The 70821-nt window shown below is 45.2% G+C and overlaps 1 protein-coding gene, 1 long non-coding RNA gene and 1 other non-coding gene across 5 annotated transcripts; 2 read left to right on the top strand and 1 right to left on the bottom strand.

Annotated features, from left to right (window-relative positions):
• The first annotated feature begins 9473 nt into the window (after positions 1-9473).
• Positions 9474-10827, top strand: LOC141409050 (uncharacterized). The gene is made up of 2 exons (XR_012427258.1): positions 9474-9555; positions 10566-10827. It is a non-coding gene; the product is annotated as an uncharacterized lncRNA (long non-coding RNA).
• Positions 10828-14262: 3435 nt separating this feature from the next.
• Positions 14263-47214, top strand: GATA6 (GATA binding protein 6). Of its 3 annotated transcripts, none has more exons than XM_045378283.2 (7): positions 14263-14356; positions 15806-16977; positions 21658-21824; positions 26163-26288; positions 27482-27569; positions 27665-27768; positions 45871-47214. In XM_045378283.2, exons 2-7 carry the CDS (start codon positions 15843-15845, stop codon positions 46036-46038), a joined length of 1788 nt encoding a protein of 595 aa, XP_045234218.1. In that variant the 5' UTR covers positions 14263-14356; positions 15806-15842; the 3' UTR covers positions 46039-47214. The 3 variants fall into 3 exon arrangements, with proteins under 3 accessions (XP_045234218.1, XP_045234219.1, XP_065390105.1); XM_045378284.2 differs by having other exon boundaries at positions 14263-15034; XM_065534033.1 differs by lacking the exon at positions 14263-14356 and adding an exon at positions 14970-15218.
• Positions 24803-24904, bottom strand: LOC123570162 (U6 spliceosomal RNA). The gene has a single exon (XR_006694154.1). It is a non-coding gene; the product is annotated as a U6 spliceosomal RNA (small nuclear RNA).
• Positions 47215-70821: the final 23607 nt, after the last annotated feature.

The following is a 70821-nucleotide window of genomic DNA, read 5'->3' as shown; positions in this document are numbered from 1 at the left end:
TGTGGGTGAAGGGAACTCTGGCCAGCAGAGATCCAGGAGGAGGGACCCCGCAATGGAATGCAGGGCACCAGGGATTCTGGGCAGGAGCAGCAAGAGTATCTCCTGGGGAGCCTGGGGGTTCTGAGCCCTGGCCTGAAGGGCAGCCTGAAACCTCAAGAGACCACAGTAATATTACCGTTTCCATCAGCACTATTGCTAAATGCTGACGTGCACAGGGCCCGGTACCAGGTGCTGCCTGTCAGAAAACTATCTGCAGAAACGTTCATGGTATTGATTGCTGCTGGCTGTGGAGATAGTAAGGGGGAAATGACCAAAGAGGTTCACACAAGGGCTTCGGAGATATTGATAATGTCTTTTTAAAATTATTATTATTTTTTTTAAAGTTTCTGAAATAGAGAAGGGGTCTTGCTATGTTGCCCAGGCTGGTCTTGAACTCCTGAGCTCAAGCTATTTGTTTTTTTTTTTTTTTTTTGAGACAGAGTCTCGCTTAGTCGCCCAGGCTGGAGTGCAGTGGCGCGATCTCGGCTCACTGCAAGCTCCGCCTCCCGGGTTCACGCCATTCTCCTGCCTCAGCCTCCCGAGTAGCTGGGACTACAGGCGCCCGCCGCCTCGCCCGGCTAATTTTTTGCATTTTTAGTAGAGACGGGGTTTCACAGTGTTAGCCAGGATGGTCTCGATCTCCTGACCTTGTGATCCGCCCGCCTCGGCCTCCCAAAGTGCTGGGATTACAGGCGTGAGCCACCGCGCCCGGCCTGCTCAAGCTATTTGTCTGCCTTGGCCTCCCAAAGTGCTAGGATTATAGGCGTGAGCCACCATGCCTAGCCGATATTGATAATGTTTTATTTCTTAAGCTGGATAATACCTGCACTGGGTTTTGTTTCAGTATTCTTATAGACCACACACATATATATTACATATATTCTTATAAGTGTACATATTTATGTTTTTGCTGCAAAGATAAATACCAAAATTACAGTGACTTAAACAAGTTAAAAGTTATTTCTCTTTCATGGAACAGTCTGAGAATAAGTGATCCTTTTCTAAAGCTCTATAATGTCACAGACTGACACCCTTTACTGCAACTTTGTGCAATATGTGGCTTCTGTCTCATTGTGGCTGATCCAGTGCCTGCCATCATGTCTAAATTCCAGACAAAGGTTTGAGCAAAGGTTAGGGGAAAAGCACGTTTCTTTGTTTTTAAGGGAATGACCCAGAAGTTACGATTTTTTTGGGGGGGGGGCGGAGGGCATGAGTCTCACTCCATCACACAGGCTAGAGTGCAGTGGTATGATTTCAGCTCACTGCAATCTCTGCCTTCCAGTTTCAAGTGATTCTCGTGCCTCAGCCTCTGGAGTAGCTGGGATTACAGGTGCATGCCACCACGCCCAGCTAATTTTTGTATTTTTAGTAGAGATGCGTTTCTTCATGTTGGCCAGACAGATATTGAACTCCTGGCCTCAAGTGATCCACTGGTCTCAGCTTCCCAAAGTGCTGGGATTGCAGTCGTGAGCCACCGCACCCGGTCCAGAAGTTACAATTCTATCTCACATCCCACTATCTAGAACCTGGTCTCTTAGATCCCCTTAATTGCAAAAACAATCTGGGAAATGTAGTCTTTAGCTGGGCAACAATTAACAGAGCTAAAACATCTTTTCTTGTGTAAGAAAGGAGGGGCTGGGCGCGGTGGCTCATGCCTGTAATCCCAGCACTTTGGGAGGCTGAGGCGGGCGGATCACAAGGTCAGGAGTTCGGGAGCAGCCTGGCCAATGTGGTAAAACCCTGTCTCTACTAAAAATACAAAAATTAGCTGGGCATGGTGGCGGGCACCTTTAATCTCAGCTACTCGGGAGGCTGAGGCAGGAGAATCGCTTGAACCCAGGAGGCAGAGGTTGCAGTGAGCTGACATCGTGCCACTTTACTCCAGTCTGCGACAGAGCGAGACGCCATTCCCAAAAAATAAAATACAAAGGAGAGCAAATATTAGAGGCAAAGAGCAGCCTCTGCTACAAATATATAAAAATATATAGGTGATTAATTTAAAGAGCTGAAAGTAAAAACCGTACTTCCCAGTGCATTAACTATGAACTTATTTATTTAAAAATCATTACAGTCTTGCCTGGGCACGGTGGCTCATACCTGTAATCCCAGCACTTTGGGACGCCAAGGCCAATGGATCACCTGAGGTCAGGAATTCAAGACCAACTTGGGCAACATGGTGAAACCCTGTTTCTACTAAAAAAAAAAAAAAATTAGCTGGGCAGGGAGGCGCATGCTTGTAATCCCAGCTACTCTGGAGGCTGAGGCATGAGAATTGTTTGAACCCAGGAGACAGACGTTCCATTGAGTCGAGATCCCACCATTGCACTCCATCCTGGGTGACAGAGCAAGACCATCTCAAAAAAAAAAATCATTATAGTCTTAAAGGAGAGTCAATAGGGAACAGAGAAACATAAACTATAAACATTGGAGGTTACTGCTAATTGATAACTACTTTGAAATGAAGAATTAAAAGCTATAGTGTAAATCAACCAGAAAGTGATTTGATTTTTTTTCTTCACTCAGGGTGGGCTTGAATAATTTGAATTTTAAAAATGCTACATGCCCACAACTCTTCAGAAACATAACTAGCACTTAAAGCATGGGAGGCCTCTTGTATGCCAAGGTTAAATTGGTTCTGGACTATTCATGAGTATTGTTGCCATGGACATGAGGTGATTATGTAGGAACAAAACCCACTGTTCCTCTTCCAATTTGTCAGGTGAGATCTCATGGAGGAGGTAGAATCTCAGGGACTGGTGGAATAGGAAAGGAGGAAGTTTGAATTTCTCTTTCTTTCTTTTTTCTTTTTTATTTCTTTGAGATGGAGTTTTGTTCTTTTGCCCAGGCTGGAATGAAGTGGCGCGATCTTGGCTCACTGCAAACTCTGCCCCCTGGGTTCAAGCGATTCTCCTGCCTCAGCCTCCTGAGAAGCTGGGATTACAGGCGTGTGCCACCACACCCGGCTAATTTTTACATTTTTAGCAAGAGAGTGTTTCGCCATGTTGGCCAGGCTGGTCCTGCTATGGGCCAGGCCCTGCTCTGGGCTCTGGGGAAACCATGGTGAGCAGAATAGACAAGTCTCGCTCTGTCGTCCAGGTTAGAGTGCAGTGGCGCGATCTCACTGCAACCTCCGCCTCCTGGGTTCATGCCATTCTCCTGCCTCAGCCTCCCAAGCAGCTGGGACTACAGGCATCTGCCATCACACCTGGCTAATTTTTTGTATTTTTAGTAGAGATGGGGTTTCACCGTGCTAGCAAGGATGGTCTCGATCTCCTGACCTCGTGATCCGCCCGCCTTGGCCTCCCAAAGTGCTGGGATTACAGGTGTGAGCCACCGTGTCCAGCTGTGTTGAGCTTACATTCTAGTGTTCCAGCCTAATTTTATTATTTTGAGTTCCACTTTCATGCCCCAAATCTAATTATAATTTACTTTAGGAGACTCAGTCATGACTTGGCCCTCATAGCATGCAACAGTGATCTCTCTGTCTGAAGAGGTTTTCATCCTTGAGGTCAATTTTCCAGTGAATACACTTAGAGATCTGATCATTTCTTCCTCATTGACACTCTTTATCTTTTGCTGTAAAAGGTGTATTTTTGCATCTACAGTTTTGGTATAATTTTGTAGTTAAAAAATCTTTGCATGTATCTGAATCCTGCCAACCTCTCCGCTTTCTTGCTGGCACTTCACACTAAGGCTCCAGTTAATTATCTTTGCTTCTTCTCACTTCCTAAACCTTGTCTGATTAAGTCATTTCTCAAAACTCAGTTTTAAGAGTTTTAAAACTCAGTGAGTTTTAAGACTCCTCCAGGAAGCCTTCCCTGGTTGCACTCCAACAGTCCCTTGATTTCTCTCTACGGTGGCACTTACCACCTGGTGTGACAATTTTCTGTAACCTTGTCTGCCTCTCCTGATTGTCTGGGAGCAGCTTGAGGGCAGCGCATTGTCACGCATCTTTGCACCCCTAGTACCCGCCATAGTGTTTGTCTCAGCAGGATCATGGAGTTTGAATGACCAAATAAAACAAACAAAAACTTACTTGCACTATCAGCTAGGGACAGACAGGGTGAGTTGTTGATTGCAAATAATTCCCTGTAGGAATGTCCGATGCTCACAAAAGCTTTTTCTTGTCTTTTCTTTTTAGTTTTGATCACCTTCCTACCTCACTTCTTTGAGGCCTTGGTACCTCCTCTCTTCCTCTTAAAAAGTGGCCTGAAATAGAAGTTTGTGTTTTTGCTTATTTATCAAACATCTCAAACAGCCTGTATGGTGAGCCAAACACCCTTCTAAGCATTTTATAAATATTAATTCATTTAATCTTCATGAAAATCATATATATATATATGGTTTTTTTTTTGAGAAGGGTCTTGCTGTGTTGCCCAGGCTGGAGTGCAGTGGCGTGATCTCAGCTCATTGCAACCTCCACCTCCTGGGTTCAAGTGATTCTTATGCCTCGGCCTCCTGGGTAGCTGGGATTACAGGTGCCTGCCACCATGTCCAGCTAATTTTTGTATTTTTAGTAGAGACAGGGTTTCACCATGTTGGCCAGGGAGGTCTTGAACTCCTGACCTCAGGTGATCCACCTGCCTCGGCTTCCGAAAGTGCTGGGATTACAGGCGTGAGCCACCGTGCCTGGCCAGGAGTAGAGATATTAAGGAACATGCCCAAGATCACACAACTAAAGAGAAACAGCAAGATGCATATCTGGGATTTGAACCCATGCCTCCATAACTGGTGCTTAATCTAGCTCCAGGTGCAGAGGGGCAGGGAGCTGCTGCAGCAGTTGCACTGGGTAGACCCTTTCCTATGCACCTAGCCTTTTGCACTTCTGCCCAAAGCGTGCTGAGCTCTGGACAGAAAGATGACTTTGAAATGTAGAGGTTGACAGCTTTGTGGATCCACATTGTGGTTTTTGGCTAGAGTTTGCTGGGCACTGGTAGTCAATCTTTTAAAATGGTATAATATTCACACTTTTTTTGGTTGGATAATTGCATGCCTTTAATTTGTGGTATTATAAACAGCAGTAATCTAGCTTAAGAGTAGCCAGAAAAAGTTATTTGATATCTGTTAAGTCAGGTTTCTATCTTTATCTACCTCTGTAGAGGTGAATATTATTATGGCCAGGAAAAAGCAACATTGTAATATACTCTAAAGGGTGTCTCTTGAGTGGATAGATTAAAAATAAAAACCCCTTCTGAAGAAGGTAGGCAACTACTCTGCTGCCTTCCCTAACAGGCTAACACAATTTTCCCCTTCGGTATCATGACAATTTGGCTCTCTGTAGGACATGAACATTAAAGGTGGGGGGCGGGGAATCATACCTTTCTTAGTCCAGTGACTTAGAACAGTGATTAAAAAAAAAAAACAAAACCTACTTAAACTGCTGCCACCTAAAATGTTTACCTTAGTCAGAAAACTCTGATAGTTCAAGATAAATGAAAACATTAGCTCATGCAAAAGAATTGCTTATTTGGTAAGTATGAAGTCCCCTTAGAGTAATCATTGAGAATAAGGGAGTCCATCCTCAGTGATTGCTTTTGGTCAGCGTTCTGTGGTTCAGTGGGCTTATATTCACAGGCAAAGAATAAATAATTTAGATAGCAACTTCTATCGGAAGACATTTCAGTGGTTTGAAAATCTTGACTCTAAGTTAACTGTTCAGCCTTTGGAAATGGATCATCCCTTTTGTTTAGCCCACTGGTGTAGTATTTAGATTAACGTGTAAGTTTGTATTTAACCCGACAGAAACCAAAGAGCCAGATCAGTCACATGCTAGCGGTCTTCCTGGGGCCCTGACAGATGTACATGCAGGAAAGGGGACTGAAGTCATTAGTTTGTGATTAATGTTTGCAGAAAACAATGTTTTTACCATTTTATGTATGGAGCAACTGAGTCACGAAGAGGTTAAGTGTCTTGCCCTTGATTACAAGGCTGTTTAGTAGTCCAGGAAAATCTAGCACTCATGCATGCACATTGACCATAATTTTGCATCCAATTCTCTCTCTCTCTCTCTCTTTTAAATTGAGACAAGGTCTTACACCCAGGCTGGAGTGCAGTGATCTAGACTCACTGCAACCTCCAACTACTGGGTTCAAGTGATTCTCCCACCTCAGCCTCCTGACTAGCTGGGACTAAAGGCACACGCCACTATGCCTGGCTAATTTTTGCGGTTTTTGTAGAGAGAGGCTTTCACCATGTTGGCCAGGCTGGTCTCGAACTCCTGACCTCAGGTGATCTGCCCGCCTCAACATACCAAAGTGTTGGGATTACAGCCATGAGCCACCGCACCTTGCCTTTTAAAAATTATTGTTTTTATTTTGACAGAGGGTTTTGCTCTGTTGCCCAGGCTGGACTGCAGTGGTGTGATCATAGCTCACTGCTGCCTTGAACTCCTGAGCTCAAGCGATACTCCCATCTCAGCCTCTTGAATTCTCACCAATTCTGTTTTGTGAATTACAGTTTCTGTACTTGCCCACAGGCAGGTTACAGGCTGGAAGTGAGAACTAAAACAAGAGGATGCTGACAATCGCTTTCAAGGGGAAGGGACCTACCCAGGCTTGCTATGGGTAACAGAACTGACACAGGGGCTGACGTTCCCCCTGGGCCTGGCTCTCTTGGACCTTCTGGCTCTCCGCTGATTCCCAAAGGCTTCTGTCCATGAGGATTCAATCAGCCTCAGGACGGCTGGCTGGGCTGGGGGGCAGGAGGGTTGTAAATCTGGGAGAGCTGCAAAGTATTCAGGGTCTTGAACTTTATCAGGTTTGAATGTGTGATTGTGAAAGTAAAGAGCAGAGAAATGACAGCACTCAGTAAATCAAACGTAGAGAAGATCAGAACTGTCAAAGACAAGAGAAAAACAGGCGCTGGGCACAAACCGGGCAGAAAAGCTGCAGGGACGGGAAGACTTTTATGTTCCCTCCAGACTTTGCCTTCTGAAAAACAAATCTCTTTCCCTGTCATTTTATCTAGAGAAGAGTATTATTTGTTATATCCCATAAATTCCTTTTTAAAGTTTTCATTATGAAGGTTTAGATCTTCTTTTAGAAGATAGGGTGCTATAAGAAAAAAAACAAAACAAAACAGAAAATCAGTTGAAAAATGACTGGAATGGCCTAGATTTTTTCCCTATCAATAACGTGTTCCCTAGCTTCTCAGAGATCTTTTTTTCTTCCTTCAAAAAAACAATGTGATTAAAGTATAATAAATCTGCATATATAGCAAAACCACATTGAAGAGTAAAAAGGCATAAGAGAAGTCTAAAGTTAGATGATCAGGTCACTTTAATTAGTTCTCTCCCCCCCTCCCCACTCCTGCTAATATCTAATGCCAGTCCTCAAGGTTACCCTTCTTAGTGATCTGTTAATTCACTCCTGTCTACTGCCAGAAAGAGGTTCCCAGGAAGGGGTGCTGCTGGGACAGGGATTCTTTTGTTGGAGCAGAGGAGGAGCCTCAAGATTACTGTCTTTGTCCTGTAGAAGACATTGCAGAAGATCTGTTGCTGGCATTTGCAAGGGGAACAACAAGGGATGTCTCCTCTTCAAAGGAACCAAAGACAAGTAGAGAACCTAATGTTTGTCTCACCCTTCACCTCCTTTCCTACCATAATGCAATAAATAAAGTCTTCACTGCTAGTACATAGAAAAGGCTTGAGACCTCTGGGCAATCACAGGTCCCAACTGAATGAGTGCTCAAAGAAGTTATTTACTGGGAATTAAGTTTGCTCCTGTTGGGCCAAACAAGAAATCGAAATTTGATGTAGTATATGAAAGTCTATTACAATAAATATTAGTAATAATATTCATATAGCGCTTACTATGTGCCAGGTACTATTAGCAGTTTACATGTAAGAAACCTTTTCATCCTCTTAGCAATCCTATAAGGGGAGTACTTTTATTATGCCCATTTTGCAGATGAAGAAACTGTGGCACAGAGAGGTTGGGCTATTTGCCATGATCACATAGCTAGTAAACGGTGGCATCAGGATTGAAACCCAGGCAGGCTGGCTCAGGGTCCTGCGCAGGCCCAATGGCTCCTAGAAATTCCCTCAGTGTATGAGCCACTCCTTTCTTTTCAAACCCACTGGGTTGCCTAGAGGGCAATCTGGACTTGAGTACTTTTTTAGAGAAGGGAAAAAGACTCAGTCATCTCCTTCCATCTTGGAAAGTGGGATTTTGCCCAACCGGCTTTACAGAGGTGCCAACCTTCTAGACTGCAAACACTTCAAAACTAGGAGCTAACTCTTCTCTTTCTTCCTTGTGCAGTGCATACTCAGTATGCACTGGGCAAGTGGCAGGGAACTGGAGGACGGCAACCTGGTAGACAAGCCTTTGGTCCTAATTCTCTGCATATTTGCAACATAGCTGTATGGAGAGGTCATATTTCTGGGTAATTTTTTTGTTTGTTTCTTGGGCACATTTTGCCCCTTTAATTGACTCAAAGTGGGGCATTTGTAATTTAGCAAGTCTCCAAAAGCTGATTTCCTTCTTTTCCTTGCTTCCTTTTAGCATTCCCTGTCCCACACTTTTTGGTTTTGAAAAAACAAAACCAAAAAACTACTGAACAGTCAGGAAGGTCTTTGAGCTGAGACAGCCCAGGGACAGTGGCATATGGACCCTGGCCCTAGAACTGGCGTGGCCTGCACACCTTGTGATACCAGCAAAATCCAGGAAGAGCCTAGGTCCTGCCTGTCTAGTGGGTTGGACATTTCTCCATCTCTTTCACCTTCTTGGGAGCAGAAATGTTCCCTTTTCCTCTGATGCGCTAATTTTCCCCTCCCCAGAGGCCGGTGGGGTAAGGATTATGTAGGACAGATGATTTTTGGCATTCACCTTATTTGGAAAGATAACAAAAAAAGAGAAGCATCTTCCACTTCCCAGCCAGTGTGAGGGGGCAGACAGCAGACCCTGGGGTGCCTTTTGGAATTGAGAGTCCTGCCCCCACCATCTGCCAGAGAACACACTGGGGGAGGCAGAAGACTTGGGAAAGCCCCCTGCCGGGAAGCCAAGGGGTCTCGTCTGAAACTTACCCCCACCCCATCACCTCCTTGTCCTATTTCAAAGAGGTAGAAAAGGTTTATGCTGGTCTGGAATATGGACTCCTTTTACTTAAGGGAAGGAGAAAACTTCAAAAACATCACAACTGACTCCCCAATCTCACTTTTTAGTATTCAGGATCAGGAAACTGGATCTTCCCTGCCGTCACCCTTTGGTGAAAGGGAAGGGATCACTCCAGGGGCAGGGCCTCGGCCCAGCTGGCAGCCCTAGGCTTTATGTAGTGATGCCAGTAGCAATTAATAATGATAATAAATACCACACTTCAAACCAAACCCAAGCCGAGGATGACTGAATGATTGGACCTCTGCCTCCCACCTGCGTGCGGTTACTCTGCGAGTCCACACCCTCCCGGGCAGCCTCAGTTCCACCCACCACCTTCAGCCTGGGATTCAAAGGGAGCGCTGCCCCAGGACCAGCGACGTGGACCAGCACACTGCCCCTTAGCAGACCCACAGGGAGTGGGATGGTAGGTGGGGGCGGTTGGGTTTTATCTTTATTATTTAGTGGCAGAAAATAATCAAAACGGGGTGGTAATTTCGGCCCCCTGAGCTCAGTTTAGTTTTTCCGCGAAGTGCAGGGGGGCCGTTTTAAGATCCCCACCTGGAGCTCCAGAGCTCCCGGGGACCCCCGTGTCCACCCCGTCTCCCAGGGCCTGGCACTCCCTGGTCCCGCAGCCCGGGAACCTCCACCTTCCCCAGGCGGCAGCCACAGGTCCCGCTGGGCCCATCTGAGGTCTGCGGCCGCCGAAGTCGGGGTCTTAGGGCGTCAGGGAGCAACCAGGCCTCGGGGAGGGAGGCCGGCGCCGGCGCGGAATTTCTTTATCGGGATTTGAGATCCGCAAGCTTCTCCTTCGCTTCTTTAAGCGATCACGGAAAGACACCTTTCGATCTTTTGTCAGACATTTTGGCCCTTAATAGCTAAATTTATTTGGTTTAAAGCGGCTACGGGAGAAGCAGGGAGGGAAAATCTTTCGTCGGTCATTGGGTGGCCTAGATAACAGACTTGGAGAGAGAGGGGAGAAGAAAGTAAAAAGGTTAATGGATGAGGGGAGGGCTGGAGGCGCCCGGCGTGGGGCTTTTACGGCGACCCTCCCCCGACCGCCCCCTTATCGCGGCCTGAACTTACCCGCGGCGCAGCGAGTACATTAAGTCACGTAAACAGCGCGGAGAGGAATGCCACCGCGGTGACCTTTCGTGCGCCGCCGCCGCGAACCCACCTCCGCGCCGTGCTGGCGGCCGCCGGCGGCGCGCGGGGGTCGGCCGGGGGCTGCGCCGGGCGAGGGGCCTCCGGGCCGGGCCTGGCCTGCGTAACGCGCCGGGCCTCGATTCCGACCGCCCGGGGACCCCGGCGCTGGCTCTGCGCGGTCCTTCCCCCGAAGTGACCGGCGGCGGGGAGCCGGCGCTGGGGGTGGGGGCGACCTTTGAGTTTCCGCCGCCACCACCTGACGTTTCTAAAGAGTGTTTTTGGTTTTCCGAGATTTAAACTTAAAAGAAAGAAAGAAAATCACCGCCAGGACTCTGGTCGACGGCCTACGGTGCAGTGCGACCACTGAGTGGGGGACACGCCGCCTGGAACTCGCCACTGGCCCCAGACGCTGGCAGGGGTGGGGGGCTCTGAGGTGACCCTGGGTCCTTGGGTAAAAGCGTCCCGAGACGGGAAGAAATATGGTATAAGCGAGAAGGCCTCATAAATCTGGGCTGTTAAAAATCTAAGTTAAAAATATGTTTTAAGTCAGAAATGCATTCTTTTTCTTTATGAAACATCGCCGAAGCAGCCAGTTTTGTGACAGGATAGTAAAATGAGCGTGAGTTCGCGGGGGTGGAGGTGCACCGGGACGCGGGTCCTTGCCGGGTCTCGCCGCTCCTCCGGAAGCGGCGCAAGACTGGGTCCCCAAACACCCTTCCCGTTTGTCAGCCAAGCCCCCGCCCCCTGCCCAATTGGCTGCAGTGTTCTGGGTGGATTTGAATCGCGAATAGTGGTGTGGCGCGGCCCAAATAAATCAATCCTGGGGACAGGCCGCGCCCGGGAGCCAGCCCTCTGTGAGGGTAAGGGGAACGACTCGCCCAGGAGGGGCCGCTCATTGGGTCTAAACAGTCCGGAGAGAAACGGTTTCGTTCAAGATTAGCAAATCCCGAAAGAGGAGACAGGCGGGGGTGGAAAAAAAAAAAAAGGAAAAGAAGGAAAAGAAAAAAAATATATATACCCACGAAGAAAACAGGAACTTTTAAGAGCTGTCCGTGTACTTTGGACACTAGTGGGTGCCTTCTCCCCAGCTCTTGGGTTTCTCCCTAGTTTGGGGTGCACCTCTTCCCTCAGAACTTCCTAATCTGCCGGCCTTCTAGACCAGCTGGGGCGCGCCCAGGAAGCTCCACGAGCGGGCCTGGGGCTCATGGGAGTGGCTTTGAAAACATGCTTGTCTTCCCCAGAGTTGTCCCTAGCGCCAAAGATGCACTGGGGAAAAGGCACATTGGAGAGGTCAGGCAGCTTGGTTTTCTGTCTGAATCAACTGTACGAGTTAAACAGTTTTATTTTGAAATTAACCAACACACACAAAAACAACAACAACATTCACTACCCATTCCCTCGTTTGGTTGGAAAACCAGTCTGAAAAAATAAATACAATCTGTGACCATGAAAAGGAGCAATCACTTATTTTTCCCATTTGTTTTGAACATTATTTTTAAAAATAGATTGGGAATCTGGAGGGTAAAATGCCGGGTCCCTTCCCGAGCCCTTAGAGCCCGAAGGTTGTCGAATCGGTCAATGTCCACCCCGCCGCTCACCTCTGTCCCAGCAGCGCCGGGGCCAGCGCGCCCTTCTGCCGCGTCTGCGGAGCTGCGGGAAAAGCAGGTCCCCCGGGGGTATCGAGTGTCCAGGGATTTCCACGCAGACATCCTTGTACTTGCAAATACAAAGAAACACACAGGACAGAGATCAGGCTCGCGCCAGGGCTCGATCTCCTCGGGGCTCAGGGTTGGAGGCCATTCACAGCCTGGACACAAACTGAGCCAGAAAGTTTATTTTTAGCAAACAAGATAGAGTTTTTAGAAAATTGCTTTTAATAGCAAACCTGAGAAACATTATTTCAAAACGTTGGAATCAAAAGAAATCAAATGTCCACAACACATTTCCGTCACTGCTTACAATTGAGCTTCTGCAGAACGCAGTCCACTTAAACATTTGGTGAAACTCACGAAAAGAACCAAAAGCAAGGCATTCCGGGTCCTGGCGGGGGCTGAGCGGCCGGGCGGACGCCTGGCTATCTCTTCTGGGAGTCGCGCATTCAATCGCACTCAGGTTAAAATTTAAAGCCCCTGGATCCTGCTCCAGTAGCCAACCTCTCCATTCCAGAGTTTTCTACCTTCAGCCTTTTCAAAATGTGGCCACGCTGAAACTGGGAGCCGCCGCAGTGATTGGGGGAGGCAAAGTGGATTGTAATAAAAGTGACTAAATTGGACGAGAACGGTTTCTGGACCTTCTCGGTAGCAATTTAAAATTCAGAAGTGTTTAGAAGCAATTCACAACGAAGAATGAAAAAAGAAGAATTGTCTCCAACTTCCTGAATTCCTCGCCCCTTCCTCCGCACTGCCAGGCCCTGTCCCCGCTCCCCCAGGAGCCACAAGTTCACAACTCACAGTTACATGCAGAGGAAACAACGTTTAGCGACGAGGTCTCACCGTCTCTGGAAACCATACTTTACAACGCACCTCCCCACCCCAGTTCAACTCTGCACAGGCTCCTCTCCCTTCCCTAACTGGGAAAACACGAAAATAAAAACAAAACAAAAAACCAGAGCCCAAACGCTTTCTGGGAGACCGACCTTCAGAAAATCATTTACTTCGATTTACCTGGCGGGGGGGAGAGGGGGCGGGCGGGGGAAAGCATAAAAATGCATTCTCACAAAAACAACTCCTCTTGTCCTAAACTCTCCCTCGGCAGCCTTCTGGGGTCACGTCTGTCGGAAGAAATCCTTTCTGTGAGCGAAAGGGAGCGAGACATATATCACGGCTCCTGCAGCGGACGAGCCTGCGGCCGCGCGAGTCGCCGCTGACAGATCAGCGCTGATAACCCCGCGACGTTCATTTCCAGTCCCTTTGCCCGCTAGGGACCGTATCAGTTTGTACAGAGTTGTGATAACTGTTTGGAGGGAGCGAAGAGGGGGTGTGTATATGAACGTGGGGGTGGGGAAGCAGCATTCAGCTCTGGGTCCAGGGAAGGTGACACCCCCTCTTCGCAGTGACTTATCTGCGACTTACCTGAAACTCTCCAGGGAAATCTCCGTGCAAACGGGACATCAAAAGTTGGAGAGCGTCCTCGAACACCACTGATGTGGAAGCCCTTTTCCATTCTGCGCACCCCATAGACTACCTTTCCGTACAGGACCACCCGAGTTAAAGTTCCCAAAAGTCAACTGGGGAATTTTGTCGTGAGGTTCCCGAAACCACCACGACCTGAGCCCTAGCATCCCGAGATAGGGTCGGAGAAAGTTTAAGGTCGGTCTCACACAATCGCAGGGCAAAAAGCACATTTGCTGTGAAGGGGCTAGGCGGGGTTGGGGGACTGGGGGGCGCAGAGCACATTCTCCCCTCCTTCTGGGGGCGTGCTGACCCAGGGGCTGGAGCGCCCCTCCCGCCGCGGCGGCGGCGCGGGGCTGTGCACTGCCAACTCCTCCCGTGCCAAGGCTCCCTCCTCCTCCCTCGTGTGGGTGTGTGTGTGCGAGTGCGGGAGCGGGAGGGTGCACAGCCGCTGTGTGGGTGCGGGTCGCCAGCCAGGTCAGGCGTTCTGTGGCCTCCGCCCCTCCCCCGGCGTCCCTGGGCTCGGCGCCCCCCGGGTGGACTCGCCCCCACTCCGGGCACAGGGCTCGCAGCTCAGCCCACGCCCGCAGGCAGCGCGGCGCTCATTGTCTGCCTGGGCGGCGCGCTCCCCTCCCCCTCGCCGTCCCCTCCCCACCCTCTTTTCTCTCCTCCCCTAGATCCCTCCTCCTCCTCTTCACCTCCAGCGCCCAGCTGCTCGCTGAGCGCAGTTCCGACCCACAGCCTGGCACCCTTCGGCGAGCGCTGTTTGTTTAGGGCTCGGTGAGTCCAATCAGGAGCGCTGGCTGCAGTTTTCCGGCAGAGCAGTAAGAGGCGCCTCCTCTCTCCTTTTTATTCACCAGCAGCGCGGCGCAGACCCCGGACTCGCGCTCGCCCGCTGGCGCCCTCGGCCTCTCTCCACGCCTGGGAGCACCCTCCGCCGCGGCCGTTCTCCATGCGCAGCGCCCGCCCGAGGTTCGGCTGCTTCCTCCTCGCGCGATCTCCCCGCTTCCCTCCCCTCCACCCCTACTCGTCGCGGGCCCCTGGGCCTCCGGCGCTCCGGCCCTCTCCAGGCCGCGGTCGGCTCCAAGGGTGTCTCCCTCCTCCCCTCCGGGCGGGCTGAGGCGGCTCCCAGGCTCCCGGGACACCGCGGACCAACTTCTAGTCTCTTTTCCTCTCCTCGAAGCGCTTATCTGCGCGCAGCCTTATCTCCGAGTTATCTCGGCGCAAAGGGGCGGGAGCCGGTAGTTAGGCAGGCAGAGAAACTTCTTTCTTGCTATCTAGCCAGGTCTGTGTGTGGGCATTAATTTTAGTGTGGTAATCTCCGATGAGCCGAGGCGATTTGGAAGAGCAGCCTAGAGGAGGCCAGCCCGGCTGCATTTCGCCTCCCTCCCCCACTCCTCCGATTCTCCCTGTCATTCTTCCTGCTCTCCCCTTTGGGGTCGCCTTGGCTCTGGGGCAGTCTCACGCCCCCCCCCCGCCCCCAGCCCCTTGCGTTCCCCCTCCTTTTCTCTGCTCTCCGCTCCACCCCGCTACGTCCGATTCCGGGAGGGTCCGGCCTTTCTGCTGCTGGGGATGACCGCGGGGTGGGCCGGGCTGCCCGGCCGGCGTGAGCGCGCACGCTGGTGGCTGCAGGCGCGGGCCGTGTCTAAGGTGTGCGGCGCCGCGGGGACGCCGGTGGGGCTGGCGATTCCCGCCCCGCGAGCTCCCTGCTCTGCCTCTGCTGGGAAGGACGCGGACTGCTGCCCCCTCCCTGGCGTCCCACTTTCCCTGGGCCGAATGGCATTTCTCTCTGGGGCTCGCGTTCGGGCTGGTCAGCGCAGTCCGGGAAACTCTGGTAGAGCCAGTATAGGAGAACGCGGCGGTTTCGTTTTCGGGGACAGGTTGCCTTCCTTACGCGAACGGTTTTCCCGTGGGGAACCCTCACCCCGAGGCATTTCGGGAGAGGGGCATCCGCAGAGAGGCGGGATGCTGCGGTGCCAACACGCACAGCTACTTAAATTCTTTTGTGTGTCATCAGCCCGGGGGAGACACTTTAGGGCGGAAGGAAAGCCTCATCCAGCTTCTGCGGATCACCCCTGGGATCTGGCGCGCGCACGGATAAAGGATGCGGCCGAGGGGGTGGGCGGGGAGGACGCGGCGACCGGAGCGGTGCCTTTGAGGGAGGGCTGGTATCCCAGTCCTTCCAGGGCCCTGTGGCGACTCCGCAGGCTCCTTTCCCCTCTCCCTTATTAATCCCCACGCCCCAGGCAGAAATGGGATCTTTGAGAAGTCTCAAATGGGATCTTTGAGTTCTCAAAGATCCCATTGGAGGTGGATCCCATTTGAACTAGAATAAAGGAGTGGAGGCGAGGTAGTGTGCAGCCTACGCTCTTGGTAACTCGTCTATCTCCTACCATCCCCGTCTCCCCCACCTCGCCTCAGGAGCTAGACGTCAGCTTGCAGCGGCGCCGGACCGTGGATGGCCTTGACTGACGGCGGCTGGTGCTTGCCGAAGCGCTTCGGGGCCGCAGGTGCGGACGCCAGCGACTCCGGAGCCTTTCCAGCGCGGGACCCCTCCACGCCGCCTTCCCCCATCTCTTCCTCGTCCTCCTCCTGCTCCCGGGGCGGAGAGCGGGGCCCCGGCGGCGCCAGCAACTGCGGGACGCCTCAGCTCGACGCGGAGGCAGCGGCTGGACCCCCGGCCCGCTCGCTGCTGCTCAGCTCATACGCTTCGCATCCCTTCGGGGTTCCCCACGGACCTTCGGCGCCTGGGGTCGCGGGCCCCGGGGGCAACCTGTCGAGTTGGGAGGACCTGCTGCTGTTCACTGACCTCGACCAAGCCGCGACCGCCAGCAAGCTGCTGTGGTCCAGCCGCGGCGCCAAGCTGAGCCCCTTCGCACCCGAGCAGCCGGAGGAGATGTACCAGACCCTCGCCGCTCTCTCCAGCCAGGGTCCGGCCGCCTACGATGGTGCGCCCGGCGGCTTCGTGCACTCTGCGGCCGCGGCGGCAGCAGCCGCGGCGGCGGCCAGCTCCCCGGTCTACGTGCCCACCACTCGCGTGGGTTCCATGCTGCCCGGCCTACCGTACCACCTGCAGGGGTCGGGCAGTGGGCCAGCCAACCACGCGGGCGGCGCGGGCGCGCACCCCGGCTGGCCCCAGGCCTCCGCCGACAGCCCCCCGTACGGCGGCGGAGGCGGAGCGGCTGGCGGTGGGGCCGCGGGGCCTGGCGGCGCTGGCTCGGCCGCGGCGCACGTCTCGGCGCGCTTCCCTTACTCGCCCAGCCCGCCCATGGCCAACGGCGCCGCGCGGGAGCCGGGAGGCTACGCGGCCGCGGGTAGTGGGGGCGCGGGAGGCGTGAGCGGCGGGGGCAGCAGCCTGGCGGCCATGGGCGGCCGCGAGCCCCAGTACAGCTCGCTGTCGGCGGCGCGGCCGCTGAACGGGACGTACCATCACCACCACCACCACCACCACCATCATCCGAGCCCCTACTCGCCCTACGTGGGGGCGCCACTGACGCCCGCCTGGCCTGCCGGACCCTTCGAGACCCCGGTGCTGCACAGCCTGCAGAGCCGCGCCGGAGCCCCGCTCCCGGTGCCCCGGGGCCCCAGTGCAGGTAAGGGTCGCGCCTCAGGGTCAGGTTGTGGGTCCAAAGCGCTGGGGCGCACGGGGGACGTGGAGCAGCTACTCCACTCTGTTTTCAGGACTTTGAGGCCCTGTTTTCAGGACTTTCTCGTCCGGGTGCACGGAGGTCGGCCTGGTCCCAGGAAGGATTTGCAGGCCTGTGGCTGGGTGAGGAGAGTCTGGTAGCGCTGAGGCGATTCTCTTGTGCCAAGTTCCTTTCCACGGAAGAGACTAAATGCACATCTGTACCTTTGTGCCTTGGAGAAGCTCAGGGCCTTGATGAGTAGTGAATGGCCTCTGCTACTGGGGAAAAACGAGGCTGGGAGGTAACTAAGAGCGCTTGAGCCTCATCGCAGACCCTACTTTGGGTGAGTGGAAGAGATTCCACGATGGGAGTAAGTCTGGGAGAGTGGCGGACACTTGATCCACCCCCAAACACACATACAAGCACTTGCAGACTCACCCAGTTTAACTCTCCAAAGGGTGTGTGTGTGTTTTCCTAGAGAAGGGTATTTAGAAAAGCACAACAGAAGAGCTTAGATGTTCCTAGGGAAGCTGGTTGGCGTCTTCTCTCCCACAAGGGAGAGAGGGAAAGAAAAGATGAGAGGGCACCTGGAGTGGTCAGACTTGTGACTTTATGCTGAAGGAGAGCTGGTGGATAGGCCCTTTTGCTTGGCATCAGCTGGGCCCTGGTCTGGGACTGCTGCTCACATGGCCAGGCTGCAACTCAGGCATCCTGGAGCTGGGGCACCTATTCTCCCTTCGAAGTTTAGCCCACCAGTTTTTCAGTTTCCAATTTGACTCATACTCTTAATTCCTGTGTCTGGGAGCCATTAGGGGGTGAAAATGCTATTGTCAAAAATACCTGGAAATGCCTCGTTTTGAAAAGTGTTTTGTTTACTCCAGCACAGGAGTGTGTGAGCCCTGTTAGGCTGCTTTTCTCAGATGCAACATTCTGCGTCTTTGGTGCTTTCAGCTGGCTTCTCTTACTATATATTTCACCTGTTTGATAATCTTTCTAAGGAAACAACACCTTTTTTTATTGTTGTTTGTTAGAGGGGAGGTGTGGGGGAGGCCCCTTGAGTCACAGAGGTGGCAGAGTGGAGGAAGGCACATTAATCCAAACAGTCCTACCCCGGTGTCTTGTGTATCCCAGGTCTGTGCTTCTCGTGGGAGCCTCGATGCTGCCTTTAGGGACAGCAAGTCAGTCCTTCTAGGGGCCAGGATTCCTTAGGATAAAATGGGACATTCCCAACCTTGTCTGCAAAAGACACCCTGGAAATGCAAGTGGTCTGAAAGTGAAGGAACAAATTTGAACAGCTCCCTGATAACCTAAGTTCTTTCTGTCTTCTTCCAAGTGCTGCAAGACTTGGTCTCAAAATTCCCTCTTTTTAATTTTGCTCTATCACCCAGTCTGGAGTGCAGTGGTCACTGTAACCTCCACCTCCTAGGTTCAAGTGATTCTCCTGCCTCAGCCTCCCGAGTAGCTGGGATTACAGGAACGTGCCGCCACACCTACTTTTTGTATTTTTAGTAGTTTTTGCCATATTGGTCAGGCTGGTTTTGAACTCTTGACTTCAGGTGATCCACCCGCCTCCCAAAGTGCTGGGCTTATAGGCGTGAGCCACCGCGCCCAGCGAAATTCCCTCTTTTTGCTTCTGCTGCAAAGCTGGCCCTGGAGACCATATTTCCGGTGTGTGGAATGGGATCGGGGACCCTGTTGAGATTTGCACTGTTGGCTTGGAACTTGAGAGTCAAGGGCTCTCTCTTCCTTACCGCTGCATAGGGACCCATGTTTGGCTCCCAGGAGCAGAGATGGAGAGACTGGGAATCTCTAAGGAGGCAATGGTTGGGTGTGAAGCTTCTTTTGTCAGTCGGGGAGTTCTGTAGGGAATGTGCAAGGGTGTGTGAGTTGGGTGAGGGCTAGCTGCAGCTTGAGCCAGCGCCTGCAACTCTGCCTATTTCTTGACACACCTTAGCTTGATCTCCAGGTTCCTTTCCTCCAATCTTCCAGCATTTCATATGGCTGAGAGAGTCTTTAGATGTTTACAGTAACTGGTTCTGTATGCGAAATCCCTTTAGAGGCAGTATGGGGCAGTTGTGGGCAAGTTAATATGTTGCTTTTTGTTTTAAATTTAGCCTATACTTTCCCTAATTTTTTCATCTTCTGGGCACACCACAGTTAGAGAAATTTTCTGTAGACCTAGAAGATTTGTTATTTTTTAAGCATTTTTTTTAAAAAAATATGTTTAAAAAAATGGGAAGGGATTTGGAAACACCCAGCTTTTGCATAGAGTCTGTAGGAAATCAGGAAGCGACTGGGACCAAGCCAGTATTGGGGTGAAGGGTGGGGAGTGAGTGACCCTAACTTTGCTTGTCCTCACAGGTTCTCTGGGGCCAGCTTCCTAGCTAGGTTTCCTGTTTCTTAGATTTTTTTTTTTTTTTAAACAAACCGTTTTTGGAGGCAGACACTTTAAACACCAGAGCTAAAACCCGAGTGCTGAACTTGATCAACCCACACAATCTGGAGGCTTCTGGAAACCCACGCTATACACCTCTTGCTGACTGGGTAGATGGGATGAGCTTACTCTGGGGTGATCTCAGAGTTCTCACACCCCTTTATTTCCTGGGTCCTACACCCTCCTAAGCTCCTGCGGAACTGTGTTTGAGTCCCTGTGTCTTGGTGCCACACACAGAAAGACAGGTGGTGGTGCCCTTCTGCTCAGAATCTATCACTCCCCAAGGGCACCCCAAACAGCCATGTTAGGAGAGAAATGGTGAGTTGAAAAGGGGGAACTTGGTGAGCAAGCCTCCAGCACAATCAGATATACAGACAGCATTTTTTTTTTTTTTCCTTTTTAGTCATTTAGAGGATTATAGCTGCTTGGTGGGTTTGGGAAAGAGGTTGGGAGGGAATGAGAGAGATTTTATTTAACTAAAAATAAGCAAACTTCCTAGATTGTATTTATTATTTATTCAAAGTGGACTTTTAATTAAATTTTGTCTTTGGGTTTTCAGATGACTAAATAGTTCTACCTGGGGAGTTCACGCTGTCTTCTATTGGGATTCTTATTGTTCCCAGGCAGAGGACTGGGTTTTCCAGGGAATGCCCCACTCCTCTGTCCAGAGGGGCTCTGATAGGTAACATTTTAAAGTCAACAACAAAGACAAATACCTTGTTTAACTTCAGTGTCCTTGAAGTCCTGAGTATTTTACTGATTACCATAGTCAATAGTGGCTTTTAGAGCGGAGAAGAATAAATCTTTGTGATCTGTTGTGAGTTGCGGTATCCCCATGACAACTTTGAACTCGGGCTGTGTAGGATGCTAGTTTCTTTAAAACTTAATAAGAAATGAGAAAGGAGACTTGTTTTGTAAATAGTATTAATGGAATTAAAGAGTTTTTATGCTAAAGTCATATTTAAATATCGTTACCCCACAGTTGATGGTAGACACAAGCAATAAACTGCAAGGGGATGAGAAAGCACAAAAAGGTTCACTAGCACACAATCTTCAGCTAAAACTCTAAAGTGTAATGTTTATTTACTTTAAAAAGTGATTCAGAAATGCTTCTTCAATAATGCAAAACTAGAATATTTAAACCTTCTATAATCTAAAGAACCTAAATGGTGGTCTATACTTTTTTTTTTTTTTGGTCTATACTTATAAGTACCTATCTTATTTTTAGAGACATTTGTTCTTCCATATTTAACCTTCTTGAGAAGTAATAAATGTTACATTTACTCTTAATTAAGATTTGTTTTATTAGCAGGTTTAGGTTATTGTGAATTCTGAAAACTAACCAAAGAATAATAATAGTAAAATTAGGTAAAATAAAAACATTTTAAATAGATTGTATAACTCAAAATGATCACTGGGAAGGTCTTGGTAATTTTCTCAATCAGTAAGGTATCAACCTTTTATAAAAAATTTGCGGATAGAAACAGTTGGACCCACTTCTAAATCAGGGGATTTTAGCATTTGATCTTCGTGGCATGAAAATAAACTGTGCTTAACGTTAGTGCATTTTCCCCCTGAAAAGATGAGAGTTAATTTTCTCGTTTCTAGTTTCTAACTAACATAGGTGCCTAAGAATAGTACTTTTAATTTCACTTGTGTATCTTTAATTGGAGAAGAGGCACATATGGACCGGTGGCAGATGTAGAAAATACTTTTTAAAATTACTTGAGATAAAAGTTAATGCGGCAGCCTCGCTCTGTCCCCGGATATTTGTCGGTTGCAGCGGGGCTCAGTGGTCAGTATTGCTGTGTGGCTTGCTCGGGTTTGGCAACGACGTACTGTAATGATGATGGATTTTAGTCTTTAAAAGCTCCGGGACAGCCTGAGAGTAGGGGTCAGGGGACTCAAGCCGACCTCCTCCCCACCGCTCATCTCGGACTCTGACGTCCTCTGCTTCCAGCACTGTCTCTTTCCCGGGGTCTCTACTGGGGCGCCCCAGGTGTGCAGAAGTATTGGACAAATGGTCAGCGGATCGATAGTGACGAAATAAAAACCCTGCTCCTGGCTTTGCGGCCAAGGAGAAAAGCACAGCCGGGAAGGGTGCGGGCAGGGAAGCCGGGCACCGGGGCTGGGGGCCGGGGTCCCCCGGGTGTCGCGGGAAGGGACGGGTCCGGCGCGGCCTCACCCGCCCTCTCGCCCCGCTGTCGCCGCAGACCTGCTGGAGGACCTGTCCGAGAGCCGCGAGTGCGTGAACTGCGGCTCCATCCAGACGCCGCTGTGGCGGCGGGACGGCACCGGCCACTACCTGTGCAACGCCTGCGGGCTCTACAGCAAGATGAACGGCCTCAGCCGGCCCCTCATCAAGCCGCAGAAGCGCGTGGTGAGTGTGACCTGCCCTGCCCCTGGCTTGCAGCCGGGCCCCCGGCTCTCCTGGCCCTGCCTGCCCCGCCCTGGCTCTGCCTGCCTCCGGCGTCCCCCTCCCCGGGGACAGGTGCGGCCGCCCCGATCCCACCCGAGCGGGGACCCAGCGGTACCATCCTGTCCCGGCTGTTCCAACGCCCACCCGCTGGCGCCCAAGCAGAGGTTACCCCGAAACCGGCGTCTGGGAAGCCAAGATAGCCTTTCCCCATATTTATGCGCAGGGAATGACGTTCCTAAATGACAAAAACAAAAACAAACAAAAAAGGAAGGTGAAAAATGTTACCATGTTTCAAGCAAAGAAAGAAAAAATCTATATATCTCTAGGTGTACTTGCCAAAGCACTGTAATAATTCTGGTAAGATAGGCAAAAAATTGGTGATGGTAACCTGAGGGGAAAAACAGACCTACCGAGGCTGGACGAAGGAAGACTTTTTTCACTGGGTATGGTTTAGATTTAATCCTTGAAAAACCATGCTCACTTATACCATCCACCCCCCGAATAGAATATGCCAGAAATCCACCCACCCTCTCGCCTCCTCACAGCCATATTCTTTTGGGTGCCTTTTACTTTGTCCTTTCCACCTTCTTGGTCACTTCTACCTCTTATCCTCAGGTGTATCCCCAAATTCCATATCTTGGATTGCCCTTGAACCTGGTGAAAATTTATTTGCTCTAACTTTTGTTATTTCGAAATCAGAGAACCTTGTAGAACTTGAGAAAACGTGTGGTTTGTATGTTCTTAAGTTGAGCGTTTTCACCAATTTGCACACGTTGTACTTTTTATCTATTTATTTTTGAGACGGAGTTTCACTCTTGTTGTCCAGGCTGGAGTGCAATGGCGTGATCTTGGCTCACCGCAGCCTCCGCCTCCACGGTTCAAGCGATTCTCCTGCCTCAGCCTCCCGAGTAGCTGGGATTACAGGCATGCGCCACCACGCCCAGCTATTTTTTTTGTATTTTTAGTAGAGACAGGGTTTCTCCATGTAGGTCAGGCTGGTCTCGAACTCCCGACTTCAGGTGATCCGCCCGCCTCCCGAAGTGCCGGGATTACGGGCGTGAGCCACCGCGCCCGGCCACCATGTTTTAAAGAAAGGGAATCCTGATTTCAGGGATTAGTCTTGTATTGTCATTGTTATGTGTGCTTCTTAGCCGGAGAGAGTATTTACCGCTGTAATGGTTAGAGAAAACAAAGGAAAGCTTTCACCAGCCCCATTGTAAGGCTAACATTTGTTTAGCGAAGTACTCATAATCTAATAACCCTTTAAAGCTAAATATGTTACAGTTAGATGCCAGACGTCTTAAGTATCCCAGTAATTTATTTGTTATACTCTAATTAGCAGGAACAAATGCTACACATGTTGTTTGTGTTAAATAGATTAGAGTGAAATTGCATCACAATGTAAGTCTGACGCCTTAAAGAGAAGCAATTAGTTTTATGGTTGGTTTTGTTTTAATGCATTTAAAATAAAGTGGCCGAGGTTAATTTAATGAATGTATATGCCTTACACTCGTTACAACCTCCCACAGCTTAAAATTTTCTTTAAAGAAATTTTAACTGTAGTGTGTGACTCTCTGTGGGTTTCATTTTTTCTTAAATGCATCATACTAAAGAAGAAAAAGTAGTAAGTGGAAAATATCCCACAGAAGTTCCTTGTTTTCATATAATAGACAACACATGAACAATGAAACTGATTTATTTTTCTGGAAAGGCACATTGAGTTGAGTACTAACTGAACTCTCAAAGGTAACATTTTCTAGAGATTGAGCAAAAATTTGGTGGAAGAGTAGCCATTTAGGTTCCAGTTGCATTATAAATTTGATCTAGTAACATATTTAGATAGTGCCATTTGTTTTGTGCATGTACCAGTAAAAATAACTTAGAAGGAAAAAAAAAAAGAACAGTTTTTAGCATTTCTGAATCAATTAATTTTCTTTGTGCTTAGCAGGTGTCTTGGCCATAACCAAGGTCAGCAAATATGCTTTGTAAATGGGTTATAAATGATACCAATTGAAGGGTGTGCCACTATCAATGAGGTCTCCTTGTGGGCTTCTTATTTATGGTTTTGATGGATCTGGCTTAGTTCTCAGAAACAGAATGTTGAACTCAAGTTTGTTTAGCCAGCAGTATAGAACCAATCACTGTGAATCTGAACTCGCAATACATTGCAAAGTAAGAGATTTATGGTGTAACTTGAATTCCTTGTCAGTGAGGAATATGACTGAGATCGCTTGTTACAAGGAACTTTTATAACCCATTCACCTGCATTTCACATGTTTATGAGGACTGGCTTCACTTATGATCTGCAGTTGACAGTCATAAAGTCCTTTGTTATAATGGCAAATTCTGATAACAAGTTTGCTTCACATTGGCTCCAAATTCCACTGGAAACTGTCATAAATGACTGGTTTATAAAGTGAACCTTCCTGTCCCTCGTTTACTGATTTCACATTTATGAAGAAAAAGGAACCCTTTCCTAAAAAATTATTTTCTTTTAACCACAAAGAAAAAAGAAAAGCCTGGATGTGTAAAGTTTTGTTAATATGTTGTTGTGATTTTAGCAAAGCAGTTTCCCAGGTAGCTCTCCTGTGAGCCAAGCATACTCATTTCAACTAAAGGCAAATTGATTCTTAGCGCTGACTTCTTAGAAATGTTATAGTGCTAAAACGTTTGCCGGTGTCTCTTTGTGTTTATAACTTATCTGTAAAGAGTGATGCTAAGTAATGCAGCAGGATGTGAATCCTAAATGCAAATTTTAATTTCATCTTTTAAATTTGCCAGCAAAAATTTTGGAAGTCTCTGTCCTGTAATCTGTGAATATTCGATACATATTCAATTTACATTTCTCTTCTTCATTCTTTACAATTGATTTTTCTTAACTTCGCAAATTTTGTAATTTTCAACTTGGTTTGGTCCCAAATCTTTCTCTAATTTTTTTTTTTAATATGGAAAGCTTCACGAATTTGGGTGTCATTCTTGTGCTGGGGCCATGCTAATCTTCTCTGTATCCTTCCAATTTTACTATGGAAGCAAGCATGCATTTTTTTTTTTTTAACTGAAGCTGTGTCACAATTTTTATAGTAATTTACAGCATTTAAAAGGAAATTTAAGCTTGGCAACTTAAAAACAAGTTTTATATTTTGCCATTCTGGGTAGGAAATTATATTAGCTTAAACTCCCATCCTTTATAATTAACATGTAGTAATCTAGAGATAATAAATTCCCTTTAAGGATGTTGTGGGCATAAAGAAAACATGGAAATAGGAGTGACAGTGGCAGACAGGTGGCCTTTTACCTTTTCTGGTAATACCAATTAACCCTTTGTATGAACAAAAGTTGAGAATAATACTGATAGGGCAAATATATTAGTATCACTGCATCTAAGACAATGGCAGCATTAAGATGATGCCATAAAATTTGCTTGTGTCTTTTGTAAAATAGATAAAACAAAAATACAGGCAGCAGGCAATCATGATGGTAATTATGGAATGTGCTTAAAGATATTTCTTTTTTTTTTTACAAAACATTTACCCCTCTTCTGAAATCCATTTCCATTAATGTACTTTCAAAGTTTCCATTAATCTACTTTCAAAGGCCCTTTCAAAGTTTCTGGTTTACTCCTTTACATATATCTGAGAAACAGACCTGATGATCTCCAGTTTTCAGGGGAAGTGGAGACTGCCCAGAGCCATTTACCACATTGGCAAGTGGCTTGTGATTGCATTTCATGACTTAAATCTCAGACCTGTGATAGTGCACCGCCAACTGCTGTCCACGGTAGGGGGCGGGCCTGGGGGGAGGTGGGGCACTCTCATGTTGATGTCTACCTGTGTTGTTACTTCCGGTGTGTTTTGAATATAACTCTATTTGGCCAACTTTTAGAAAATCTTTTAATTCCCCTAAAAAAGATACCAGGAGTATCTGGGAAACTCTAAATTGGAGAAGAAACCGTGGGTGAAACTCTCCTTGTTAGGACGCTGGTAAAAGCTTTGCATGAAGTTGTTGGCCAACTATATGACTGCTCCCTGGTATTCTTGAATCCATGGAGACAGGGTAGCTGGAGGAATAAATCAAATCTATAGGGTCTAGCACACTATGCAGACCTCAGATTTCTTGGTCCAGAAAAGTCAGTCTAAGTACACTGCAATTTTTTTTCTTAAGGACCATTTCATTTATAATAAAATAGATACATGCTTGTTGATGACAGGGACAAAATACCTTAATGTATGTATGTAGCATATATATATATATATATATGTCACTTATGTTTTTCCACTTCTGTTCTTGTACTGTTTCTAGCCTTCATCACGGCGGCTTGGATTGTCCTGTGCCAACTGTCACACCACAACTACCACCTTATGGCGCAGAAACGCCGAGGGCGAACCCGTGTGCAATGCTTGTGGACTCTACATGAAACTCCATGGGGTATGCCATGTATTCTGCTCACTTATATATACATTTAGTGTCTGGTTTGTATGTGATTTCAGTTATAAAAAATCAGCAAATGAAAGATACTCAAGTGAAAAATTTGAATGCATATGATTTATTACTGAATATGTTTAATATATTCAGTGTACATACTGAATATATTTACTTTATTGAATCGAAGGTGCTTTTAATTATAATATGAAATATTATCTTATGCACAAGTAGGAGACAAAAAATGCCACCAATTGAACTATTGCAAACGTTCATTTAAGACACATTCCAGTTTTCAAAATGCGAAAGTGTGAAAAATGTGTATTTTAGAATGGGTAATATGGTAGTAACCATTTTTAAAACTGCACAATTAAGGAAATCAATCAAAAATGCACAATCACTGGTCTATATATCTTAATAATTTTGAATGTAATCAGACATTTATGCAAAGGAATAATGCATTTAATAGTTACAGTTTGAAATATTTCATAGTTCATTTTAAAGGACTGCACAAAGCATTATAAACACCTCAATCTTAAAAAATAGAAAAATAACCTTGCATCTGTAGGAGGAAGGAGATACATGATCTCTTTGAAATAATTCTTATTCAATGAATAGCTACTCATTTCAAACAATAAACATTAAGTTGAAGGAATTAAATTCTCCTTGACAAATCATCTCATTCTTTCTGAAGGAATCTCTGCATTTGATGAGGAAAGTGTAGTCTTTGTGCACTTGGCATCTCTTGAGTGTGTATAAAAATTGGATTGACATTTATGCCAAGTTCTTTTTTTTTCTTGTTTCTTTTTCTTGTTTTGAGATGGAGTCTAACTCTTGTTGCCCAGGCTGGAATGTAGTAGTGCTCTCTCGGCTCACTGCAACCTCCACCTCCTGGGTTCAAGTGATTCTCCTGCCTCAGCCTCCCAAGTAGCTGGGATTACAGGTGCCTGCCACCGTGCCTGGCTAATTTTTGTATATTTAGTAGAGACAGGGTTTCGCCATGTTGGCCAGGCTAGTTTTGAACCCCTGACCTCAGGTGATCCGCCTGCTTCGGCCTCCGAAAGTGCTGGGATTACAGGCATGAGCCACTGCGCCCAGCTGCCAAATTCTTTTAAATGAGGGCTTTTAGTGCCAATGTTGGGTCTTTGATTTTTCTTCAATATAATATTAAATTTATGGCCTATGTGAAAATTTTTTAGGTGCCCAGACCACTTGCTATGAAGAAAGAGGGAATTCAAACCAGGAAACGAAAACCTAAGAACATAAATAAATCAAAGACTTGCTCTGGTAAATATACTAAAATGACATTTGGCTGTAAAGTATTTGCCAACCTTAACAGTAGAGCATATGTGTATTTATAAGGTTAATTTTGACTGTTGCAGGTAATAGCAATAATTCCATTCCCATGACTCCAACTTCCACCTCTTCTAACTCAGATGATTGCAGCAAAAATACTTCCCCCACAACACAACCTACAGCCTCAGGGGTAAGTGTTAAAACAGCATAGACTCCTAAATGACTGGGTTGCTCTCTAGTAAATTATCTCAAATTTTATCTTATCTGGTAGTACAATAATCTAAACCAACAGTTCAGTTTAGTTAGTTGATACCTAAGAATAGTTTTCAGAGGAAATTACATTTAAATGTCAACAAAATGACAAACTTAAGTACTTTACAAACCTCTTAATTAAGATCTGTATCATTTTCTTTATGGCTAAATTAACTCAAGTAAAAGCAAGAAGTTTTGGTTTAAAGAGTTTTAAATTGTTTTATTTCCAGGTTTTTATCAGAGTTGCTATATATATTATGTGTATATATTTATGTATTTCTAATGTAGATCAGAAGAACTATGAGGTCAGTGGTGCCATCGATCACAGTGCCTGTAACATTTAAGGAGCTTTTGTTTATCGTATTGATTCCAGCCTTTTTTTAATCATCCACCCAAAGCGAAGCTCATCATAAAGCATTATGTGCTGCTGTACTCACTGATTTCCTTTGCCCAATTGTGTTCTTGCTGGGAGAGCTTGCCTTCTTCTAATGCACCTTAATTGTACCGGGGTTTATTTCAGCTACGACAAAACCTAGGAGTGATTTGTGCCACTGTGGACAGGAGATGCCTGGGTCTTTGTGAGGATCACAGACTTAGCTTCTTGTAAAGCTGTGACCAAAACTCAGTTTGCCTCAAGTAAAGAGCATCTTCCCATCCTAATGTTTCCCAAATTTACCTGGAATGCCCTTCGAAAAAATACTGGGCCTTCCCTCAGACCTCAGTGAGCTCCAAGGCAGGGCCTCCGGTAAGCAGGACTCTAAAATGTGCCCTTGTGACCCTTGGGACTATACCGAGACTAGATTAGGACTAAACACCAGCATTTAAATGCCTATTTACTTAGTAATTGTTTTCTACATTTAGTTTTATCCTGAAATTATTTGGGGTACTTTAAAATACTAGAGATTCCTGGGCCCCACCCTGGATTTTCCAAGTCAGAGTCTCTGGGTGTGGGGCTTGGATATCTGTTTTTGAACAAGTGCCCCAGGTGAAATTGGAACTACTGCCCCGGAGGTGTTTGGGAACCACAGACCTGGTTTCTTTCCACCGTATTTTTACTGGCTTTAACAAACAAAAATTAACTATTTAAAACAGAATGTTTAAACTGTGCTTAAAATTATATTTGATGTTTTTCTTTGTCCTCCGACCCAAATTCTTTTGAGCTTTTTCTGTAATGAAACAAAACATCTTTTCAGAGTTTCACAAGGGAAGAAACCTTTTAGTTGTTTTTTGTTGCAGACTCATGGTAAAGGATGTTTTTAGGCTTTATAAAGGTGGACTCCATGCCAGGGCGTTGTGTTTTACAGGCAGGTTAGATGTAACTGAGGATTGAAAGTGGTAAATAGAACATGTTTCTTGGGAAATGAAAAGATTATTTAAAAACTTTTTTTTTCTTTTTTTTGAGGCTGAGTCTTGCTGTCACCCAGGCTGGAGTGTGCAATGGTGCAGTCTCAGCTCACTGCAACCTCCACCTCCTGGATTCAAGCAATCCTCCCACCTCAGCCTCCCGAGAAGTTACGATTATAGGCATACACTACCTCACCCAGCTAATTTTTTTTTGAGACGGAGTCTCTGCTTTGTTGCCCAGGCTGGAGTGCAGTGGCACGATCTCAGCTCACTGCAAGCTCCGCCTCCCAGGTTCACGCCATTCTCCTGCCTCAGCCTCCCGAGTAGCTGGGACTACAGGCGCCCGCCACCTTGCCCAGCTAATTTTTTTGTATTTTTAGTAGAAACGGGGTTTCACCGTGTTAGCCGAGATGGTCTCGATCTCCTGACCTCGTGATCTACGCGTCTCGGCCTCCCAAAGTGCTGGGATTACAGGCGTGAGCCACCGCACCCGGCCAATTTTTTTTTTTTTTTTTTTGTATTGTTAGTAGAGACGGGATGTTGGCCAGGGTGGTCTCGAACTCCTGACCTCAAGTGATCCACCTACCTAGGTGTCCCAAAGTGCTAGGATTACAGGCGTGAGCCACCGTGCCTGGCCTAAAAATATCCTTTATTATGCCCTAGTCCTCAGGAGCAATTGTGTAGCTAGAGGCAAAACAATTTGGTTTTCTAAAGCAGGGAGGGAGCTGCCTCTCTCCTAACTGAAATGAGGACTGCTGCCAGCTCCAAGTCACTTTTGGTGGTGGTACAGTCCAGCTTAAATGTGGCAAAAAGACTAATTTGAATGATAAATTGCACTGAAGTCGATATATACCCAAAGTGGGCTTGGGGACTTGGAACCATTGTGGGTGGAGTCTTGTGATTTTGTGATGTAAAATTTCCGAATTGGCTATTAGCAAGTCCTATCAGTTGCCCTCCAGGGAAAGGAGTGAAAAGGCAGTGGAAAGGGCCAAGGTCTGGCTAGAAGAAAGGCCTTGGGAGTTCTATCTCTGATCCTAGGCTTACTGTCCAAGGATCTCTTGCCAGGGACAGAGCAAATGGAGGTGGCTTGCTGGTCATTGCTCTTCAGAGGAAAGATCAGTTCCCCACCAGGGATGAGGCAAAGCAACAAGGATGTTAACGATGGAGTTTGAGAGTACTAGTTTCACACCAGGTCTTCAGCTGCAAGCTTCCATCCCTTCCGTAGCCGAGGCAGCCTCCATGGGGACTGAGAAGCTGGGAGTGGCTGGTGTGAGCTGCAGCCAGGGGGTATCTCTCCAGCCTCTGGGCTGGGCTGCAGAAACTGTCTGACTGCAATTACCTGGGCAGGGGGTAGGGTTGCTGGCCTGCCCACAGACCTCCCCAGTTCCCCGGGGACTGACTCCTGGCCTTGTTCCGAGCACACGACTGGTGCCTGGGCTTGCAGGGTTTTATTTATTTCATGGCTGTCTCCAAAAGCCTCTACCTGCTGTGGCCATTGTGGGGAAACAGCTACTCGTCTGCTGGCTGCCTTTGGAAGCTGTAAGAATACCTGTAGTAGGCTTGAGTGGTTTCCCTAGGTTGTTTTTCATGGCGTGCCCGCATATGACCGTGGATCCCTTAGCACTTTTTGATGTCCTCTCTGGGTGGGCTGAGCCTTCATGTGTATGGCATGGCCCATGTGGCAGCCGAGTAGCTGTGAAGAGTCTGCTGGAGGAGCCATCTGTGAACAGCTGGTAGAAGCATTTTTAAAAGGTGGCTGTGTTGACAAAGGTGTGTCATTTTCCCATTTTGGTCACAGTGCGTGATGTTAGACGGCAGCTGGCTTTGTGACTGATTGCCTATAGGATTTTGTGAAATGCTGTGCGTGAAGAAAATATCAGATCCACATAGCAAGGTTGTATCTGGTGTTTAGAAAGTATATGTATTACATACACAGCACTGAGGTTGGCTTGGAGTTTAAGCCTCCTAAGGTAATGCGTCCACCCCACGGATCTCCAGCGCTCCCAGTGACTGACTGGTAGAAATTAGTAGTGCAGGGTGACCCTAGTTTGATGGGGCCACGGAGCTACAAAGCAAAGGGCGATCTCAGGCACACTCCCAGCAGAAGACGGAACTGGGGGCCACATATCCCTCCATTTAGAGGTATAAGTAGCAGTATCACTGCCCTTCTCTAATGACTGTAATAGCAAGGAAGTAAAAAACTGTTCCAGAGGCCCATATGAAACATGCTATTTACTTTAATTCCCCCTTGAAAAATCAGTTGTAGATCACCGGTAGGCATTCCCAGCAGGCTTATTTTAACTCCTGGGACATGACAGGAACAGGGTTCTGACCTGCCTTTCATGCGGCCATTTAAGTGATGGCACCGGGGCCTTAGCATGACACCAGTGTCCTGAGCTCTCTTGGCCAGGGTGAAAGGAGCCACAGGAGCTGAGTGTCGTGGAAGGGGTCTATCGTGGTTGTCTGCTTCTGGGAGAGGGGGCTCCAGGGCTCCCCTCCCCTAGCAGGAATGAAGGTGTGGGCGTAATTCCTAGGGCATGGCATTTTTCTGGGATAAGTTGTCCTAATGCCATGAAAATGTTTGTGCTGCTCTGAAACCTCATGTCTTAGCTTTATATACTTGTTAATCTGTGCTTTCATGAGACCTGTGTCTGAGCAGAAAGGAGACATTCCTTCAGATAAGAGTCAGCAAGTCAATGCCCTCGCCACCGGATGACTCAGTTTCTCTTGGTTATATAGGCTGTGCGTGTGCTGCAGGCACAGGGAGGGCCGTGTGTTTCTGTCTGAGATCAGGAGGCCTCATGGCCATGCAGCCCTGCTTAAAATATTGCCTATTTTTTTTCTTTTGAAATTATGTTTGTTTATTAAAAATGTATGTTAAACTTAATTTGTGATAGATGGTTTCTTTCTGTGGCAAAAATAGTCTTTCTTTCTGGCTAAGAATTTTCTTATCTATGCAGATTTACTAAAAAATGTATATTTAGTTGATCTAAATAGATAATCAGATTTTCTTTGGGCTGGGCGCGGTGGCTCACCCCTTTAATCCCAGCACTTTGGGAGGCCAAGGCTGGTTGATCACCTGAGGTCAGGAGTTTGAGATCAGCCTGACCAACATGGAGAAACCCCATCACTACTAAAAATACAAAATTAGCCAGGCACAGTGGTGCATGCCTGTAATCCCAGCTACTCTGGAGGCTGAAGCAAAAGAATCTCTTAAACCTGGGAGTTGCAGGTTGCAGTGACCTGAGATTGCATGGTCGCACCCCAGCCTGGGCAACAAGAGCGAAACTCTGTCTCAGAAAAAAAAAAAAAAAAATTTCTTTGGCTTTTGTTCTCTATGGATTGTAAGAATATTAAAATCCTTTTTTCCCTTGAAATTCATTTATTGACTGAATTGTATTTTATAGTTTTTTTTTTTGGTTGTTATTTAGGAGAGAAACATGGTAATGTTCTATTTCTGCAATAAGATTTAATAAGTAGTCCACAAATGGCCCTACTCCTCCTATTTCTCCTCTTATAACTCAAAATTTGTAAAACTGGAGGATACTTTATAGCTCAATCCCCAAATTTTATAGATAAAAAGTTGTCTTCTTAATTTCTTTTGTAATAGGGATTAATTTGGAGACGAAATTAGCAATAATATCTGAAAATGGCAGCTACAGAAAAATTAGCAATAAGACAATGTCTGAGAATGAGAAGTCACTGAACATATTATGCCTGCCTCAAAATAGTTTCTATAAATAATTGTTTTAAAAAATTAGGCCAGGTGCAGTGGCTCATGCCTGGAATCCCAGTTCTTTGGGAGGCTGAGGCTGGAGGATCACTTGAGTCCAGGAGTTAGAGTCAACCTGCGCAACATAGCAAGACTCCTGTCTCTTTCTATTTCTAAAATAAAATGAAAAAAAAAATGTAAACCCTATTTAATATTAAAACTACCCATATAATATTGAAATCATCATTAAACATAAAGTATTGAAGGTAAATGGAGAGAGAAATATATCTGACCAGCCCTTGCTTTACTGGTCCTTGTTCCATTTGAGTAAAACAAAGTGCCACATCTGGAATTGTTTAAAACATGCAGGTGGTAGGGGTGGGTGGAGAGAGACAGGTATAGACATAGATCTTACTACTGGTCAGATTTGGATGTGCTTTAAAGGAATGATAGCTAGAGTTGGAGATGGCTTCACAGAGTAGAGGAAATTATAATTAGTTAGGATTTTTACAAGGAAAAAATTGGGACAGAGGTATCCAGGAAAGAAGAAGGCATGGGAATCTTTGGAGCTGAAGGGAAATAGTTCATTGTGGCTGGAGTGTAGGGTGTAAGAAGCCAAAGGCAGGAAGTGAGGCTGATAGAGCGGGTGGAAAGTAGATAGTTGAAAATATTTCAAATCAGCGTCAGGGCCCAAATGATGTGATGGACTTTATTTAAATCCTGCTTCGGTGACAAATGTGTTTTCTGTCTGTACACTTGAGTCCAACAATTAGGACCTTCTTACTGGAGGGTTCTGTATTTTGATAATTGATGTAAACAAATGTAGCATGCGCCTGCTTGTCAAGTTTACAAGCAGAGTTTCCTCCTCACAATTAGGGAGGAAAAACATCTCCGGCAGCTGGTTCTATGCGCTGACCTTCTTTAGGCCGGCACTGGATTTCTCTGCCTCCAGGGATTCTGGGGGCCGGGTGGTTGGAGTGGCTGCCTAGTTACCTCTTCTAATGGAAACGTATTAGACATGGTGTGTTAGGGATGGGAAATGTGTGTCCTCACCTTTGTGGGGCATTGCTGGTGATACACAACTTCCACAAAGAGAGGTGGACAATAACCTGAGAGACAGAGACTCAGGTTCCTCGCTGGCTGCATCTGGGCCTGTTTGGGTGTATCTTAACCACTCTTTTGTTCTGTTTCTTGCTAGTAAATAGGTGTCATCGTTCCCGTCCCCTGTGTGCTTCTAGGATGCTGTGTGCTTAGCTAGACCTATTTCCCTAATGTAGTCACCCCTGAGCTGTGTGGTCGTTTGAAGGAGTTAAGCACCCATAAGTGCTTGTGGCCAACAGCAGTGATCTAGGGACTGACTCAAGTTAAGATTATTTGATGTGCTTTATAAGGCCTCTGAAGAAAGCTTAGGCAGGTAAATATTTTAAATGGTTTTTATAGATTTTATTTCACATATAATATTTGCATCCCGTGGTGGAAATAGAAATACACCTTAGTAGGTCCTGTAGCTTACTATGCATTTTCCAGTAGAGGGGGAGTCTTTATTAGCAGATTTACACTCCGCTGTCTTTTTCTCCAAGTGATGGAATTATTTTTGATTTACTGTGCACTATGGTTGGTCACAAAATTATAGTTCCTGTGAAAGAGCTGAAAGGAACGTTTGTGAAGGACTTGTGTTGTGCTTATACTGTTAAGTTGCTCCGAGGAACCTATGAAGGCGAGCTCTAATGCAAGAGACTGCTGGGGCTGGAGCAGAAAATTACTGCTTCATTTTTTTTTTTTTTTTTTTTGAGACGGAGTCTCGCTCTGTCGCCCAGGCTGGAGTGCAGTGGCACGATCTCAGCTCACTGCAAGCTCCGCCTCCTGGGTTTACGCCATTCTCCTGCCTCAGCCTCCCGAGTAGCTGGGACTACAGGCGCCCGCCACCTCGCCCGGCTAAGTTTTTGTATTTTTTAGTAGAGACGGGGTTTCACCGTGTTAGCCAGGATGGTCTCGATCTCCTGACCTCGTGATCCGCCCGTCTCGGCCTCCCAAAGTGCTGGGATTACAGGCTTGAGCCACCGCACCCGGCCTACTGCTTCATTTTTAACTTGAATATGCCACAGAGCTTCTAGAGGACTCCAGAGGCAAACAGTGGTGGATTGGTCTTCGATTTTATCATAGTGCTCTTGCTTTGGAGAAGTTTTTCCTTTTCCTATACTCTCTCACTTATAAGATAGTGAACATAGGGAGGCAGGAAATTAGTTTCTGTCAGGTACCTTTTATGTGCCAGGTGCTTTAGATACATTTTAATTTTTACTCCTCCTTCTAAGTGAGATGCAGAAGGTAAAGAACAGTTCCCAGGTCCGGTGTCAAATTGAGAAGCAATTGGCCGCAGGTCTGGCTGATGCGGTCAATGTTGTTGCCACTACAGCGTGTTAGATTAATATGTGATATCAGTTCATTTCTTTGAAATCTTTAGAGAGAAGAAAGAATGTTTTCTTAAAGAAATTTGACTAACTTCGATTAATAATTTCAGCATCAGATATCCTCCCACTGAAACAGGTGGGAAAACAGTGTGAGAGAAGTTTTTTGCTCTTGACCAAGAATGTATTTAAGGCACTTAATGCAAATTTTCTTATCAGTGTTATACTTAGAAAACAAATGTGTAGTGGTAGGAAGAATATGGCAGTTGGGTAACATTAAGTTAAAAAAAAAAAGTAGTAAAAATTAACTTTTGTTGACATAGCTAATGTGGTTATAACAAGGTTCTTTTAAGAGAAACACAGATTGCAGTACTGAAATCTTCTAATGCTACGATTTAAATCCATACACAAGCAAATGCTAAGTTTTGGAACTTTTCAGAATGTTCAAATTATCTTTAATGAATATTTATGAAGAAATCACTGTAAAAGCATTTCTTAATAGGCAAGTACCTATTCTTTTTTTTTTTTTTTCAGAGTCTATCGTCCAAAACACTCGTTTCTAAATGAGTAGCAAAGGGGTTAAAAAATCATTAATCTCCCAAAGGGTCTGTGAGAGAGTTGTGTGGTTAGATATTATTATTGCCTCATTTATAAACCAAGATCCGGAGTGACTCCTTAAGGTCACAAAACAAGCCAGTGTTGAAGCCGGGACTGGAACCGACGTCTCCTGCCTCCCAGTCCAGGGCTGTTACCACTCCCAGGGAGTTGACCAATCATCAGAGTTATTAATATCCCACTTGCCACATGCTACAAGCCATGAACATAAATATTTCGTTGGCGTTTTATCTTCATGCTCCCTATGTGCCAGGCTCCCTTTCTTTCTACGTTCACAGCCCCTTCTAATAACTCACGTTCTTGTCTGACCACATTGGCCTTCGCATGAAAGTCACACGTCACCCCAGCAGGGAATGTTCAAGCATGCGGATTTGCATACTTTCATTCTGATCTCAAGGCTTTTTCTAGACTTCCTTTTTTTTTTTTTTTTGAATCCTGTGTGTGTGTGTGTGTGTGTGTGTATGACAGGGAGGATGGTAAGAAGTAGTTAAAAAATGCACTGTGTGCTACATCAGTATCCAATGGCTTTGTATGTACATTAGAAAACGGTAAAGCTTTAAATAGTTTGTAACATATGTCCACATAATTTATCACAGGATTGTGGTTTATTTAATAAGTGACTCATTATCACTATCTGATAGCCAGAATACTGGATAAAGAATAAGTATGGGCAGAAGTTATTCACCATTTCTTACAGCCTCATCCCAGAACACAGCTTTTCTTTCAAATTACAGATTCTTTGCAATTTTCTTCCCCCCCCTCCCCGCCACCCCTATAAGAATATACAAAATTGTCAGAAAACATGAAATAATGTTACGGGAAAACATGGCCAAATTTAAGAAATCTGGCTTAGATTGCTCTGAAAGGTTATTGCTAAATGAATCTTCGAAGAAAACGAATTCCTTTACTGGAACAAAAGTAATTTATTATGCATTTCATGGGTGTCTGCCAGAAGAGTTACTAGCAGTATGAAGATCCAGTGGATATGAATTAAGTACAATCTGTTAGTTCTGTTCGTGTTTAGACCTACCTGTTAATTTTCTCTGAAATTTTAATAATTTAAAAAAGCATCTCCAAAGACAGGTGTTGGCAGTATGACAATTCACCAGTCAGCTACCCATCACATCAGGCTTTTTAAAAGGCTCGGTACTCGGAATTTGTGAGACTGAGCACAAAGCCATTATTTTATTAACCTCATATTTTAAGAATGATTTGAACAAGTACATAACAAGGCATTGATTTTAATGTCCTGTTGGGGTCTTATGAGTAAACAGTTCCAAGTCAACATCTGACGATGCTTAAATCATGATCCGACTTGATGGTGCGCTGTCTGTTTGGTTGTTGGCCTGGCACGGTTTCACCAGAGCTGGGCCACATGCTGCAGAACCATATTTTAATTTTATTAAACACAAGTATTTTACATTTAAAGCTGTCATTAAATTTAGTTGCTTGATTCGTGGTGAAGCCTGAATATGGTCAAAAGTTTATTCTGGGGGTTCACGGATTAGCAGCTGGGAGGAAACGGATTCCAGCAGCCAGGCGCTAGTTCCAGCTCTGTCTGTGTGAGTATAGTGAGCTGCCAAGGTTCTGTAAATCCTCTGTTTTCCTCCTTCTACTAAAGGGGAAAAGTAATTCCTACCATCTGGTCCTGAGGAGTATTGTGTAGAGTAAGTGGGAGATGCCTGGAGACCTCTTTGAAGTTTAAGAAGAATAGCACTACTTAAATACAGGTCTTGGAAGTTAATAGTGATCAGCTTTATTTGCATGGCATTTTTTTTTTTTTCATCCCAAGATATTAGAATAAGATCCTCACTTTCTTAACGGGGAAATTTAGAGGTGTAGAGTTATGGTGTTAAGAAAGTAAACACATTTTAGAGATTTGTATTTCTCTGAGAGCAAATTTTTTATTCCTTCTGATACTTAGTTAGTACTTTCCTAATGCTTTCTGTGGTTTAAGTGCATTGTAAATGCTTCTTGGTAGGTTTTCTGTAATTAAGATGGAGAGATTAAGATGCTCATCCATCTCCTGAAAAGTGAGTTTTGTTATAAAAATTAAGATCATAATTCACCAGGTTTTAAATCTTGCCTCAGGATTCTGTCCCACTTAATTTGAAGATTAGTAGTGTGATTCATTCTGATTCATTTAGAAGATAAGCTTTTTCTTTAGGGTGCTCATTGACTTCAAGTTGTGGGACAAACCCTCTCCCTTGCAATTTCTATTTGTACATCAGTGTTTTGGTGATAATCCCAGAATACTTACAGAGTTTCACTGGTGCCTTTCTTCACCACAGCATGCTTGCTGTTGAGTGTGCACAGATACATAAAACAATTTGCTCTTTTGTCCGGAATAGATTATGTGCATAGAATTGCTTTCCTCTTCTTGAAAAGGGCAGTATCCCTTGGTGTGGCTATATCCTTGCCTACTCAGGCCTAGAAGGGGCTAGAGGGTTAGGGGTTGGGGCAGAGTCGGGGAGCAGCTGGTGAAATTTCCAGTAAGGAATTTGTTTGTTGAATTAAAAAAAAAATACAAAACTGTTCTGCTGAATAGTTAGGTCATCAGCTGAGGTGACGGTGACTCTCCCTCTAGAGAGAAGTTGTCTGTGTTTTTTTGTTTTATTAAGTTGTTAAGAATTCGAGTTTCATTGTGATTGGTTTTCACATGTCCTGGTGGAGACAGAATCTGTGTGTTCATGTGTCTTTCATGTGTCACCTTCTAAACTATTATTGAGTCACTTTGTGTCTGGTCATCTGTTACCTCCAGCCAAACTGAAATAATCGTAGTTTATATAGTGGAGGTTACGATTTGCAGGAAAGCATTTCCCCTTTGTTGGAATTTATACAAAGTTTTTAATTCCTCTTTTGAGGAAGGCAGCTATAAAGCACCACAGGAGTCTAACCTAGAGGTTACAAAAGCAGAGAAGAGCTTTGGCAGTGAGGGACGGCTGGCTTCCCCTCACACAAGAAAAAGCCGAAAGCACAATCTCACTGAGATGTGTAGGAAGGACGGATCAGAGGCTGGGGGAGCCGACAGTCTGCCTTGCAGTGAAGGAGGCAGTGTGATCACCATCAAAGTCGTCTGCTCTGGGAAGGATCACACGGTCGTCCTTCAGCCTGCCTGGGGCGCCGTGTTTTCTTTCTTCAGACCGAGACTGCATGAAGAGAGATTCCAGCAAGGAAGATAGAGCATGCCCGATACACTCATCTCTGGTTTTCTTCCTCAAAGGAAATGTATGCATGTAATCCACAAGCCAAAGAACCCATGTTTTTCTCTGGAAAAGGCTACGCCCTTTCAGGGTTTCCTTTTCTCGGCTGTGTTGCCTTCCCATCAGAAGCTGTCTCTCGCCCTCCCCATTATGGGATGTGCGAAATGAAGGAAAACAAAGAGAGACACTGCTGGGCATTTGTCTCCATGAGTTGATCCAATCAGAAATCTTTGACTTTTCAGATATGTGTCCAAAATTGAGTGAAGGCTCCTCACAGGAAAAAAAAAAAAAAAAAAAAAAAAAAATTCCAGGTGATCTAAAGATGAACTGTGGCTGCTTCTCAGGCTAGCAGATATTTTCCATGTCCCAATCTGTAGCAGCCCAAGCTCTCCCTGAAGTCATTTATTCCTTTTGGAGAGAGTTTTCCAGCCCAGCTGCTCTGCCTGTCTCCCACCTAACCCGGCCAGCTTTCAGTGGTAAGCCCAGGCTGGGTCTGGCCCTGATAACACATTCTTTCAACAGGAAGTACCTCCATTTTCAGTTGTCTGTGGGAGGGTGGAGGGCAGATAAGCCTTGAATGGAAACACAGAGCCGATTTCTGCTCCACCCTCCTTGCACTTTGATCAGGGAGAGAGCAGGGACCTCCGCCTGGCCTGTGCTGCCTGCCGAAAGGAGGGAGGATGGTTGAGCTGTGGGCATTCCGGAGCTCTCCCTCCCTTTTGTTCAGGAACGTTTGTTTAGGTTGGTCTAGGTTAGTGAAGTGCCTGCTTTTGCTGGGTTGCAATGTCTGCAATCTGAACTAAAGTCCTTTGAAGGGTTGAATTATTTGTGGGAAAATATATTAACCAATTGAAATTTATATGTGTGTTTGTATGTGTGTGTATTAGGTCCAGGATCATATTACATTTTTCTCTGATTTCCACCCCCCACGGCCCACATACACACACATTGTACTGATTCTCAGTAGGCAGCTCTTGACTATCATTAGTGAGGGAAAGGGACTTGAAAGATGAACAATAACAGGACAAGCCACTCTTCTTAAGAAGAGTCGTTGTGCCCACTCTGAACGCCTTCTGCTTTTAGAATATTGGTTTTGAGGCCAGGCACGGTGGCTCATGCCTGTAATCCCAGTACTTTGGGAGGCCGAGGCAGGCGGATCACTTGAGGTCAGGAGTTCGAGACCAGCCTGGCCAACATGGTGACACCCCAAGTCTACTAAAAATACAAAAATCAGCCTGGTGTAGTGGTGGGCACTTGTAATCCCAGCTACTCTGGAGACTGAGGCAGGAGAATCACTTGAACTCGGGAGGCGGAGGTTGTAGTGAGCCGAGATCCCACCACTGCACTCCAGCCTGGGTGACAGAGTGAGAGAATATTGGTTTTGAGAGCTGAAGTTACACTGATGCATGGAGTCAACGTGTTGGGTGTTTTAACTTGTATGGAACTGTGTGTTTCACATGTGTGCGGTTGGCCAGGCCCTGTCCTATGCCAGGTGGCAGGGAGATGATTTCAGGGGTGGATGGGAGCCCTTCTGACCCGCCCTTCTGTTAGTGCCCCGACTCTGGTTCCCTCCTATTTTTTCAAGCCACTTTCTGATCCCATCAAGGTTGGCTTGTCCCTCCAGTGCCTTGTGTTTTCTGGTACTCATGTCCTCTATTCATCCCCAAAGTTACTAGGTTGGTGCAAAAGTAGTTGTGGGTTTTGTCATTACTTTCAATGCCAAAAACTGCAATTAATTACTTTGACACCAACCTAAATAGATGTACTATGCAATTCAATTTAAGTATTCAAAGAAAGATATTCAAAGAAAGTTATAGATGCCTAATAGACTTGGCCCTCTCAGCTAGTCCCCTGTTTGTCCCCTCCTCCCAGGGGACCTTTGTAATACTTACACATGTGCATGGATAAATTGCAGTTATGACGTGTCATTAATATCTTGCTGTTTTTTGCTTAACATGGTGTTACAGGATTTTTTCCATTTTGCTCCATGATCTTATTATTTTTAATAATTGCATAATAGTTCATTGAGCGGATGTACCCTGCTTTTCTAAACCGTTCCCACATTATTAGACATTAGATTGTTTCTATGGTTTCTACTATTAGAAGTAACCTTGCGACGGTTGGCTTCCTTTGCGGAGCCTTTCCCTTCTTTTGAATTATTGCCTTATAATACATTTCCAGAAGTGAAATTACAGGGCGAAGTAGGGTCTAAACTTCTGGATGGCTCTTGACACTGCAGCTAACTGCCTTCTGTAAGGTGGGTGTACCGGAATGTAGCCCTGCTAGCCATGAGTGAGGGAACTGGTGTTATCATGTAACATCAGCCTTTCTTTGCAGTATTTCATGTTTAAATATTACTATATCTACACATAAAATAAGGCTACCAAGCATTGGGCACAAGTACTTGCCCCATTTTTCTTCTGGCAGGCTCAGCTATTGCTTTTAATTGCAAATGAGCAGATTCATTTTTAGGAGTGCATCACTCGTGGAATTTGAGGTTTAGCTTAACATTTTGTCTGAAAAAAAGACAGGTTATTTTGGCCAGTTGCTTTTGGGATTGTTACGCAGGTGTAAGAATAACATTCAGGGTGTTCACGTTTCTTTAATGTGGCTTGTTGAAAAAGAGTCAATGAGTGACCAGGTGTGGTAGCTCATGCCTGTAATCCCAGCACTTTGGGGGACCAAGGCAGGTGGATCCCTTGAGCTCAGGAGTTTGAGAATAGCCCGGGTAACATGGTGAAACCCCATCTCTACAAAAAATACAAAAATTGGCTGGGCATGGTGGCACATGTCTGTGGTCCCAGCTATTCGAGAGGCTGAGATGGGAGGATCTCTTCAGCCCAGGAGGCGGAGGTTGCAGTGAGCTGAGATCGCATCCAGCACACTCCAGCCTGGACAACAGAGCGAGGATCTATCTCAAAAATAAAAATTAAAAAATAAATAAATAAAAAAGGGAGTCATTGAATGGCTACAGAACACTTTGATTTATTTTTGTGAAGAACTGTCAGTGGTTCTCTTTGAGCTCCGACTATGTTCCCATTGCTTCTACCCCTGCCTGGTGATGGGGTAACATGCCTGGGCTGAAGGATAGAATGAGGAGAATAAATTACATCTAAGCCTCTTAAGCGTAACAATAGTAATTAGATAACAAGAGTAGCTTATACTGACATAATCTTTACTGTTCTCAGACACTGTTACAAGGGCTTTACATATATTAATCAATTTAATTTTTTTTTTTTGAGATGGAGTTTCACTCTTGTTGCCCAGGCTGGAGTGCAATGGCGCAATCTCGGCTCACTGCAGCCTGCCTCAGCCTTCTGAGTAGCTGGGTTTACAAGCATGCTCTACCTTGCCCTGCTAATTTTGTGTATTAGTAGAGATGAGGTTTCACCACGTTGGTCAGGCTGGTCTCAAACTCCTGATCCAAGGTGATCCACCTGCCTCAGCCTCCCAAAGTGCTGGGATTACAGGTGTGAGCCACCGCGCCTGGCCTAGCCAATTTAATTCTTGCAATAACCTTATGACATAGGCGTCTCTTTTTATCCCACTTTATAGGTGTGGACACTGAGGCACACAGAGTTGTATGTCAGGCTTCTGGTTTACCTCTCCCACATGGTCTCTTCACTCTTTTGCTTCATCCTTTTGTTTTTCAGCTGGCTTTTCTTCTGAGCAGGCCAGGTGACCGCCTCTCTTCATCCGTCCTGCCTCCCATTTTGAACATGCTTCTCTCGCCGGTAACAATAGCTTCCGTTTATGGAATGTTTAACATGGCAAGGCACCTTGCCTTCGGTTTTACACACATGAGCTCATTTAATTGTCACAGCCATCCCTGAGGTGGGAAATGTGAGGACCTGGGCACAGAGGAGGCTCGGGGGGACTGCATTCAGCAAGGGACTGAATCAGGACAGGACTTGAGAGTCCAAGCTGCTTCCCCTCCTCCCCAGGCTCCGGTGCGGGCTGCCTTTGGTTCCTTGCCCAGGAGTCCTTGCCCTCTGCTATTCCTTTTCTGACTCCTGGGCTACCTTCCTGTCTCAGCCATTCATTTGTCATTCATGATAAGCAGCCAACAGTCAACTTTCTAATGTGTACGGATCCTGGCTACCCACATAGCCTGGGAGCTCCTGGGGCGGTGACTATCTTTCAGGCTCCTGGTCTAGTGTCTGGCTGTCAGTTGGTGCTTTGCCAATATTTCTTTTTTTCTTTTCTTTCTTTTTTTTTTTTTAATTTTTACTTTTTAGAGACAGGATCTTGCTCTGTCCCTCAGGCTGGAGTGCAGTGATGCAGTCATAGCTCACTGCAGCCTCCATCACCTAGACTCAAGCAATTCTTCCACCTCAGCTCCCCAAATAGCTGGGACTACATGCCCAGCTAACTTTTGTATTTTTTGTAGAGATGGGGTCTCCCTGTGTTGCCCAAGCTGGTCTCAAACTCCTGGGCTTAAGTGATCCTCCCTCCTCGGCTTCCCAAAGTGTTGGGATTGAAGGCACGAGCCACCGTGCCCAGCCTGGTTATGTTTCTTGTTGTGGGCTGTGGTGGTGGTGACAGACCCCTCTGCTGTCTTGGCATTTCCCTGCCATTTGAGATGGGCTATTTCCTGGGCCAGTTCAGGAACCTTGTCCATTTCAGAAAATAACACTTGTTGCGGTGAAGTCAGATTTAGTCAGATGCATGCTGATGTGCCAGTTTTGGAATAAGAAAATCAATGCAAAGTTGGACATGACATATATCATTATAAGGAAGCTCACTCTAATAGTTCCTTTCTAAATAACTAATTCTTTTGTAATGGAATATCATCCTTTTGCTTATTTATTTGAGGGTTAAATCTGGATCCACACTGGATTTGCTTCTCTTAGAGTCTGGAATTAAGGGCTAAAGTTAATCACTGTGTTTGTAAGTATAACCACGTTCATGGCATTCAGTTCTTTGGACAGGATTATTTTAGCTCTTTCAGAATTGCCACGAGAATCCATCTGAAGCTTTAGACATCTCACTGATTTTGTGAAATTTGCTTTTTAATGCACCTAAAACCCTCAGTTTAAGTCTTTACACTTGCGTTATGTAAACAGAAGTTTGGGTGTGGGGCCAGTGTTGTTGCTGGATTTTCATAAAGCCTTTCTGCTGGGAAAGGGAAGGAGTGGTTACCTGTGGAGGGGTTGGGTTTGGTCTGTCTGGTTGGGAGGAAGGAAGTTTGGGTGTTTAGACTCAGAGGGCTTGCTCCCTGAAGTCCTGCCTCCTCCCAGCCTCATGCGCTTATGGTGAGGGTTGAGAGCAAACCAGATCTTGTTGGAAAAACGAGTAGAGTTGAACCTCATTCACTTGCAGGCCGCAGAGGCTCGGCACACTTCCTTTCTGTTCTGCCTGTGTCTACTGCCAGAGAAATGGCTGTTTTAAGGATTTAATGGGATTATGTATGTAAAAAAGAAATTCTTTGAAAAGTACACAATGTCCTACCTCTGTCAAATAACAAGTATCTGGTAATTTATAGAATGGAACCCTGAAAGCTTGGAAGGAATAAGAGCTCCTGAACTTTTAGAAGGAAAAAGGTGATTTTAAAAAGTACATGATTATGGTGAGATTTTTCAAAAAGCATCTCAAAAGCAAGTTTATTCAAACTGTTGTCTAAACAGATTTTAGTTATTTTGGTTTGATTCTACTAAATTATATGATGTTTCCTATTTGACCTTTCTCATATGAATAGGAGGAATGGGTGGAAGAGGGGAAAGGTGAACTTGTGCTTCAAGAAATCATTGTGGCTGGGCACAGTGGCTCATGCCTGTAATCCCAGCACCCTGGAAGGCTGAGGCAGGCAGATCACCTGAGGTCAGGAGTTCGAGACCAGCCTGGCCAACATGGTGAAACCCCGTCTCTACTGAAAATGCAAAAATTAGCCGGGCGTGGTGGTGCGTGCCCGTAATCCCAGCTACTCGGGAGGCTGAGGCAGGAGAATCACTTGAACCCAGGAGATGGAGGTTGCACTGAGCTGAGATCGTGCCACTGCACTCCAGCCTGGGAGACAGTGAGACTCTTTGTTTCAAAAAAAAAAAAAGAAATCATTGCCATGATCATGCATGGCAGATAGAGGATGTTAGCATTTTCTTTATAGTGTGGTCTGCTTCAGAGATAGACTGTTCTTGTAAAGAATTAAGGTAAATGAGGTAGATTTTAAAACCTGTATATGCACGGGCTTATTTTCCATGAAGTCAGTGCTAAAAAATTTCACTTATCAGGGAACGTTGAACTGTGTAGCTTTTCTAAAAAGTCTAAAAGACTTTGCCATCACTGGATAAGCCTTGTTAGAGCTGTGTGTGTACATGTATGTGTGCACGTGCGCACGTTTCTCTTTGGAAATGATTAGGTTGTGCGAGCATCATTAATGCCTGTTTACCCACACAGTGAGGTTTGTTTCACCGTCAGAGATCTTAGAACTTGGCACTTTTGACAAATAGGATTCCTTCAGTTCCCCTTCCTTTTGTCCAGCTCTGCATCTTGCCAGTGGCTCCTGCCCTGAGTTCTAAAGTTTCCAAGGCTTGAGTGGCCAGGGTCAGGTCAGTGGCACCGCAGTGCAATGCAGGGAAAAGCCCCCACTTGCTGGGGGCAGGGGATAGTAATGCCGACCTCACTTGCCCTGCCCTGGGTCCGCCCAGGAGCAGCTCTGGCCCTGGCTGCACTGACCCGTTCATTAGTTCTCATGTTCTTAACTAGCAGGATGGTAACCGCCTCTCCCCTTCTCGTCTCTCCTCTCTGTCCCCCTCTTCTGCCAGGCGGGTGCCCCGGTGATGACTGGCGCTGGAGAGAGCACCAATCCCGAGAACAGCGAGCTCAAATATTCGGGTCAAGATGGGCTCTACATAGGCGTCAGTCTGGCCTCGCCGGCCGAAGTCACGTCCTCCGTGCGACAGGATTCCTGGTGCGCCCTGGCCCTGGCCTGAGCCCATGCCGCCAAGAGGCAGGGAAGGCTCCGCCGCGGGCCTCACTCCACTCGTCTCTGCTTTTGTGCAGCAGTCCAGACAGTGGCGACTGCGCTGACAGAACGTGATTCTCGTGCCTTTATTTTGAAAGAGATGTTTTCCCCAGGAGGCTTGCTGAAGAGTGAGAGAAGATGGAAGGGAAGGGCCGGTGCAGCTGGGCGCGTTGCCTCCCTCTCTGGCCAGGGCCACTCCAGCCAGCCCGCCTCCCGGGCGGACCCTGCTCCGCTTCCAGAAACCAGGACTAGGACCTGGGCCTTGCCTGCTAAGGAATATTGAGAGAGATTTTTTAAAAAAGATTTTGCATTTTGTCCAAAATCATGTACTTTTTCTGATCAATTTTGGTTGTTCCAGAATTTCTTCATACCTTTTCCACATCCAGATTTCACGTGCGTTCGTGGAGAAGATCACTTGAGGCCATTTGGTACACATCTCTGGAGGCTGAGTCGGTTCATGAGGTCTCTTGTCAAAAATATTACTCAGTTTGCAAGACTGCATTGTAACTTTAACATACACTGTGACTGACGTTTCTCAAAGTTCATATTGTGCGGCTGATCTGAAGTCAGTCAGAATTTGTAAACAGGGTAGCAAACAAGATATTTTTCTTCCATGTATACAATAATTTTTTTTAAAAGTGCAATTTGCGATGCAGCAATCAGTGTTAAATCATTTGCATAAGATTTAACAGCATTTTTTTTATAATGAATGTAAACATTTTAACTTAATGGTACTTAAAATAATTTAAAAGAAAAATGTTAACTTAGACATTCTTATGCTTCTTTTACAACTACATCCCATTTCTATATTTCCAATTGTTAAAGAAAAATATTTCAAGAACAAATCTTCTCTCAGGAAAATTGCCTTTCTCTATTTGTTAAGGATTTTTATACAAGAACACCAATATACCCCCTTTATTTTACTGTGGAATATGTGCTGGAAAAATTGCAACAACACTTTACTACCTAACGGATAGAATTTGTAAATACTCTAGGTATCTGTAAACACTCTGATGAAATCTGTATAGTGTGACTAACCCACAGGCAGGTTGGTTTACATTAATTTTTTTTGAATGGGATGTCCTATGGAAACCTATTTCACCAGAGTTTTAAAAATAAAAAGGGTATTGTTTTGTCTTCTGTACAGTGAGTTCCTTCCCTTTTCAAAGCTTTCTTTTTATGCTCTATGTGGCTATAGATACTCATATAAAACAAGTGCATGTGAAGTTTGCAAAATGCTTTAAGGCCTTCCTTTCAAAGCGTAGTCCTTTTGGAGCTGTTTTATACCTTTTATACCTTGGCTTATTTGAAGTTGACCCATGGGGTTAGTTACCACTCTCCATGTGCATTGGGGACAGTTTTTTTAAGTTGGGAAGGACCCAGTATTAGATTTGAGATGATAAGCATTTTGTTTGGGATCAATGGTTAAAAACATTCTAGAAAGTTCAGATTTTTTTTTCTTTGTGAATGAAATATATTCTGGCCCAAGAACAGAGCGATTTCCTTTCACTTTTTTCCTTTTGCAACGTGCCTTGAAGTCTCAAAGCTCACCTGAGGTTGCAGACGTTACCCTTATCAGAAGATACATAGAAATGATTCCAACAGCCTCTTTGTATTTTCTTCATTGTTGAGTAGATTTCAGGAAATCAGGAGGCTGCTTCACAATACAGAATGGTGGCATATAACTGTGGCTCCCTGAGTCTACAGTATTGTTTACTTCTTGCACTTATTACAGTCATTCTGTGGGGTTCAGTCTGAATCTTTCAAGAGAACGAATGTCTTCCTTAGTCCTGGTGAATGCTACTCTTTGGAGGGACAGTGTCCATAGCCAGTGTGTGTGTGTTTTTCTGGGGAATTCAGTAAGGCCCGCATGCACCCTGATATCATAAGGTGGGCCAGAACTATGGTTAAGAGTGTTGGGTATGCAAGCAGATCACTAGGCTTCAAGTCCCTGCTTGGCAGTGGATGAGCTCTGTGACCTTGGGCAAGTTATCCAGCTCTCATCTTTCTAATCTAAAATACAGGCAAACAGTATATAAATCACAGGATTAAGTGAGATAGTCCATGCCAAGTGCCGAGCACAATACCTGGCACATGTTAAGTACTAACTTGACTTTGAAAGACAGTGGCATGATTTGCAACAGGTCCTTTGAATAATGTCTGACTACCTGGAATATCAGCAGTTTATGGTCTGTAAGAATCCGATGTCCTATGGGTCACCTGTGCTTCTTCAACAAGGCCAAGAAGAGTGAAATGAGAGACTCCCTCTGATCCAGGGGGTTGCAGAAATGGAGGGAGGATGCATGAGACCTGATTGTTTAATAATAGAACAAGGCTGTTCTGACAACAGAAGAAAATTATTAGCCCCATGAACTGATGTCTGTTTTCCTCCCTCCTTTTATGGTTCTCATTACTTGGAGTGCTTTTTGGTGGGTTGGGAGTTGTTAAAATTAATACGGTTTGATTGGAAAATGAATTTTTCTTATTGGGGCTTCCAAATGACCCTTTTTCTGGGATGATCTCAAATATTGCTCCTTCCAATTCTAAAAATAATTCTAGTTTTTATGAAATAAATTACCGTGGGCAGAGGAAGAGGGTGCTTCTTATAGCCTGTCCTAACACAATGAACTCCACTATCTGAGCTTTTAAATGATTACTTTCCTACCTATGATTGCATAAAGCAGAAGTTTGTTAAATTTGCTCCAGATACACAATTTCAGCACTCCTCCCCCAAAGTATGACACGTGAAACTGAACACGACCTAATCATTTCTCAAAAGGGAATGCATTCAGATAGATGCTGCACCTCAGCTTAAAGAACCCCCAGGCCCTATGCCGTGGACTGTAGAATTTATGTCCTCTGTCACACATGGCTGATTTGAGGCCATCTTAAATAAGTGAAGACTCTGTCTGGGGTCTCTCTTCAGGGTCACTTAATGTTGTTTCCTGGTGCTTATGGGAGGGTCAGGAAAGCAAAGGGAACTGCTCATTTCCCAGTGCAAATAAATTAACTTCTTGCTCATGGGAAATGTTTTTCGCAGTCCTTGGAAATTTGATGTAATTTCAGATCATAGATAAATTGGCTGCTTTGCTGGGAGGGCAACCCAAAGAGTCTTCAGTGCTGTGCCAGATTCCAGGGTGCGTTCAGGTTGGAGCAGTGTAGTGGGGAGCAAGGTGGCAGGCAGAAGCAAATATTTTCAGAATCAGGCAGCGCTGGCTTATTAAGATGCTTCTTTCTTTCTTTCTTTCTTTCTCTTTCTTTCTTCCTTTCCTTTCTTTTCTCTTTCTTTCTTTTTCTTTTCTTTCTTTCTTTCTTTCTTTCTTTCTTTCTTTCTTTCTTTCTTTCTTTCTTTCTTTCTTTCTTTTCTTTTCTTTTCTTTTCTTTTCTTTCTTTCTCTTCTTTTCTTTTTTCAGAGTCCAGAGTGCTAACCATTACACCATGGAACCACCCTCTTCTTCTTTTTTCTTTTTTTTTTTTTTTTTGAGTCTGGCTGTCTCACCCAGGCTGGAGAGCAGTGTCACAATCATAGTTCACTTGCAGCCTCAACTTTCTGGGCTCAAGTGATCCTTCCACCTCAGCCTCCCAAATTGCTAGTATTATAGGCGTGAGCCACTGCAGCTGGCTAAAATGCATTTTGTTTCTGGGTTGAAATACTAGCAAGTCAGTGTGGCAATACTAGTTATCTTCTGTTGCTTGGGAGCTCTAATTGGCAGTCAGATATGCTTTGATATTTTAAATGGAAAACATTTTAATAAACTTGCTAGACCAAATCTTTCAAAACAGGGTCTGTGGGAAAAAGTGTGGTACCTACAGCTCTGACCGCGTGAGGCCCTTGGATGGATTCTGTGTGGCTGAGCCTTTAGCAGCTGCATTCTGAGAAGGCCACTTTGCTCATGACCTTCTGGTGGGGCTGGGATCAGGCAGGAGAAGGTGACAGACATCAGTAGGACAGGCAGAAGAAGAGTCAAAGGGTATTTTCAGTTGGTTCAACTTAAAGGATGCCAGAAAGTCTTAGTTTATAGGGACTTTGGATAAATATATTGTGGTTGATAGTTCCAAATCGCTTCTAAGGAAAGTTAGGATGTTGCAGGTGCGTGTCTGCACCTCTGAGACTCATGTCAGAGCAAGCACCCATGCTTCTCCGAATATTCTCCAGCATATTCCAAGTATGCACTAGGGAACCAGCGTGACGACGGGTGCTTCACTGCCCCTGCCGCCTGGTAGCTGTCACAGGGAAGTGACCATTCCACAGTTGACGTCACTATTTTGGCTCAAGAGATGCTTATTTTGCTTGGTGGCTTTCTTTTAAAAGAACATTTAAAAAATGACTAAAATATAGTGATTAAAGAACATTTAATGAGGAGAAGTGCTTATATTTCAGTTATCAGTGGTCTGTCAAAATAATCATCTACATATCCTATAGCTTTGGGGCAAGTTGATTGCTCTCTCTGGATCTCCGTAGCGAAAAAATGGCGAGATCTGGCAGTTGGGGTCTAGAAGGTCCTTTCTATCTGCGTTTACATCCCACAGTCCCACGGGCAGACTGTATGCAAGGTGATGGCGGCTCTGTGGCTGAGTTTGAGGGGCTCGTAGGGCCCCTCTGTGAGTAAGGAGGCTGGTAGATTTACAGTCTCCTCTCTTCCTGTCTCCTCACCACCTCAGATCTGATATCTGGAGGCCAAGTCCTCCCGTAACCTTAGGCTCTAGAGGGTGAGAGTTGCAGTCATATTCACGAACCCGGGGGCTTAGTAAGGGCTGCCACTGCCCCCTAATGCTGAACTATTTGATCTGGGTCCCCCATATGAAACCGAGACAGTGATACGAATCCAGACCGGAAAATGGAAAAGTCTGGCATCGGAGCAGTCCACAGAACAAGGAAAAAACAGCTTTGCTTTGCTTGGCCCATTGCTTCAATATCTTGTAGTTGGTTTTCTATTTCTTGGAAACAATCAACATTTCATTGGTGTTCGCCTTCTGTGTCTTCTCTTTGGCTACTACAGTTTTCCTCTCTGTCTCATCACTCCCTTCCAGGTTTTTACCCTTACTTTTGTGAATTCTATTTCTTTAATGCTCCAAGACTGGTCTGAGATAGGAATAACAAATATTTATATAGCGCTGTGTGCCAGTTTCTATGCAAAATTCTTCATATATACCCATTTATCTCATCTTCATACCAAGTAAAGGGGGTGGTACTATTCCCATCTTAGGGATGTGTCTACGGAGACACAGAGAAGTTAAGTCACTTGCCCAAGTTTGCACTGTGGCAGAGCTAGGATTCGAGCCCCTGCAGTGTGGCTCCAGAGCACATGCCCCTAATCACTACATCATGTTGTCTTTTCATCTTGATTTAAAGGCAAAAAAAATAGGAAGGACATGGCAGCCCACACCTGTAATCCCAGCATGTTGGGAGGCTGAGGCGGGTGGATCACCTGAGGTCAGGAGTTCAAGACCAGCCTGGCCAATATGGTGAAACCCCTTCTCTACTAAAAATACAAACATTAGCCAGGGGTTATGGTACACACCTGTAATGCCAGCTACTTGAGAGGCTGGGGCAGGAGAATTGCTTGAACCTGGGAGGCAGAGGTTGCAGTGAGCCGAGATCCTGCCACTGGACTCCAGCCTGGGCAACAGAGTGAGACTCCGTCTCAAAAAATAAAATAAAATAAAATAAAATAAAATAATAGAATAGGTGAAGAAAGAGAAGAACATACAGGGAAGCCATCGCTGTCTGAAAGCGGAGGCTATGCTCTTTCTTTCTCCAGAAATACACAAGTATCATTTGCAACACAGGTATGCCTAGGTTGAAGAAACTGAGTAAACGTGTATTTCTCACAGTTAGTTGTTTCTTTAGAACATACAAGAGAGTGCCTAGTTGTTAGCTGGAAAGTTTAGAGGTATCGTTCTATTTTTGGCGTGAGTCCCTTCCCCTTTTCTTGTAACTTCAAGTGCAGCTTATTATGCTCTTATCTAGCTCAAAAGATTAGGGTAAAGCATTTTGTAAAGTGTAAAAAAGCTGGTGAAATGATGAACAGTGGTTAAAACTGAACACCAGAGGGAACAAGGAATACCTTGTTGTGGTGTAAAATCTCTGTGCTTAGCTGTGCCAAAGAATTTTTTCAGGAAAACTTGCGCAAGATCTTGGCAGTGGTGTCTTGGGCTTTATCTTTTTAAATAAGTGTTCATTACTGCTTACATCATTGTTGCTATTATTATTTTGATAAGTGTACATTGCCAGGGATGCGCTGTGTCAGGGGTTCTCCAACTCCCATGCGCACGAGAATCACACACAGGGCTTGTGAAAATGGCAGAGTCCTTAACTTCCCCAGAGAACTGGATTCTGCAGGCCTCGTCTTGGAAGCTGCAGTTTTGGCCTTTGCATTAATTAAAATTTCTTGGCTAGTACAAAATCACAAAGTTATAAGATAGAATGTACTAAAAAAATTGTCCTTTTCACCCCTCTACCTCAGTCAGTCAGTTCCTTTCTCAGATGTTACTTCTTTTTCTCTTTCTTCCTTTCTTCCTTCCTTTCTTTCCCTCCCTCCCTCCCTCTTTTCTTTTTTCTTTTCTTTTTCTCCTCCTCCTCCTTCTTCTTCCTTTCTTTCATTTCCTTCCTTCCTTTCTTCCTTCATTCCTTCCTTCCTTTTTTTTTTTTTTTCTTCTAGAGTCTCCCTCAGTCACCCAGACTGGAGTGCAGTGGCATGATTTTGGCTCACTGCAACCTCCACTTCCCAGGTTCAAGTGATTCTCCTGCCTCAGCCTCCCCAGTAGCTAGGACTACAGGCGAGCGCACCACACCCAGCTAATTTTTGTATTTTTAGTAGAGATGGGGCTTCTCCGTGTTGGTCAGGCTGGTCTTGAACTCCTGGGTGGCCTGCCGGCTGGGCCTCCCAAAGTGCTGGGATTACAGGCGTGAGCTACCGTGCCTAGCCGTAACTTCTTATTCCTTGCATAGATTGTATGCATTGACTAGGGATGCACACACAATATATTCCAATTTTTTGACATAAGGTAGCACACTATACACATTGCTTTGCATTTTGCTTTCTTCACTTAGTATATTGGGTAGGTCATTATTTAATCAGCACCATATTTAAGTACATTTGTTTCCAGCCTTTGGTTTTTCAAGTAATGCTGCAATTAATATCCGCTATCTGCATCATTTCACGCAGGTGCAAATATATCTGTAAAATGAATTTATGGAAGTAGCATTACTGACTCAAGGGTATCTACTTTTCATTTTGATAGATATTGCCAAATTGCTCTCACAGAGGTTTCCCCAATTTGTACTCCCACCAGCAATGGACAGGAGTGTTTTTCTTGGTCACACAAGTCTGATGTCAAACATTCTGATCTTGTCAGTCTTGATTCTCTGAGTTTTGTTTTGCATTCATCTTATTGTGAGTGAAGTCAAACATCTTTTCCTTTGATTAGGAGCCATGTGTAATTCCTTTTATGTGAACTTTTTGCCCATCTCTATACATTTTCTTTACTTATTTTTTTCTGTTGGATTATCAGTCTCATTGATTTGAGAAGTTCTTCGCATGTTAAGGAAAGCAGCCCTGTGTCTGAAATATACTTGACATAAATATATGTATATTTTTTCTTTTTCTTTTTGTTTTACTTTGTTTATACTTTTTAAAAAGGCATGATGATCTTTTCTTCTAAAAAGTAATTCAATTTATTGGTCTTTTCTTTTATGGCTTTGGAGTTTTATATAATATTAGGAAGGCCTTCCCCACCATTAAGATGATTTTTTAAAAATCCTGTGTTTTCTTCTAGTATTTTTATAGCTTTATTTTTGAGGTTTGCATTGTTTTTTTAATCTGGAACTTTTGTTGTTGATTGTTGTAACATGTAGAGTATATATTCAACATTTGTCCAAATGGCAACCTTATTGTCACAGCATCATTTCCTGAATAATCCATCTCCCTCCCACTGATTGAAATTAGAAAGTTAAAATTATATAAATTCTCATATGTATATGTATTCTTTTATAAATTCTTATGTGGATATATGTTTAATACAAATTTACATATATATTTGGGTCTATTTCTGGGTTTTCTATTTTGTACCAATGATATGTTTATGTATGTATCAATCTTATACATATTTCTTTGATTATTATATAAGCATGCCTCACTTAACGACAAGAATACTTTCTGAGAAATATATCAGGCAATTTCATCATTGTGTAAACATCATAGAGTGTGGTTACATAAATTTAGATGGTTTAGCCTACCACGTACCTAGGCTATAATGATATAGCCTATGGCACCTAGGCTACAAACTTGTACAGCATGTGACTCTACTGAATAATGTATGCAGTTGTAACACAATGGTAAGTATTTATGTATCTAAACATATCCAGACTTAGATAATATACAGTAGTATCATTTTATGGGACCACTTTCATATATATGCAGTCCATTTTTGACCAAAATGTCATTGTGTGGTGCATGACTATACTTTGCATGTATTTTACTATTTAGAAAGCTAGCTCCTTTTCATTAATCTTATCTTTTAAATAAGAATTTGATCAGTATTCTTGCTCACTTATTTTTCCATACAAATTTTAGAATCAGCTTTTTCCATTTCAAAAAAAAATCCTGTTGGTATTTTTATTGGAATGGTATTAAAATTTTAGATTAGCTTAGGGAGAATTAATATATCTTAATTTTGTTAAGTCTTCCTGTCCAAGATGAAGTAGGTCTTTTTGTTTGTTAAAATTTTTTTCTGTGTCCCTCATAAGCATTTTAACCTTTTCTTCCTATAGATCTTGTGCACGTTTCTGGTTAAGTGTATTCTTAGGTGTTCAATACTTTCTGATGTTAGTTTAACTATTCTAATGGATTGTCATGTTCATTAAGAGTGTAGTAAGCCTCTTTCCCAGAACCATTTAAAATTCTCATATTTTTTTCAGTTGATTCTCTTGTGTTTTCTGAGGGAATAAGCAGTTTCTATTTGTACTGCTGGTGGTTCAGGTGTTGGTGGAAACACTTTTCATGGTGTCGTCTGATTAAGGAAATCTAGATACCTCACACTGCATTTATTCACTTAAATCATCAATTCATATAACTTGAGAGATGTAAGAGACTTGACTGAGGTCCAGCTGAGGAAACTGAGTCTCAGAGAGGGTGGGTTGTGGCTGGTCAGTATAGGGCGTGGGTTTCCAGGCTTGGGGATCCATGACCTTGGTGCTCTGGGCTAGGCTGACAGGTCCCTGAAGGAAATGCGAGAACCAAACACTGTGAGCGAAAGCTTGGACTTTGGCAGACGCTATAACTTCTTTTTACTCTGAGTAATGCTTCATTAATCGGTTTAGGAATTAACAAGATACTGAGACTTGGGCCAATATGGGTTTTCAAAGATTGCATGTGTCTCCAAACACCACCTCTGAGAAGGAAGTAGCCCACATGACCATTGGTCTCCAGTGAATCACCAGGCCACATTTGCTGAAGTAAATGGAAGCATTGCAAGAGCAGAAAATCAGGACAGACACCTACACTTGCTAATCCAAACAAGCGCCCTTTTTGAGCCACTGGAGGTCAGTTATCACCAAATGGACAGACACACTCGGCAAAGTTTTTGCAGGCTTCACAGCTTGTAAATAAGAGACTGCATTCTTCATGCTCCCTCTTGTTGAATCTGGCAGAGGGAAGACCTCTGGCTCTAACCAGCTGGGCAATGACCAGTAGCTGGGCTGGCAGGAAACAGTGATGACTCCATTTGAATACACTTTGTGAACCCACTATACTTAATTCAGAGGACCCATATACCAAGAACGCAGGGCTTCTTATTCATGGAGAATCATCCTGGGAACACTGGTTGCATGTTACTTATAATTTATAAAGGCATACCAAATACCAATTGGTCTGTGTGGAATACACTGGCATAGATTTAATAATATTTAACATCTCTGTAATTCGTCATTCTCTTCATTCTTATATTCTTTTTTTTGAGATGGAGTCTCACTGTGTTGCCCAGGCTGGCGTGATCTCGGCTCACTGCAACCTTCACCTCCCAGGTTCATGTGGTTCTCCTGCCTCAGCCTCCTGAGTAGCTGGGAGTACAGGCATGAGCTACCACTGCCTGGCTAATTTTTGTATTAATAGAGATGGGGTTTCATCACGTTGGCCAGGCTGGTCTCGAACTCCTGGCCTCAGGTGATCCATTCACGTGGGCCTCCCAAAGTGCTGGGATTACAGGAGTGAGCCTTTCTTATATTCTTATATTCTTATTATTATTTATTATATTCTTATTATTATTTGTACTATTACCAGGACTTCCTTCTTTGTGGCTTTGTTTACCCTATTCTTCCATTTACATTTTGCCGATCGCTTGAGTCTACAAAAAAAATTTCTGACTCTTTGATATCACTAGGTATGATTTCCAGGTGAATCCTTCCAGGAGAAATTTCAGAAGGTGTCTCCTTTTCTTTCTAAATGGGTCAGAGATACCTTTATTTTGGAACTGACCATGGGAAGTCTTCAGTTGTTGTTTATATCTTGGATTAGGGTAGCAGATGGAGCTTTTCTCCCCTGCCCCCAGCACCATCCAACCTTCTTTCCTTGACCTCTTGGAAGCATTTGACATTGTGGGCCTCTCCATCTTACCTGAAGCCTTCTCCCGCTTTGACTCCTGAGATATCGTAGATGCATCAGGGCTGTGGTGAAGTGGAAACACCGTGCCTTCAGAGTCATGCAAATGGGGTTTTGAATCTTGGCTCCACACACCAGTTCTGAGGCTTGAACAAGTTCTGGAACCACTCAAGGCTGCAATGTTCTTATCTCAAAAAGGAGGGTGACATAATCCGCCTCGTCTGCCAGTCTTCAGCCTTGAAGCCTTACTCAACTTCCGCTTTTTGAGGGTAGGGGCAGAGTTTGTACCCCGGGACATGATGCTAGCACAGTGCCTTTCACGAGATAGGCACTCACTAATTTATCTGCTTTTTACTTCCCATGTTCAGCCTAGAGTCACACCATTCATTCATGCTCCTTGTGTTAGGGATTTCTGGGGAAACAGAATCAATAGGATATATATATATATATATGATCTCGGAGGTGGAGGTTGTAGTGAGCCAAGATCATATATGTAAACACATATATATGTGTATATATACACACACGTATATATATAAATAATCCATATATTTGATTTTGGATTTTATATATATCCTATTTTACATATATATATAGAGAGAGAGAGAGAGAAAGACAGCGTGACAGAGAGAGAGAGTTGGTTTAAGGAATTGGCTCATGTGATTGTGAGGGCTGGCAAGTCTGAAATCTGTAGAGCAGGCCAGTGAGCTGGTGACTCAGGTGAGAGCTGATGTTGGTCTTGAGTCTGAATTCCACAGGGCAGGAGTCTGGAAATGCAGGCAGGGTTTTTTTTTTTTTTTTTTTTTTTTTTTGAGACCGAATCTTGCTCTGTCGCCCAGGCTGGAGTGCAGTGGTGCAATCTCGGCTCACTGCAAGCTCCGCCTCCCGGGTTCACGCCATTCTCCCGCCTCAGCCTCCCTAGTAGCTGGGCCTACAAGTGCCCACCACCAGGCCTAGCTAATTTTTTTTTTTGTATGTTTCAGTAGAGACGGAGTTTCACCGTGTTAGCCAGGATGGTCTCTGGATCTTTTGACCTCGTGATCCACACGCCTCGGCCTCCCAGAGTGCTGGGATTACAGGTGTGAGCCACCGCGCCCAGCCCACAGGCAGGGTTTTTATGATGCAGTCTTTAAAATAACTTCTTTTTTTTTTTTTTTTTTTTTGAGACTGAGTCTCACTCTGTCACAAGGCTGGAGTGCACTGGCTTGATCTCAGCTCACTGCAACCTCTGCCTCCCGGGTTCAAGCGATTCTCCTGCCTCAGCCTCCCGAGTAACTGGGATTACAGGCACCTGCCACCATGCCTGGATGATTTTTGCATTTTTAGTAGAGACGGGATATCACTATGTTGGCCAGGCCAGGAAAGAATTTCTTTTGGGGGAAACTTCAATCTTTACTCTTTTAGGGTCTTTTACTGATTGGGTGAGGCCCACTCATATGATGGAGGACAATCTGCTTCAAGTCCACTGATTTCAGTGTTAGTCCCATCTAAAAAATACCTTCACAGTGACACCCAGACTGATGTTTGATTTTTTTTTTTAAAGTTGGGTTCTTGCTTGGTTGCCCAGGCTGGAGTACAGCGGTACCACCATAATTCAATGTAGCCTTCAATTCCTGGGCTCAATGATCTTCTGCCTCGGCTTCTTAAGTAGCTCCTAAGTTCAGGCGTGTGCCGCCATGCTCAGCTAATTTTGTTGTTGTTGTCGAGACAGAGTCTCGCTGTGTCACCCAGGCTGGAGTGCAGTGGCGGAATCTCGGCTCACTGCAACCTCTGCCTCCCAGATTCAAGCGATTCTCCTGCCTCAGCCTCCCAAGTAGCTGGGACTACAGGTGTGCACTAGCATGCCTGGCTAATTTTTTTGGATTTTTAGTAGAGACGGGGTTTCACCATGTTGATCAGGCTGGTCTCGAACTCCTGGCCTGAAGTGATCCGCCCACCTCGGCTGGGTTTACAGGCGTGAACCACCACGTCTGGCCGAATTTGTTATGTTTTGAGACACAGTCTTGTTATGTTGCCCAGACTGGTCTCTAACTCTTCAAGCCATTCTCCCACCTCAGCCTCCCAAAGTGCTGGGATTACAGGCTTGCGCCACCGCGCCAAGCTGTGGTGTTTGATCAAACAACTAGGCACCAGAGCCTAGCTAAGTTGACACATAAAATTAACTATCACTCTCCACACGCTTGGCCGCTGATCCTTAGCAATTGGGCCTCTGTCCAAAGTTAGAGAGCTTTATTGAAGAGGACATTGTGATGAGGAAGCTTGCCGGGGTCCGTAGGGATCTCTGTTAGAACTCCCTCAGGATTGGAAGTCTATATTATTTCTGGAGGCCTCTCTGGGGGTCTTGGGGAAGTTATGTAGAGGGTGCGCTGCTGAAGTCCTGGAGCTGACCACTCCCACCGGCTTGGCTCTGGGCTCAGCTCTGCCATGGTTGAACTGTATGACCCTGGGCAAGTCATGGACTCTTCTGGGTCTCAGTTTATTGTCTATAAAGAGGGGCATTTGGACTTGATGTACATTAAGTTCCCTTCTTGCTTTTAAACAGCTTCTCAGCTCCTTTTGTTTTACCACCAGCTTTGCAGAGACTTGTTAGGAATTTACAGCTTGTGATTGCTTCACCTTTTTGGAAATGGCTCCATAGTTTCAAACAACATTAACGTTAAAAAATTGACAATGCTGGGCATGGTGGCTCACGCCTGTAATCCCAGCACTTTGGGAGGCTGAGGCGGGCGGATCACCTGAGGTCAGGAGTTTGAGACCAACCTGGCTAACATGGTAAAACCCCATCTCTACTAAAATACAAAAATTAGCTGGGCATGGTGGCACATGCCTGTAGTTTCAGCTACTAGGAGGACGAGGCAGGAGAATCACTTGAACCCGGGAGGCGGAGGTTGCAGTGAGCCGAGATTGCACTACTGCACTCCAGCCTGGGAGACACAGTGAGACTCCGTCTCAAAAAAAAAAAAAAAAAAAAAAAAAGCAATTGACATCATGTGTTTATTAACCAGATGCTTTTTTTTTTTTTTTTAAATCACTGTGATGTCATTCATCTAGTGAGTGCTCAATACATGTTTTTTTGGATTAAAACGTATTTTAAAAATTTATATATCATTAAAAAGACATTTGCACTACAGAAGCTCCTGGGTGATGATAGGTAGACCCACCCTCTCCATTAACTATCTTGTAGTTTAGAGGACTCCAGAGTATATTGGAAAGAACCAAGGCTTTGCAATAATACAGACCTGGACTTAAATCCTGGCTTTTCTACTTGTCAGCTGTGCAACCATGGTCATAATTTTTAATTTCTCTGAGACTCAGTTTATTTATCTGTAGAATTGGAGTAATGGCACATTGTTCAATGACATGTACTTGAACTGCCAAGCAAAAGGCTTAATAGAGTAAACCTGAAATAAAAATGAGGTAAACTTGGACTGTGTGTGGAGTCCTGGAGCACTGTAATGCCACTAGGAAGTTTGAGGCAAAAGGCTGTCTTCCAGAGATGTCAAGAAACTTACTGCCTTTTTTTTTTTTAAATCACATCAGATGGGTGTGATCACTGTCTGAGCGTGTCCCATCCAACAAAAGAGGGTTAGGCCGTGAAGTGCTTTGCTTTGCTTTTAAAACAGACAGTCCTGTACTCTAGGAATCAACAGTTCTTCCTTTTCAGGAAGAAGTGATGAATCATTACAGGAAATATTGTGTTTTTTTTCCCCCTCAAGTATCTTACCAATGAAAGTTATTAAAAATAGAAGCTTCAGTTGAGAACAACTTTGGGAGGAGTCAGAGTAGAGATGAATTTACTAGGGTTGAAATCAACATCTTTGAGTGAGTTAATCTGGGGTTTTAATCCCTGTCACTGTCTCTCCAAGGCCTCAAATCTTGGATCTTGAGAAAAAATTAATTGAAATGCTACTTGATTTCAAAAGACTTAGAATACCACTAATGATAGAAATAATGGTAACTTCTAAATAAGTAACCAAAATAGGCCTCTATTGGTAGCTGAGAAAAGCTCTTCCGGCTGCAGAAGACAGCGTGCGGCAGCTTGGGTGCTGGCGGAGGCGCTGATTTGATTGCGGCCATGATCATATCATGTATACGTACATCAAATCATCATGTGCTACATCTTGAATTAGTCAATCTTTATTTGTCAATTAAATATTTTTTAATTAAAAAAAAAAAAGCAGCCCAGTCACAGTGGCTCACGCCTTTAATCTCAGTACTTTGGGAGGCCGAGGCAGGCGGATCTCCTGAGGTTGAGAGTTCGAGACCAGCCTGGCCAGCATGGTGAAACCCTGTCTCTACTAAAAATACAATTAGCCGGGCGTGGTGGCAGGCGCTGTAAACCCAGCAACTTGGGAAGCTGAAGCAGGAGAATTGCTGGAACCCAGGAGGCAGAGGTTGCAGTGAGCCGAGATCGTGCCATTGCACTCCAGCCTTGGCAACAGAGCGAGACTCCGTCTCAAAACAAAACAAACAAAACAACAACAACAACAAAACAAACAAAAAAAGCACCACCACCACCACCACAACAAAACAAACAAACAAAAAATTGCAAGCCCAGTGTGGTGGCTCACGTCTGTAATCCTAGACACTTGGGAGGGTAAGGCAGGAGGATTGCTTGAGCCCAGGAGTTCAAGGCTGGTCTGGGCATCGGAGAGAGACCCCATCTCTGATTTGAATGAATGAATAAATAAACTTAAAGAGGAGAAGACAGCAGAGGAGGTGGCTGTGTTGCTCAGGAAGTGAGACTGATCCACCCCCGCCCTCCAGCAGCGGTGAGCCCAAGGGAGGGTCTGACCATCCTTTTTACAACATCATTTGTGCTGGAGCAGAAAGTACTCACTCTGTCATTTCACTGGGTTTCATTCAAACCCTCAATGGCTGTTAATCACCATTAACCAGTTTCTTTAAACTACTTTGCATTTCAAAGAAGATGGGTTCTATAACGTATCTTTCCTTCAATTATGGCTGGCTGGAGGTTACTTTACTACCATCTACATTCTCTTTTCTTTTATCTATTTATTTTTTTGCCCATGACATAGGGAGGTCCTCAAGATGTGTGCCCTCTTTTATTTTATGATTATTACTTTGTGAAACAGTGTCTTGCTCTGTCATCCAGGCTGGAGTGCAGTGATGTGATTAAGGCTCACTGCAGCCTTGACCTCCCTGGTGCAAACCATCCTCCCATCTCATCCTCCCAAGTAGCTGGGACTACAGATGTGCCTCATGATGTCCAGCTAATTTTAAATTTTTTTGTAGAGACGGGATCTTGCTATGTAGCCCGGGCTGGTCTCAAACTCCTGGACTCAAGGGACCCTCCCGCCTCAGCCTCCCAAAATGCTGAGATTACAGACATAAGCCACCGTGCCTGGCCTCTGTGTGCTATTTTAATTGATACTCCCCAAATACCTGCAGTTGGCACTTGGTGGCATGCATGCCCTTAGCCTCATCTCCTCCAAGTGGATTCCTCCACACCAGCTGAGCTCACACAGCCGTGTCTCAGCTTCACTTTCGCGTGGACTCAACAAAGCTGTTTCCAGCAGGGCTGATTTTAACCAAGGGCTGGGGGTCTCGGGTTCCTGCTCTTCTTTTCCAGAGTGGAAGGTGAGTTCGTTTTTTGCCTCACTTGAGGCCTTTCCCCTACACCAGATGCTTCCTTACCTATCAAGCCCAAGCAGCTTTTAGAACTGATCGCTGACATTTGTGTTAAGAGAAGAGAGAATGAAAAAGAGAGCAGGCTGCATGTGGTGGCTCATGCCTGTAATCCTAGCACTTTGGGAGGCCGAGGTGGGCGGATCACTTCAGGTCAGGAGTGCAAGACCAGCCTGGCCAACATGGTGAAACCCCGTCTCTACTAAAAATACAATAATTAGCCGGAAATTGCTTGAACCCAGGAGGCGGAGGTTGCACTGAGCCGAGATCGTGCCACTGCACTCCAGCCTGGGCAACAGAGCGAGGTTCCAGCTCAAAAAAAAAAAAAAAAAAAAAAAAAAAAAAAAAAAAAAGGCAAGCAAGCCCTACAGAGAACTCGAGCAGGCTATTTCTGGAGAACCTGCTCCTTGTCACCCCTTTTAGTGCTGGGCAGGGCTAGAAGAGATTGTCATTTGTTGACTGTCCTTGGGCTCTTGAAACGGAGTCAAACAGCTTCGTGTCTGTGACCCAGGCCTCTGGTGGTGGGTCCCAGGGAGGGATGGCTCTGCTCTGTTCATCTCGTCTGTCTCCACTTCGGGCCATCGAGGGAAGGGAGTCTCTGGCCAGCCTCACTCCTGAACACACCGAGGCTGAGGCAGGCCTAAGTCCTGCGGCAGGTGAGAACTGTTCACAGATTGTGTTCTTGGAGGTTTGCTGCTCACATTCCAGCAGGGTCAGGAAACAGGAAGCCAAACAAAGGAAAGAAACGCAGAGGAAGAGACCTAAAGAGACAGAGACAAGAAGAGGCACACTTTTTTTTTTTTTTTTTGTGACGGAGTCTCACTCTGTCCCAGGCTGGAGTGCAGTGGCATGATCTCAGCTCACTGCAACCTCCGCCTCCCAGGTTCAAGGGATTCTCCTGCCTCAGCCTCCAGAGTAGCTGGGATTACAGGCGGGCGCCACCATGCCCGGCTAATTTTTGTATTTTTAGTAGAGATGGGGTTTCACCATGTTGGCCAGGATGGTCTTGATCTCTTGACATCGTGATCCACCTGCCTCGGCCTCCAAAAGTGCTGGGATTACAGGCATGAGCCACCGTGCCTGGCCAAAAGAGGTCACACTTTCAAATCTGATCCAGAAGGCTTGTCCTACTAACTTGGAGTAGAGATGGCAATGGGAATGGAGACTTTTTAAATTAAATATTTTTATTTTAATGAGACATACAAACAAAGCAGAAGATATATCTTACATATGTACAGTTTAAAGAATAATAATGCAGCCTGGCCAACATGGCAAAACCTTGTCTCTACAAAAAATACAAAAACTAGCTGGGCATGGTGGCGTACGCCTGTAGTCCCAGCTACTTGGGAGGCTGAGGTGGGAGAATCCCTTGAGCCCAGGAGTTCAAGGCTGCTGTGAGCCATGATTGTGCCACTGCACTCCAGCCTGGGCAACAGAGTGAGACCCTGTCTCAAAAAGAACACAAATCCTCGGGTCCTCACCACTCAGTTTAAGAAATAAAGCACTACCAGGATCTTAAAACCCCTGTGGGGCTGAAGGGGCCATTTTCAGGTACCTACGGCTATCTAATCCGCTGCCAAATGTCTGAATTTACCTTTCATCTACATTTAAATATGGCAAATTAGCGCCTTTTTTGGCATTCTTGAGAAAAGAATTGGTTTTAATGACTTGAAGGATTCCCTACTTCCCTAATGCGCTATCATTTGCCTTCCCCCAGCCCTGAAACCATTAAGGATTTTCCTCAGCTTTTGTCTGCAAAAAAAGGTTGTGAATGCACCCAGGGAGACCTGTTCCTGTTAATAACATCTGTTTAGCCTACCCCATTCTTCCTCAATGCTATAGATATTAGAGCCAGGCATCGGTACCCACTTAAGGAAAGAGCAACTGCATCCATTTGCAACACAGCTAAGATATACAGTAAGGTATACTATAAACCACAGTATTTTATGCGGTGGGGGTGAGGAAGGGACAGTAGGTTGCAAATTTGATTTTCTTCTCTTTAATATGCAGGCACTGAAGGCAGGAAGATCTTCCTTCTTCGTTCTCTGGCCTCTCTTCCAGGGGGATATTGTATAACGATTTCCTATGTTCCGAATGATGACCTTGGGAACCACAAGCTGGGGTGGGTGGCTGGATGGTGCAGGCAGGAGTAGATGGAAATTGTCTTTATTGTCTTTTTTTTTTTTTTTTTTTTTTCTGAGACAGTCTCACTTTGTCACCCAGGCTGGAGTGCAGTGGTGTGATCTTGGTTCCCTGCAGCCTCAACTTTCTGGGCTCAAGTGATCTTCCCACTTCATCCCCCCCAAGTGGTTGGGACTACAGGCATGCACCACCATGCCTGGCTAATTTTTTTTTTTTTTTTCTGTGGAGATGGGGTTTTGCCACGTTGCCCAGGTTGGTCTCAAACTCCTGAGCTCAAGCGATCTGCCGGCCTTGGCCTCCCAACGTGCTGGGATTACAGGCGTGAGCCACCTCTCCTGGCCGAGATTGTCTTAAGACAGATGCTGCTGAGAAGCCTTACTGAGCTGTCCTGAGTGTCTGCCGGCAGCTGACAGTCAAGAAGCATCTTACATCTTTGCTTGTTACTCAGAAGCAAGCTGCGATCATGTTGTCATGCACGTATATCATGGTTTGTGTGTACCTGCCAACTCATCATTTTCTGGATGTCACCAGGCTTTTTTTGGACCAGGAGTTTTAGGTACCTTCCACCCCATTTTTACATCATCGCTCACTAAGCTGGACTTGAGCCAACTTTCATCTCGGCTACCTTTTCCTGCCTCTTTGGCGGGGCCTGGAGAGGAACCGTGAGAGATCCGATGAACTGTCTCCCTTGGCCCGGTTTCAGAGCAGCCCTCCCTCTTCCCGGGCTTACTGCCCAGAATTCTCGCGATCTGACACCACCAGGTGGAGCTTTTTGGTCTTGAACCCAGATGAGCTTCTGGGCTTGGGGCTCTGGGGGATCTTTTTGGATTTGGCAATATCACTGATGGTCAAGGTCTGGGCAAAGGAGAAGAAGCTCCTTCTTAATCTTGTTTATGAAGATTCATGCCACTTTACAGAAGACTAATCCTGAGAGCTTCAGGCCCTGAATGTGGGACCTTTTTCTGAGTCTTTTTATTTTTTTCCCCCTAGAGACAGGGTCCTGCTGTGTTGCCCAGGCTGGAGTGCAGTGGCACAATCATAGCTCACTGAAGCCTGAAACTCCTGGATTCAAGTGATCTATTCTCATCTCAGCCTCCAGAGTAGTTGAGACACAGGTTCATGCCACCATGCCTAGCTTATTTTTCTTATTTTTAACTTTTTTCTTCTTCTTCTTCTTCTTTTTTTTAAAACAGAGATGGGGTCTTGCTCTGTTGCCTCAGCTAGATTGTGAGTCTTTTATAGCTTGCACAGGACCTCAGAACAATTAAGGATGACCAGAGGGTGAAGTCACTGGTCAGGCAGAGACTAAGTCATCAGCTAACAGCAGGCGATCTTGACCTCGGGCCTGCAAATGTGTGGACTTACTTGTAAAAGTTTTTATTACATACAATTTTTAAAGTTTTATTTTGGGTTCGGGGTACATGTGCAGGTTTGTTACATAGATAAACTCATGTCATGGGGGTTCGTTGTATAGATCATTTCATCATTCGGGTACTAGGCCTAGTACCCAATAGTTATTTTTTCTGCTCCTCTCCCTCCTTCCTCTCAGACGCCCCAGTGTCTGTTGTTCCCCTCTTTATGTTCATGTGTTCTCATCATTTAGCTTCACTTATAAGTCAGAACATGCAGTATTTGGTTTTCTGTTCCTACATTAGCTTGCTAAGGATAATGGCCTCCAACTCCATCCATGTCCCTGCAAAGGACATAATCTTGTTCTTCTTTATGGCTGCATAGTATTCCATGGTGTTTATGTCCCACATTTCCTTTATCTAGTCTGTCATTGATGGGCATTTAGGTTGATTCCATGTCTTTGCTATTGTGAATAGTGCTGCAATGAACATATGCGTGCATGTCTCTTTATGGTAGAATGGTTTATATTCCTCTGGGTGTATACCCAGTAATGGGATTGCTGGGTTGAATGGTAGTTCTGTTTTTCGCTTTTTCAGGAATTGATGATACCATTTTCCACAATGGTTGAACTAATTTACACTCCCATCAACAGTGTATAAGTGTTCCCTTTTCTCTGCAACCTTACCAGCATCTGTTATTTTCTGCCTGTTTATTAATAACCATTCTGATTGGTGTGAGATAATATTTTGTATGTATGTAGGTCTGTGCATTTTTCTGGGGAAATGTTCATTGCTTTCATCAGATTCTCAAAGGCATGTGTAATGCAAAGTAGGTTAAGAACAAGGGATCACTTCTGATTGCTGGTTTATAATAAAATGAGAAAAATAAGGAGATATAATTCAGCTTCTCATAAAGCTATAAGAATGCCTTTTATTCTGGGATTATGCCCATTCACTGTCTCTCTCTTTTTGCTATTAGGTTTTCTTGTACGGGATGATGGTCTAGTGAATTGTAATTACAAAAAAAAAAAAAAAAATTCTCTTTTGACAAAGTCAGAAGTTGGTAAAATCTTCAACTAAAAATTCTTTCTTTTTTTCTGGCTTGTGTAATCCCACATTCTGGAAACCACTAATCTAGAGGGTTATCTTTCTATCTGCACATGATTTAGGGGTGTGCGGTTCTACATCTTTCTTCCCCCCACACTCCTCCATGTATATGAAGGTTGTCTTTCATTATGTGCAAACCTCTCTTAAAGAAAATGATATAAACCTAACTTTTCCTGGCTCCAGGAAAACATAACTGCCACTTTGGGCAAATCACCTAATCTTCCTGGGCCTCCGTTTTCGTATTAAAATGAGGAAGATGGGCTGGGACCTCTGAAGGTTCTGTCCAGATCTAACATGATGTTACTGAAGTGAACGCATGTGAGGCCAGACAGGAAAGGCTGAAGTACAGATCAGGGCCTTGAGGGAGGAGATGAGAAGCAGGGGGAGAACCCTGCCTTTTGATTTTCCTCAAAAGCAGGGTGAAAGAAAACATTTTGGATGTATTTAAAATTTTGGTCTACATGATTCAATGAACTCATATGCTAATCTATTTTTTTTTTTTTTTTAATTTCGGAGCCTAGACCTTACAAGCTAATCTGGTTTTATGAGGTGTTCTTTGTAAGAATATGTAAAATTAATTAAAATTTGATGTAAGATTATCCAAAAGTAGATAATATGCTTTTTGAGACAAAGATGGGCAAAGGAAAATTGATCGAAATCAGATATAAAAAAAATAATGAAGCTGGGCATGGTGGTCACAGCTGTAATCCCAGGACTTTGGGAGGCTGAGGTGGGAGGATCACTTAAGGCCAGGAGTTTGAGACTAAAGTGGGCAATATAGGGAGATCCTGTCTCCACAAAAAATTTTAAAAAACTAGCCAGGCATCGTGGCACACACCTGTAGTCCCACCTACTCAGAAGGTTGAAGGGGGAGGATCACTTGAGCCTGGGAGGTTGAGGCTTCAGTGAGCCTTGATTGTGCCACTGTACTCCCACCTGGGCAAGTACAAAAACAACAAGAAGAGTAAAGAAGAGTGATAATAATCATAGTAACAGGCCAGGTGTGGTGGCTCACGCCTGTAATCTCAGCACTTTGGCAGGCCAAGGTGGGTGGATCACTTGAGGTCAGGAGTTCAAGACCAGTCTGGCCAACATGGCAAAACCTCATCTCTACTAAAAATACAAAAATTAGCTGGGCGTGGTGGCGCATGCCTGTAATCCCAGCCACTGGGGAGGCTGAGGCATGAGAATTGCTGGAACCCGGGAGGTGGAGGCTGCAGTGAGCCAAGATCACACCACTGCACTCCAGCCTGGGCAAGAGAGACTCTGCCTAAATAATAATAATAATAAGCAAAAAGGACAATAATAATAGTTACGCTCAGGTCATTGAGTGCCAGCTCAGAACTGAACTTTGCATTCATTGCCCTCTTGAGTCCTGCAAGGTAGGTTTGATCATCAGGTTGTTTTAGATCCAGCCATTGGCAGAGATATGATTTGACCCAATCCACTTACTTGAAAGCTCCCACTCCCTGTGGCACTCCTTTAAAATGGAGGCTTGCTCCTCAAAATACGGTCTGATCACCTGCAGCGTGGGCATCCCCTGGGAGCTTGTTGGAGCAGCTCAGGCCTCCATCCCAGACCTATTCAAGCCAAATCTGGATTTAACAAGACTCTCAAGGGATTTGTATTCAAGTAAAAGTTTGAGAAGCACTAGTTTAGATGATTCTGCTTTAGAAAAAACTTTCTCCACGTGTTGATACTTATCAAGTGTTCCCTTGCTTTATGGTTGAAGAAGAAGAGCGTCACACTAAGGACAGAGAGAAGGCTGTCCTGGTTGGGGAGGGTGGAGTCCTTGCTTTACTGAGGGTGTGCATTTCTGAACTCTCGTTGCCTGTTTCTCTCCTTGAAAACTGAATATGTCGTAGGATGTACAACACTAAGGGTGAGCCCTAATATGGACTATGGACTTTGGGGGAGAATCCTCTGTCAATCTAAGCTTATGGATTGTAACCAATGTACCACTCTGGTGCAGCATGTGGGGATGCGGATAGTGGATGGGGCTGTGCGTGTTGGCGAAACAAGGGTCTATGAGAGCTCCACACTTTCTGCCCAGTTTTGCTATGAACCTAAGACTGCCCTAAAAAATAAGGTGTATTCAAACCTGAATACACCTTAGTGTATTCAGGCTGTGGGCCTGGCCGAAAATGGGGCAGCCAGTATGATAATGCCTGTTAAATTCTTCTTTTTTTTTTTTTTTTTAAATCATTTGGATAAAAGTGCTTTTGAAAGAGAAGGTTTTGTCAAGTGCTATGATCTCATCATCTGGCAGCCCCGGCGGGCGAGGAGTCCAAGGGAAATCCAGGGCGTTGACAAGTGGGTGACTCAGGTGCTGGCCCTGCTGGCGGTGAGCAGCTGCGGGGTTGGAACCCGTGGGAGGGGCAGGGAGATGTGCTGAGCCCCTTTCTGGCCAGTACTGATGTCGTCAAAGCCCCAGGGCTAAGGCTGTGCTCTCTGCCTGCCCTCAGAAGCACCAGTACTCCTGGTTTCTTATTTATTTATTTATTCTCTTCTTTCTGGTTTTCCGGGTTGCATTTTCCCCTTTGTTCTTAAATAGATGGTTGGGACCTGTGGTAGCTTTTTCAAGGGCTCTGCTAACACAGGACAGCCCTGGACCTTGGTTTATAGGGACTTTGTGTCCTCATTGTCAGTCCCTGGGGCAGTTAATATGCCTGAAACGCCCTCCACTCCCTCTTAAATGTGTGTGTGTGTGTTTTTGGTTTATTTAATACTATTCTGTAGCATAGGTATAAGTCTTTAAAAAAACCTTTTCTGCTGTCCCTCATTTGATTCTCAAGACAGTGTCTGGTCAATGGATGGGTGGTGGTATTAGGAAGACAGGCTGGGTGTCAATCATCCTCCAGTTAATGCAGAAAGAAGGATTCAGTGAGTGAAGTGACTTGCTTAAGGGCACACAGCTCTGTGCAGGTGGGCAACGTGGGAAGGCTCCCAGGACTCTCCCTTACAAATCCCCAGGCATCTGGCTTCCTAAGCCTGGGGGCTTACTTGTCCTTTCTAAATACTACTAGGTCAGCAAAACTTGTTAGCCATAAAGAGAGAGCACTAACCCTGTGCGTCACAGGGGATTCAGGATCAGGGTGGTAGAAACCAATAGGGCCATTTTTTTCCTCTGGGCTGTGCTGTTTCTCCCAAGCACCTCAATAAACCTTTCTTGTTTTCATCCGTAATAAAAATAAGTGCTAAGTTTTTCATTTTACTTATTTTTTGGATTTTGTGTTGCTGGAGTGCAATGGTGTGATCATTACTCACTGCAGTCTCGACCTTCCAGGCTCACTACAGCCTCCAGAGCAGCTGAGATTACAGGTGCACATGACCATAGCTGGCTAATTTTTTTTTTTTTTTTTTTTTAAGGATGAGGTCTTGCTGTGTCACCCAGGCTGATCTTGAACTCCTGGCCTCAAGTTATCCTCCAGCTTTAGTCTCTCAAGTTGCTAGGATTATAGGCGTGAGCGACCAAGCTCAGCTGGTGCTAAGTTTTAAGAAATAAAATACCCAGAAAAATAAGGCCAAGTGAAATAGTTCAACTTAGCTTAGCAACGGCAAGCTCAGGTCTTTTCCAAATAATGAGGAAACCACAGTACCCTCAGCGAGCTGTGGCCTTTGCTGACAAGATGGGTGATCAGAATCTGAGGCAAATGATCCAAGTAGCTGTTTAGCGTCTTCAACTTTCACAACTTCCATTCCAAACCAATAACTCACTTCTGGGCCCCGCAAGTGACCTGTGTTCTACACCTCTAGCAATTTTCCCCGAGGTGGCTTATTCACTAGCAAACGTGAGAAATCACTGATTAGCACCCCTTCCATGTGAAAGCGGTCTAGATTATCGGTGGGTTTAAAAAGGAAGACAACTTCTCCTCCCATCCTCTTCCCTTCTGAGATACTTGGATT

This window comes from Macaca fascicularis, chromosome 18 (genome assembly GCF_037993035.2).
Source record: "Macaca fascicularis isolate 582-1 chromosome 18, T2T-MFA8v1.1".
Classification (NCBI taxonomy): domain Eukaryota; kingdom Metazoa; phylum Chordata; class Mammalia; order Primates; family Cercopithecidae; genus Macaca; species Macaca fascicularis.
Note: the sequence above shows the minus strand (reverse complement) of the source record. Positions and strands in the feature narration are given on the sequence as shown.

Bases quoted from the DNA above. Each gene is read 5' to 3' on its own strand.
- GATA6 (XM_045378283.2), top strand. From the start codon at position 15,843: ATGGCCTTGACTGACGGCGGCTGGTGCTTGCCGAAGCGCTTCGGGGCC. The intron at 21,825-26,162 runs GTGAGTGTGACC...TACTGTTTCTAG, and splicing joins TCAAGCCGCAGAAGCGCGTG to CCTTCATCACGGCGGCTTGG. The intron at 27,570-27,664 runs GTAAATATACTA...TGACTGTTGCAG, and splicing joins TAAATCAAAGACTTGCTCTG to GTAATAGCAATAATTCCATT.